Source organism: Notechis scutatus, chromosome 4, assembly GCF_049901735.1.
Source record: "Notechis scutatus isolate UNSWTSFEM ecotype Mainland chromosome 4, rNotScu1.2, whole genome shotgun sequence".
NCBI classification, from domain to species: Eukaryota; Metazoa; Chordata; class Lepidosauria; order Squamata; family Elapidae; genus Notechis; species Notechis scutatus.
The window spans coordinates 7,594,674-7,649,267 of record NC_142012.1 but is presented as its reverse complement, the minus strand read 5'-3'; the positions used below and the strand labels follow the sequence as shown (position 1 = coordinate 7,649,267).

The 54,594-nt window shown below is 55.6% G+C and overlaps 5 protein-coding genes across 8 annotated transcripts; 2 read left to right on the top strand and 3 right to left on the bottom strand.

Moving 5' to 3' along the window:
* The first annotated feature begins 82 nt into the window (after positions 1-82).
* Positions 83-3,524, top strand: MOGS (mannosyl-oligosaccharide glucosidase). Its single transcript, XM_026676502.2, has 4 exons — positions 83-494; positions 631-851; positions 1,369-1,559; positions 1,639-3,524. Exons 1-4 carry the CDS (start codon positions 461-463, stop codon positions 3,353-3,355), a joined length of 2,163 nt encoding a protein of 720 aa, XP_026532287.2. The 5' UTR covers positions 83-460; the 3' UTR covers positions 3,356-3,524.
* A 2,852-nt stretch (positions 3,525-6,376) lies between these two features.
* Positions 6,377-7,972, bottom strand: WBP1 (WW domain binding protein 1). The gene is given in 5 exon segments (XM_026676504.2): positions 6,377-6,732; positions 6,734-7,218; positions 7,317-7,478; positions 7,570-7,672; positions 7,741-7,972. Coding segments are annotated over 5 exon segments (1,053 nt in total). The 5' UTR covers positions 7,942-7,972; the 3' UTR covers positions 6,377-6,630.
* A 1,343-nt stretch (positions 7,973-9,315) lies between these two features.
* INO80B (INO80 complex subunit B) lies at positions 9,316-12,622 on the bottom strand. Its single transcript, XM_026676505.2, has 5 exons — positions 12,270-12,622; positions 12,007-12,193; positions 11,752-11,870; positions 10,765-10,940; positions 9,316-10,237 (listed from the first exon to the last, which is right to left on the bottom strand). The coding sequence occupies exons 1-5, from the start codon at positions 12,328-12,330 to the stop codon at positions 9,773-9,775; spliced, it is 1,008 nt and encodes a 335-aa protein (XP_026532290.1). The 5' UTR covers positions 12,331-12,622; the 3' UTR covers positions 9,316-9,772.
* A 10,695-nt stretch (positions 12,623-23,317) lies between these two features.
* Positions 23,318-44,976, top strand: RTKN (rhotekin). 4 transcript variants are annotated; one of them, XM_087965706.1, is made up of 13 exons: positions 23,377-23,647; positions 31,646-31,943; positions 34,127-34,326; positions 35,028-35,089; positions 37,094-37,147; positions 40,348-40,465; positions 40,799-41,020; positions 41,106-41,200; positions 41,359-41,465; positions 41,668-41,793; positions 42,181-42,346; positions 43,360-43,464; positions 44,140-44,976. In XM_087965706.1, exons 2-13 carry the CDS (start codon positions 31,872-31,874, stop codon positions 44,526-44,528), a joined length of 1,716 nt encoding a protein of 571 aa, XP_087821832.1. In that variant the 5' UTR covers positions 23,377-23,647; positions 31,646-31,871; the 3' UTR covers positions 44,529-44,976. The 4 variants fall into 4 exon arrangements, with proteins under 4 accessions (XP_087821834.1, XP_087821832.1, XP_087821831.1 ...); XM_087965705.1 differs by lacking the exon at positions 23,377-23,647 and adding an exon at positions 31,140-31,284; XM_087965708.1 differs by lacking the exon at positions 31,646-31,943 and having other exon boundaries at positions 23,318-23,647.
* A 418-nt stretch (positions 44,977-45,394) lies between these two features.
* LOC113417891 (drebrin-like protein) lies at positions 45,395-54,110 on the bottom strand. The gene is made up of 13 exons (XM_026676507.2): positions 53,782-54,110; positions 51,834-51,886; positions 51,487-51,599; positions 50,479-50,553; positions 49,762-49,914; positions 49,274-49,351; positions 49,032-49,183; positions 47,764-47,818; positions 47,458-47,520; positions 47,049-47,148; positions 46,209-46,730; positions 45,692-45,777; positions 45,395-45,427 (listed from the first exon to the last, which is right to left on the bottom strand). The coding sequence occupies exons 1-13, from the start codon at positions 53,871-53,873 to the stop codon at positions 45,395-45,397; spliced, it is 1,575 nt and encodes a 524-aa protein (XP_026532292.2). The 5' UTR covers positions 53,874-54,110.
* Positions 54,111-54,594: the final 484 nt, after the last annotated feature.

Genomic DNA, 54,594 nt, shown 5'->3' with positions numbered 1-54,594 from the left:
CTCCACCCCTTTCCCTGCGGGGGCGGGACCACGCCCCGAGCGGCAGGTACTCGCCTTCCCAGAGCGCCCCGGGGCGCTGAAGGCGGCGCGGGGCCTGCCGGGAAAGGCTCCCGGGACACGTTGGTGGCCGGTCGCCTGGCCGGGGAGCACGAGGACGGATGGCGCGCGAGCGGCGGCGGCGGCCGGGCCCGGAGGGCGGGCGGGCGCAGGAGAGGGTCCCGCGCGGGGCCGGGGGCAGCGGGAGCGGACGGGGGCGGGCGCGGGGCCGGCGCTGCTGGCGCTGCCGGCGGTGGTGCTGCTGCTGTTGACTCTTGGCTGGGGCTTTTACGCCCGGTGGGGGCCCGCCGCGCGCCTCGTGGCCCCGCACGCCGCGCCCCGCGCCCTCCCTCCGGGCAGCACCGGCCCCGACGCCGCGCCCGACCGCTTCTGGGGCTCCTACCGGCCCCAGGTCTACTTCGGCATGAAGACGCGCAGCCCGCGCTCGCCGGTGGTCGGTAAGGGAGCGTCGCCCGCCCGGGGCTGTGGCGGGGTGGCGTGGGGGGAGGGGGATGCTGGGGAGAGGCCTCCGAGCGGCTGCCCGCCCCGCTTGCTGCTGCCGGGCGTCAGTTGTGTGGGTCCTTCCCGCAACAGGGTTGATGTGGCTGCATCAGCTGGAGGGGGACGTGCGGCTGCGGCACACCTGCGAGCAGAGCGACGGCCTCCCTCGCTACGGCTGGCTGCTTCACGACGGCGCCCATTTCGGGGTGCAGGAGATCCAAGACCTGGGCTTCAGCCTGCAGACGGAGATGGTCAAGCGTCCCGGCGGGGAGCATGGCGGAGACTGGAGCTGGAGGGTGACGGTTCGCCCAGAAGTGAGTGGGGGAGAAAGAGGGGCCCGCTTTCCTTAGTGCAGGGGTCCCCAGACATGGCCGCTTTAAGACAAAGCGAAGCACTTTAAGCAAAGCTGGCTGGAGAATTCTGGGAGTTGAAGTCCACGCGTCTTAACGTGGCCAAGTTTGGACATCCCTGCCTTAGTGAAACTTGTTCCTTGTGATGGTGCATCTGTTCCACTCCCTTACTGGTGGGACAAGGTTGCGTGGCCTTCGGGCTGCTTGACTGAGCAACGTGGCTGCCCTGCCAGGTCAAGTTTGGAAGTTCAGCTTGCAGCCTCTGGGGACTGGAAAGGGTTTTGTGTGACCTCCGATTCCCCCCCAATTATGGCAAGTTTTGTCCTCGTTGTGACAAAAGAAGCAAATAAAGGCTGTTTACTCTTTCTCTCCCTCCCTCTCTCCGTCCCTCCCTCTGCGGTTGAGTTACAACCACAGCTGTAGGGAAGCAAGACGTTAACGGGTGTTGTCTTGTTCCCTTGTGTCATCTTTGCGCATTTAGAGGACGCAGCCCAAGCCCCCCTTCGTTTCTCTCTTTTTCTACGTGGCCACCGATGGGCAAGGAACGCTGCAGCCTGTGATAGAGGAAAAGAGCCGGCTGGCGTTGCTAAGAGGATGGACGGAAGAACTGGGGAACTTCACTGTGACCTTCCAGCCGCCCACCACGGAGGCCGGCACCCCGCTTTATGCCAGGTACGGAACATTGCCACTCAGGAAGCGAGGGGGCAGAGTCTGGCACACAGGTTTCCCACACCCTTCTCTCTCCCGCTAGGTACAATCACCTGCAGGCGAGGGCGGAAGGGCTGCATCACCTGACTGACGTGGTGAAATCGAGCCTGAGCCCGCGGTTTTCCTACGCTCCCCCTGGGCTCCCCAAGCGCCACTACTTTGGCCTGGACGTCTACCACGGCCGAGCGGGGGACAGAGAGTTACGCAGCCAGCTCCTAGTCCACCAGGTGACGGTGGCTGTGCCCTGCCGTGTGGAAGTGGCTTTTGAGTCAGGCAGTGTGCCTGACCGCCCAGACCGGCTCCTGGCAGACACGCTGACGCGAGAGCTGGACAAACACGCGGCTGCCTTCAAGCGGCGCTTTGAGGAGACCTTCGGCCTCTCCCGCAAGGGCTTCTCTGGCCAGGAGCAGCACTTCGCCCGGGCTCTTCTCAGCAACATGCTGGGTGGGATGGGCTACTTCTATGGACGCTCGCTGGTGCAGTCCCCGCACACGGAGGCCCCCCAGCTGTACCCCGCGGGTGCTCTCTTCACAGCCGTGCCCTCCCGCTCCTTCTTTCCCCGGGGCTTCCTGTGGGATGAAGGCTTCCACCAGCTCCTCCTGGCCCGCTGGGACCCGGCCCTGAGCCAGGAGGTGATGGCTCACTGGTTCGACCTCATGAACGTCGAGGGATGGATTCCGCGGGAGCAGATCCTGGGGGACGAAGCCCTGGCAAAGGTGCCCCCGGAGTTTGTGGTGCAGCACAGCCAGGCGGGCAACCCACCCACTTTCTTCTTAGTGCTGCAGCAGCTGCTGGGGCAAGGGGCAGTGGGGCAGGATTACCTCCGCCGCATTTATGCTCGCCTGCAAAGCTGGTATGGCTGGTACAATCGCACGCAGGCGGGAGCCTTGCCCTACACCTTCCGATGGCGTGGCCGGGACCAGGACACTCAGCTTTTCCTGAATCCTAAAACCTTGACCTCTGGCCTGGACGACTATCCCAGGGCCTCCCACCCCTCGGAGGAGGAGCGCCACCTGGATTTGCGCTGTTGGATGGCCGTCGCCTCTGCCGTGATGGCTGAGGTGGCCACACGAGTGGGAGAACCAGGGAGCGACTACGCGCACATGGCCAAGAGGCTGGCGGACAGCGAACTGCTGGAGCGGCACCACTGGTCGGAGGCAATGGGTGCTTTTGCCGACTACGGCAACCACACCCAGGCTGTGGCCCTGGAGCGCGAGCACCTTCGGCCCGCTCCTGGCCAGCCCCCGCCCATTCCAAGGCTGGTACGGGTGGTCCGCAAGTTGCCGCGGTTGCAGTTTGTGGGAGGGGCCCTCGGCTACGTGAGCCTCTTCCCGCTGCTGCTGCAGCTCCTGCCCCCCGATTCCCGGCAGCTGGGCAGCCTCCTGGCGGACATGAAGAACGAGCAGAAGCTGTGGACGCCCTTTGGCTTGCGTTCCCTGTCGCGCAGCAGCCCCTTCTACCTCAAGCGCAACACGGAGCACGACCCCCCTTACTGGAGGGGGGCCATCTGGATCAACATGAACTACCTCGCCGTGCGGGCGTTGCATCACTACAGCCGAGTGGAGGGGCCCTACCGGGAGGAGGTAGCCAGGCTGTACCACGAGCTGCGCGCCAACGTGGTAGGCAACGTTCTCCGACAGTACCTGCACTCTGGCTACGTTTGGGAGCAGTATAACGACAGCACGGGCCGAGGGCAAGGGTGCTACCCCTTCACGGGCTGGTCAGCTCTGGTGGTGCTCATGATGGCTGAAGAATACTGATTGGCCCGCTGATGCTCCCGTCTCCCTGGGAGGCTCAGCTGCAGGATCCTGACAAAGGGACGCAGGCGTTGACCTTTTCCCCCTGCCCTGCTTCACACTCGACTCGGGGAGGTGGGCAGTGCCTGAATGTAAGAAATTTTCTACTGAAATAAAGCCGAGGAGCTTAAAATCTTTTGGAAACCTGGGCAGCAAAGGCATCCCTAGTTTTGGGACGGCTGGACAGGAGGGGGGGGAGGGCCCTTTAGAAATGGGGGGGGGGGGTGTTTTACCGCCCCCACCAAAGGAGATAAAAACCCCTTCAGTGTAAAAGCCGCTCTTCCATAGAATCTCTCAAGCGCATAAAGCACAACTCACCGATTGTGGCACAGTCTAGCTGGCACTTTGAGAGGAGGGGAAAGGCAAGACTTGGGAGAAGCCCCATCCTGGGAGAAGGGAAGGTTTAAACCGATGACCATGTCAAAGATGCTTAAACTGGGCCAAGGGCCAGGGTGTGCTGACTGACGCATTTAACCCAGCTCAGGCCGGTGGCCTGCTTCCCCCGCCAGGTGAAAGGAACAGTCTCCATGGCCAGTTTAGAGCAGCTTCACTTGATGGGTGAACCTGGCAGGAAGATCTGCACAGCGGCTGGATGTTACATTGGTTTAGTGGTTCCCAAAGTGAGTGGTACCACCCCCAGGGGGCGGTGGGATGCCTTAGGGGGGGAGCTAAGAGGTAAGGGGGGCGTTCGAGGCGTTGCCCCTGCAGGTTCACCCATTGACTATAGCACCACTCGAGCCAGCACCTCCAATGCAGAAGCGGTGGCACATTACGTGCTGCAGCGGCCGCATTCAACACGCTGCCCCACTGCCACCCCTTAGCATCCCCAAGGGGGCTGGCAGAGGGGCACTAAGAGGCGGCAGGGGGGCATTTGAGGTTCACCCATTGAGATGCTGGCTCTGGAGTTGATGTTTCCGGATGTGCCTGCGGGGCCGGGGCCTCGAACGCAGCGGCGGTGGCACGCCTTTGCTCTACTTTTCCAAGGCTGCACCGCTGCCTACCCTGGGCTTCCTCAACCCTGCCCTGTACTGGCTCCAGGAAGCAGGGAACAGCACCACCCTCTATGACGTGAGGGCCCTGGGCGGGGGGCACTTGAGAGGCTGATCCCTAGCAGGAGGGGCAGCCTGTGAACTTGCTGTCAGGCACGGCAACTACAAAGAGGGGAGAGCTTGGTTGATCGGGATCCTGGATATTGGGCATGTGGTCAAAGCCTTCTTACCTATCTACCTACCTATCCATCCATACATAGATATTGGTAGGTAGATATATTGGTAAGTAGGCAGGTAGGAAGATAGATGGATTGATGTATATTACCTACCTACCAATATATCCATCTATCCAAAAGGTCGGTCGGTCTGTCTGTCTTCCTGCCTACCTACCTACCAATATATCTACCTACCTATCTGTCTCTATCTATCCATCCATGTTCAAGGCACCAGCTCCACAGGCACATCAGGAAAGTACAGCAAAGCCAGTCTGGGAGGGAGAGAGAGAGACCTGATGCATCAGATTGAAATGTGGCCTAGCTTAGACTGAGGCCCTTTTACACATTGAAACATCTTTGCCAGCACACTGAAACATCTTTGGCTTCTATTAAAGGTTTTGTGGACAAAACACGGTCAAGACTATCAGGAAGCTCTCACATTTTGTTGAGGCTTTAAGCAGGATCCATTGGACCAGACCTCCATCCTAAAAAATTACTTTTTCCCAATGAATTATAGTGCCAATTCTGAAGAAGGCAAAACCAAAATATACTGGTAAATTACAAGGAGAACACACACACTCCCTCCTAACCCTACTGGGGCAGGTGACTGGACTAGAATAGATATCTTTCTCCTCCCTCCCTCCTTCTTTATTTCTTTCTCTTTCTGTCCCTTCCATCTCCCCCTCTTTCTTTGTTCCTTTTTCTTTCCTTTTTCTTTTTTTCCTTCTCTTTCTCCCTCTCTTTTTCTCTCTCTCTCTTTCCCTCTCTCAGGCTCACCCCATTGACTTGGTGCACTGCTCTGCTCGGACTTGCTTGGGCAGGTCGATCCAGTGCAGCGGGCTCAATGGGGTGGACCTGCGGGGCTGGCACCTAGAACATGGCAGTGCCGGCATGTTTGAAAAGTAGAGCAAAGCCAGAGGTCTGTAATTTTTGCTGCAAAGAATCACAAAAGCTGGGCTGTGCACAAGAAGGGACACACGTCAATGCAATTCAGCAACATAAAATAAATACAAATGAATCAATAAGAATCAGCAAAGCATCTCTGATTCGATTTTATTCGCTACTAGAATCTAATCAGAGATGTTTTGCCGATTCTAGTCCAATGACCTGCTCCAGCAGGGTTGGAAGGGAGTGTGTGTGTGTGTGTGTGTGCACGCGCGTTTGTCAAAACTCCCAAAACAGGTCAAGTAGCTCTGGGAAGGCCAGTCGTAAATTAGAACACTTGCCAAACAACCGGCCATTAAGTGAGGACCACTTGTATTTGGTTTCCCAGTCACCTGGTCACACCCACCAAACCACACCTATTTGGTCATGTGACCAAGCTACACCCAGCCAGTCATGTGATCACCAAGCCACACCCTCAAATTAGGCCATACCCACAGAAATTTGAATCCCACCCCTGGGTGGGGGGCAGAGAGGATGAGTGTGTAGCACCACGGGGGGGGGGGGTGGATTGAAAAAGTTTGGGAACTACTGCATTGGTTCCCTCCCCCCACCGCACAATGGAAAGGGCCTCCAAGAGTCAGGATTTTCCTTGTCTTGTTTAATAAGAAGCACACAGTGCGACCAGGCTCCTGTAGGACACTGGCCAACAGGAAGGCCAGCTCCCCGCTCCCAGGGCAGAATCGGTGTTGGCCACAGCCATCTCTCCATGCAACCAGCAAACCCCAATGCGACCTGGAAATGGGGAGGGGCTTCACCTACTACGCCATGCCTTACATCAAAGCTGGAGCACAGCAGGAACCACACACACACACACACACACACACACACACACACACAGAGCTATCACTATAGTTAAGATCCAGCACGTAGCTCCCCTCTCTGCCAGCAAGGGCTCTGGGTTCCTGTCCCCAGAAAGCTCCCAAGGCAGCACTAAGGGGGGAGCGGAAATGGCAGAGCGGGAGAGGATGAAGCAGGTGTCCGTCTGTCCATCTGGGCAGGGAAGTGAGGATAAGGCGCAACTCTCCACAGTGAACCAAAGGCAGCTCAGTCTTCCAGGTGGCTGGGGCAGCCGAGCACAAGAGGCCCCGGTTCAGACAGGCAACGTTGGTGAGGAGGCCAGTTCCTCGGTGGCCCCTTCAGAGGGCTCCCCCTGCTGCCTGCAGGCCGCCCCTTTGCCAAGCAAACGGGTCCCCCTCCTCCTCACTCGCAGCTTCTTCCTCATCCTGGCCTCGGCCCACCTCGATCCCGGAGTCCCCCGTCAGGCGCCGGTGCCGCGCGTTTTCTTCCCGGGCATAGGGCTCCTCCTCCTCCGAGAGGCGCTGGAAGTCGCTTTCGAAGAGCTCCACGTCGTGGGAGGAGAAGAGGGCGCTCTTGGAGGAGGCGGCCGGGAGCTCCCAGCTATCCCCCGCGGGGCCTCCTCCACCACCACCACCACCCTCGGCCTCCGCTTCGCTGGGGCTGCTGGACTCGGTGGCCGACAGGGAGGTGCTGCCAGGGGAGGTCAGGCAGCTGGACTCGCAGGAGCAGCTGGTGCAGTTCTCCGAGCTGCCGCTCAGCGTGAAGGTGCTGGAGCCCCCGAGGAGGGCGGCGGTGGCAGAGGCGCTGTAGGGGGGCGGTGGGGTGGCGGGGCGCTGGGCCACCTCCTCGTAGGCCGGCAGCTTGAAGGAAGCCAGCATCCCTGCAAGGAAGGAAAGGCGCGGAGCTCAGGGCCGGGCCTGGGGTGGGCTGGGAGTGTCGCTCGGCCCACCCCTCCTGGGCTCGGAGGCCGCCACTCACGGAGCTCCCCCGCGGAGGGCGGGTAGTTGCAGGCACCGTGGTAGGCAATGAGGTTGATCTCGCGCTGCCGCTGCTGCTGCTGCAGGCGCAACTTGGCGCGGCGGTGCCGGTAGGCGCAGCAACAGCTGAACAGGATCAGGACCGTCCAGAGCAGCCAGAACCCTGCGGGGGGAGGGGGAGAGACGGGCGGTGAGACGGGAGCAGAGAGGAGGCCGCCGCCCCGCCCCGCCCCGCCCCGCCCCGTCCCGCTTACACCAGAGCTCGTAGTAGTAGATGCAGCAGCCGGTCTCGCCGCAGCAGTGGCCCGTCTCGCACACGTACGGCTGGCTCTTCACGCCGGGACAGAGCTCGCGGGCCTGCCGGGACACAGCAGCATCGTCAGCCCGCCCCGCCTCCCCGCTCTCCCGCCGCCGCTGCGCCTCACCTGACGCTCGCGGCCCAGCAGCGCCGCCGCGCCCCACCCGGACTGCGCCTGCCTGCCCGACGGAGGCGGCCGCGGCGCTTCCATGGCGGCCCTACGGCAGGCCCGGGCACCGCCTCGCCTCCATCCCGCCCCGCCGCCTCCTCCTCCCCGCTCCCCTCGCCCCCAGGTGGCCGCCGCCAATGCTGCCGCCGCCGCCGCCATAGCTCCCGGCGCGGCTCCCGCCCTCCGCCGCCGCCACCAATGGGCTTCTCCCGCGGGGCTGGTCCCCAATCAGCTGCGCAGCGACCTGGCCCGGCAGCCAATCAGGCGCCGTCTTCGACCCTAACAACAGCAGACAAAGCGGAGGGCCCGCCCCGCGGACTGCTGATTCCCCCCAGCACCACTCAACCGTCTCCGCGAATTGGGCTGGGCCAGGAAGATTGACCCTCGCGACCTCTTGTGGACCAATAGGAAGGGACGAATTAAAAAAAAAAAAGAGGAAGACGCAGGCAGCCCGGTAATGGGAGGGAGAAAGCAAGACTTCCGTCTAGCACCACTTCCGGCCCTCTGGCTGGGGCCTCTTGTCAGCCTTGGTGGGCGAACAGTCCCAGCAAGCAAGTTCTCCCTCAAGCAGCGCGGGGCATTATGGGGATCGGCAGTGCCTTAAACCAGGGGCCTCCAACCTCGGCAACTTCCCAGCAAAGCTGGCTGAGGAACTCTGGGAGTTGAAGTCCACAAGTCTTAAAAAGTTGCCAAAGTTGGAGAATCCTGCCTTAAATTGCTCTTGGAAACCAAGGGGCAGCGGACCAACAGTGTGGCAAGGTGGGCTCCTGTTCCTGCAGTCGAGGTTCCCAGAGAAGGAGAAGGTGATCAAGAGCAAGTGAGGCCACCACCACTCCAGGTGCCTTGGACGTCCGTCTCTTGTTCCAGGAATGGCCACAATCCACACCCAAGGAAGCTGGGACGAAGCCCTTCTGACCAGAGCACCTAATTATGCCAGCAGCACCAGCCATAAGGGTACCACATTGGGGGGGACATAAACCTATTGAGACAAAGTTGTGCTGTTGCAGATGTTGTAAACCTTACACGGTTTCAGCCTGAACCCCCAAACACACACAGCTGCCCTTTGGTCAGAATGCATAAACAGTTGTCATTGGACTTCAGGTGACCCACTTCTCAATCCCATGGATTGCTTCATTGTCCCCAGTTCTGGGCAACAGTTCAAGGTGGGGATTAAGACATGGGGCACCCCGAGCTCAACCTTTCCTTCCCCATAAGCACTCTTTGGCATCTTCACGGGCAACCCAGAACACCACGTTAACAGCACCCAGAGGGCTGAGAGTCCTTGTTCAAAGCCCCTCACAAGACAGAAACCAGTACGTGGGTGCACAGATCCTGGCCAGTCGCAGGGATCCTAGGCTAAGGGGCTGGGCAGTACCAAAGGAAAGCAGATGGCCCTGCAGCTACGGCCATCGGTAGCTTCTCTGAAATCACTTGCCAAAATCTCCTCTGAATCTTCCCAGTTTCTCCTTGGAGAGCTCCCTGTCAGTAGGAAAAACTGAGGAAGGAACCAGGAGGCCATCTGGGCTTCTCAAGTTAGTTTCAGGGTATCTTTAATGTCGACAATAAATCAATTTTCCTGCTACCAGCCACTTTTCTCTGCATCCTGTACAAATGAAAAAGAGTACTACTGCCTCCATCCGTCTTGAGAAGCAGCAGCCCCCAGAAAGGCAAGAAACAATGCCAGTCACCGCTGCCACCATCTCCCGAGTCCACACACACGCACACACACACAATATGGTCCTGCTCTCTCCTCCCCATGCAGGGGGAACTTTCCATTTTCCACACAGTCACTGCGGCAAGAGATGTCCAAGGGGCTCGCACTGTACACAGCCAGAGATGTGCTTCTTGCTGAACCAGCCGCTGCTGCTGAACAGATACCAAGGCTGTTTGGACACCCACCTCAGACACCTGGGAACAGGGCTGGGACGCCTCTTCCAGACCACAGAGGCCTTCAGGGTGACCGCTGGGCACCGACTATCCACCAGCGTGACTATGCCGGCACCTCCTGAAGCAGCAGGTTCTTTTTGTAACAATCCAGGCTACAAAGGGGGGTCCCAGTGCGGGAACAGGAGTACCGCTTGAGGTTGGGGCAGCCAATGACCCCACATGGCATGGTGGGCGGCACTACCCTCGGGAGGGAGGGCAACACAGGCAGGGAAGTCCCGGGCGGGAAGGAGATGGTGACCCCAGAGGCAGCACTGCGGTAGCTCACTGTGGGGACTGCCGTGCTTTTGGCCTTGCGCTCGCGCAGCGTCTTCACTTTGGCCTTGCTGGTCTTGGTGAGGCGCTCGATGGTTTGATTCTTGTTCTCCTCGGCCTTTTTGGCAGCCTGGAGCCGCCGCTTACGAGCCCGTTCTTCTCGCTTCACCAGCATCTCCTCTGTCAGCTCCTTGGCCTTGTATCCCATGGGCAGCTCCAGCAAGGGCTGACTCTGCTGTTTGTGCAAGAGGGCTTTCTGCGGACAGGAAGAGGAGAAGGGACGGCTGACAACACCCATCTAGATGCAGAGGCAAGGGGAAAGCCTCAGTGCCTTGTGGCACCACCAGCAGCCAGGAGGCACCAGAGAAATTATGCCATCCCGACAAAGGGCCTCCCCAAAATCATCTTGAGACAGTAGAGGTCCTCCTTGGCTACTCACCCTACATCCTCCTCTCTGGTCCCAACCCAGATTGGATGCCCTCTCTGCTCAACTAGCAACTAGGATCGTGGGGCTGAGGACGGGGTGTTATAGATCAAATGTGGACAGGAAGGTTCTAAAGTTTAGAAGGAAGGAGGCTGACTTCCCACCTGGCTTGGCTGAAGAAAAACCACCTGCCTGGCTGCTAGGAGGCAGAGGGGGACATGCAGCAGAGTAAAGTAGCTGGGGACCCCTAAGATCCTCTTTCCTTCCCCCACCTGAGTTCACTGATGCTACCCTGGATAAAGGGTCACTTCGTTGCCAGTGGTCTACAAGAAATCCCTGCATTAGGCCTAGTTCCCCACCTGCCGGGCAGTGAGCAGGGACTCGTCCACCTCTTTTTTCAATTCCCCATTGTCATCCAGCTCCCCCCGCTCCAGGGCATCCAGCCACCGCTGCTCCTCTTCTTCCTCACGTGCTGGGAAGCCCATTTCTGGATCAAGTTCTGGCAACGGGGACGGCTCCAGGTTGCTGTCTTCATCTGCGGAGAGAAGAGGATTCGCCTTGAGTCTGGCCAGGGAAGTGGAACATCTCCTTTGCTGATGCTAATTCGTATGTTGGCATCCAATTCAGAATTTGCAGGATGACTGCCAAAGAACAAGGAGATGCCAGCAAAACCTTTGAGAAAGTTTATTAAGAAAATAACAGCATCAGTGATTCATCGTCAATCAGCTGCAATGAGCAATAACAACCTCTGGAATTCTACTCTAAAAGGGGCTGTTTTCATTGGGCAAATTGTATAGCCCTTCAATCTCTCTCCCCCCTTTCAACCCTCAAAGTTGATTGGTTTTAGGTGTTAGCAAACAATGGCCACATCCTAGCACAAGGATCTTCAAACTTGACAGCTTTAAGACTTTGTGGATTTCAACTCCCAGAATTCCTGAGCTAACATGACTAGAGGGGGAATTCTGGGAGTTGAAGTCCACAAGTCTTAAAGCTGTCAAGTTTGAAGACCCCTGTTCTAGCAGGTCTTGGGCACCTGCTAGGATAAGAGAGGGAAATAATTGTGTGACTGGGGTTAGACCTGGAAGCTTCTCTGGCGCCTCTCCAGAGCCCTAAAAACAGACTTTTTAACACCGAAGGGACCATCGGCCCACCCAAAGGGAGGTTCTTAAATACTGCTTACTGCTCAGGCCTGTGAGAGCCAGGCAGGGAAGGCTGAGAAAAGGACAGGGCCCAGCAGCTCACTGAGCAGGGAGCCCCAAAACTGGGTGGCTGGAGGGAAAGAAGGGAGCTGCTGCTTGTGCTCCTTTCCCACCCAAAGGAGAATTTTCAGAGCCGGTGCCGCTCACCCAGCCATGCCCGGTACTGCTCGATGGGCACGCCTTCCATGGGCTCCTCGTCGTCGTTTTCCCCCATCAGTGGGGAGGGGGACCGGGGCCTCTCGGGGATCACGCTGAAGGTTGGGACGCTGCAGGAAGAAGAGCAGGTGAGGCTTCAACCCGGCCCCGCGGGGTCCCTCCCTCCCTCAGTCCCCCGGCCACCGACCGGGACGTGGCGGCCGTCTCCAGCCGGGCACAAGGGGAGCCCAGCGCCCGCCTGCCTACCTCTTGGTGCCCAGGATCTGGCCGCCCAGCTTGATCTTGAGCTTCAGCTGCGGCTTGGGCAGGGCGGCCGCCTGGTCCAGGCCGGGCTCCTCCCGGTGGTGCCGCTTCTTGTGCTTCTTCTTGTGCTTCTTGTGCTTCTTCTTGTGGGCGCCGTGCCCGCCGGGATCTGCCGCCGCCTCCGCCTCGCCTGCCAAGAACGAGCCGCTCAGGTCCCCGCCAGGCAGCGCCGCCCCCGACCGACCGCCCCGCCGGGTCCCGCTTACCCCGCCGGCCGCCCTCCATCCCGCTGCCCGGGACTTCCGCGCGACGCCACGCCTTGCTCATCCTCGACCGCCGGCGGGAATGCCGCCGTTCTCCTTCCCGCCGGAAGCGGCCGGCCGGAAGGAACCGGAGCCGGAAGTTCCCCGGCAGACGGCCCCGCCCACCAGGACGGAAGGCAAAGGAGAGGCACGGCGCAGGCGCTTCAGTGGCCCTCGGCTGCGGATGGCGAGTGGTTGGGGCGGGCGGGTTCGCTTCAGCCCGTGAAGACGCTGGGCCAGCGGCTTCTGATGGGCAGCTCCCTCAGCTTCGCAGCTCCGGCCACTTCAAGTTGGGTTGGCCTTCAACTCCCAGAATCCCCAGCGAGCCTCGGGAGTCGAAGCCTGGAATCGCCGGAAAACGCCGATCGAGACGGCGGCCGGTGAGGGACCTAAGCGAGCAACCGCGCAGCGTCCGTGGCTTCTGCACGGGGCGGAGGGGGGAGTGTGAATCTTTCCCGTCCTCTGTCTAGCAGGACAGCGGGGCTCCCGGGGGTGGGGGGCAGGAAATCGGCCCCCAAAAACAGCTGCCAGCTCCTCGTCCCCACTAGGCGCTGCTCCGAGGGCCGCGCCTTGGTCCTCCGGCTGTCGAGCCTCTCGGCGCCCGTTCCCCCAATTAGGCCTGCATAGAGTAGGAGTCTCCAACCTTGGCAACGTTAAGACTGGTGGACCTCAACTCCCAGAATTCTCCAGCCAGCTGGCTGGAGAATTCTGGGAGTTGAAGTCCATCAGTCTTAACGTTGCCAAGGTTGGAGACCTCTGGTGTAAACAACTCAGCTCTAAGGACTTGATGCTCTGGAGGGCCCCTTATCTACTTGACCAGCTTCTTCTGTCAAATGAGACTCGTTCCTTTTGAACATCCCTTTCGGGAGGTGCAAAAGGTCCATAGCCCCTTCGGTCCATTTCCAATGCAAGAGGAGCACAATATACATTGCACTCAGGAAATATTCACTTCCCGCTTCTGTCAATCTCAGTTACGCTGAAGCCTGATTCTACAGTCGTCGAAATTCAGTTTTTCCCCCTTGTTGATCTACACTCGGTACCCCATAATGACAAAGTGAAAACAGAATTTTTGAAATGTCTGTAAAGTTTATTAAAAAGAAGAAGAAATAAAAAACCCACCTGAAATATCACATTGGCATAAGTATTCGGACCCTTCACTCAGTTACTTTAGTTACTTTAGTTTACTTTATTGGCATTGCACCTCGTACAATGAAATTAAATACCATCTTCAGTGTACATGATGACTATGAAAATACACAAACACACATCCTTCACATTCTATACATTGAATTGAAAATCCCTGATATTGCATTAATATTGCACTATACAGTAGAATTCAAGAGAGCTACTGCCCTGGGATAGAAGCTGTTTTTCAGCCTATTTGCCTTTTTTTTTTTTATTCTGTACCGTCTGCCAGATGGTAATAGTTCAAAAAAGGGTGTCCAGGATGAGATGGATCTTTGAGGATGTTTTGAACTTTCTTAAGGCAGCGGGAGCGATAAAGCTCTTCCAAAGAGGAGAGAGAGCAACCCATGATCCTCTGGGAATTGTAGTCCACAAGTCTTAAAAGTTGCCAAGGTTAGAGACCCCTGATCTGGAGCTCTTCCTATCTGCCCCTGTGCAATTGGCAAACCATCCACAGGTGCAGTAAGTTAAGATACTCTCTATGGTGCAGTGGTAGAAGGTCACCAGCAGTTTTTCATTCAGTTGTTGTTTCCCTAGAAGTCTCAGGTCGTATAATCTCTGCTGGACTTGGCAGAAATTACAGCCTTGAATCTTTTGGGGTTGGATGCGACAAGCTTTGCACCCCTGGATTGGGGGATTTTCTTCCCTTCTTCCTTGCAAATCCTCTCAGTCAGATTGGATGGTGACTCTTGGTGGACAGCCATTTTCAGGTCCCTCCAGAGATGTCCGGTAGGGTTCAAGTCGGGGGTGGGCTCTGGCTGGGCCACTCCAGGACATTGACAGTTGTCCCTAAGCCACTCCTGGGCTGTCTTGGCTGTGTGCTTACGATCGTTGTCATATTCAGAAGTGACCCTTTGGCCCACTCTGAGATCCTCAGCTCTGGGGGACAGGTTTTCATTGAGGCCATGCCTGTAGTTTGCTCCATTCAGCTTTCCCTCAACCCTGACCAGTCTCCCAGCCCCTGCAGCTGAAAAACACCCCCACAGTGTGATGCTGCCAACACCACACTTCACTGTTAGGATGACATTGGCAGGTGACGAGCAGCGCCTGGTTTCCTCAAGACATTGTTTAGAATTGAGGCCAAGCAGTTCAATCTTGGTTTCATCATCTTCGTAGTCTTGAGTCCTTCAAGTGCTTTTTCTGCAAACTTCAAGTGGCTTTTCATATATTTTGCACCGAGGAGAGGCTTCCCTCTAGCCGCTCTGCCACAAAGCCCAGATCGGTGGAGGGCTGCAGTGATGGTTGTCCTTCTGGAACTCTGTCCCATCTCCACACAGAATCTCTGGACCTCAGTCAGAGTGACCATCGGATTCTTGGTCACTTCTCTTACTAAGGCCCTTCTCCCCTGATTGCTCAGTTTGACTGGGCGACCAGTTCTTGGTTGTGCCAAACTTTCGTCTATTTAAGAATTACGGAGGCCACTGTGCTCTTAGGAACCCTCAACGCAGCAGAAATTTTATGGCAGCCTTCCCCAAATCTGTGCTTTGCAATAATCCTGTCTCTGAGCCCTGCAGGCAGTTCCTCCAGCCCAATTTCTTTATGAACCCTGGTGTCTCTGCCTGAGCTTACCGAGAGGGCACCTGATGTGGCACTGCCTGGATGCAGGCCTGCCCAAGGGGAGGCCAGTGCTTAGGTGAGAATCCCATCATGTTTTGCTAGAGTGCAATTTTCTGCCATGAGACGTGGTCCTGCTGGCATTGATAGGCAGGCAGGGAGAACGTGCCCTTTGGAACACTAGGGTAGAGCAGAAGTCAGCACAAGGTGGGCTACCCTCCCCCCCTTCCTCCCAAATGCTCTTAGGAATGGGATCTGATTGCTCAAGAGATATTCGGAAATGGAGACTGAAATGGGCAGAGAGGAAGGTCAGAGCTGACTTGGCAAGTAAGCCGGCTTGCTAGTTAGGACTTACCCAGCAGCAGCCGGATGTCTCAGGCTGGGCTTCCCAAAGTATCCCAGTGGTGTTGCTCTTGCTTATTCGGATATTCTCTTATTGGCGATCCTGGAGGTGGATATAAGAAAATTCCCCATCAGGAATGACTGCCCACTGGTGGACACAGCTGTGGAAATTCTTGCCCGTGAAATTTTGTACTGTGGTGTCAACACACAGCTCTGTGATGTGCAAAATTCCAGATGCTCTAGATGGCATTTGTTCTGAGCAACGCGTCCGAGACTGTAATTAAGCACACACTTAGTTAAAACAACTCATTTTATTTCAACGCTGGGAATTATGTTCATTCCCAGCCTGTAATGAGCCCCAAACAGTCCCTCGAAATAAGCACCCACCTTTCTCTCCTTTAATTGCTGCCAACAACTTCAGTGCCAAATGAACTTTTAAAAAAACAACCAAAGTACAAAGTCCACACAGAGCTTCAAGGATTGATCAGAGCAAACGACTTTGCTTCCTGCAAAGGTTTCTTCACCTTTGCCTGTCCTTTATATCTTATGGGAGGGGCAATCAGCTCCAAGCCTTATTCCTGAGTCGCCCCTTTTGTCTTAGCTGCTCTTGCCTTCTAGCAGCTCTGTGCACATGTGCACTGGGAACAGGCTCCCCTTGTTCCTCAGCCTCGCTGCTGCCAGACTCCGGAGGCTCTGGAGGTAGCACCCAACTCCCAGATGGTCCTGGCCCCATCTCTGCATCGGACACAGGACCCTCGTCCGAGTCCTCTCCAGACTCCCAGACTGGTCCCCGTTCTTCCCCACTGTCCGATTCTGCTGCCGTCTGCACAGGCTGCCGGTGAACCACAACAGCATCCGTCTAAAATATTTTCTTGAAAATAAGGATTCAAAAATCACCTGGCAAATAGAAAGCATACTTACGGCATGTTGAATACAGAGGACCAAGATAGCAAGATTTTAGGATTTTAAGAAGGTGTTTATCAACAATGTAATAATATGCAATAAATATATTGAAAAGGTATAGATCTTCTCAATTAACAGGTCTTAATTGTGAAGTATTCCAGGACTTCACATTTTAAAAATCTAGTAGAATATTAAAACACTGATACATTAAAATAGTATTTAAGGACCTACACATTTCAGTAAATCAAGCATTTTATAGATCCAGCATCTTATCATTCAATCGTTTTTTGATTCTTAACAGGTTTTGGCTATTTTTCTACTTCGAGTTGTCTTGTTTTATCATCTTACAGAAACTCTTTTTGTGTTTTGATGTAGATATGTTTTATTCATCACTGTTTGCTATAAGGTTGTCCGCTCATTCGTTCCCATAGTAGTAGGGTTGGAGTAGACAGATTCCGGCACTACGTGGCAAGCAGCTACACCTGCCTTTTCCTTGGGCACTGTCAAGGTAGGCATGCACAAAGGGAAACCAGGAGCATTTCTTGCTTACCTAGTTAGAAAAGAATTCTAGATTGTAGAAGATTAGTCTGAACAGACGTGGAAACATGGAAAAGAGACGCACGATCTGTTTTTACAATCTGTTTTTACTTCGGTGTTCACTTGCAACACGCCCCGATGCAAAAGAGGCAGCCCCAGAGTCATTTCCCTGCCAAGTGAAAATGCATGTTAAAACAAGCAGAATTCCAACTTCCTGAAGTCTGGGCTTTGTGCTCCGAGGTGCCCTCCCTGTTCCCCAGCTGGTGAAGCCCCCAGCTGGATTGTCTGAGGCCCGGCACCCTAGAATACAAAGCAGGCGTGTTATGAACCACACAATGGATCAAGGCAGTGCAGAAGGGCATAGGCAGCTGGAGAGGGGAGGGGGCATGAAAGGGCCTGGGTGAGGGTGCTTGGCCAAGAGGGGTCCGAGCCGGGACAGCTGCCCTCGTGGACAGTCCCAGGAATCGGTGACCAGGTTTAAGAGGAGCCAGTTCCTTCTGCTGCTGAGAAAGGCCCGGTGTTTGGCCTCTGTGCAGGGCACCTTTCTCTTTGTGAGAGGAAGGCCACTGGGTAACCATTCTGCCCTTTTTAATCTGAGCCACAAAGGTGGTCTCTGCCCCTCCCCAACCAGACAGCCCTCTTGTGAGGATGAAGAAGTACAGGCCTGCTTCAGTTCCAGAGCCTCTAACCTTGGCAACTTTAAGACTTGTGGACTTCAATTCCCAGAGTTCCTCAGTCGGCTTTGCTTCTATTGCATTGCATTCTATTCTATTCTACATTCCAATATTTATTCTATTCTATTCTGTTCTATTCTATTCCATTCCATTCCATTCCTCTTCCTCATTCTATTCTATTCTATTCTATTCTATTCTATTCTATTCTATTCTACATTCCAATATTTATTCTATTCTATTCCATTCCATTCCATTCCATTCCTCTTCCTTCTATTCTATTCTATTCTATTCTATTCTATTCTATATTTCTTATTCTATTCTATACTATTCTCCTTTTTATCTTCTCCATTCTATTCTATCCTTTTTCTCTTCTCTATTCTACGCTATTCTACCCATCCTATGCTATGCTATGCTATGCTATCCCTATCCTTTTTATCTTATCCTTCTATTCTATTCTATTCTATTCTATTCTTTTTTTTTTTAAACAAGTTTTATTGATTTTTTGAAGACAAACAAAACATAGGACATAAAAGTACAAAACCTCCTTTCTAAAAATTACTTATAAGTTTTAAGTTTTAACAAGGCAAATAAAACATTATTTTTTAAGGCATAGTTCCACATTATCACATTTCCATTTAAGCACATATATATCTTTTCCAAATTTCTCATTGTTTCTCCCTTCACTTTTATTCAATTATATTTCTTTCTATCAAGGTTTTATTAATTCTCAATCAAACATAAACACACAGAATACAAAACATAAAACAAGACATAAAAAGATAAAACCTCCTTAATTATCATTTATACATGTCTTTTCCAAATTTCTCTCCCTTTAGTTTTATTCCTCCAAGGTTTTATTAATTCACAATCAAACATAACTAACCAAAACACAAAACATAAAACATGAAATTTCTTTTGAAAAGTGGCTTAGCCCCGGGTTACATCTTTTTTTACAGACCTAAATCAAATTCATGCTCACCTTATATACCATTCATATCTTATTAATCATTCTATATTTTCTATATAATTTCTCCCTTCTTTTCACTCTCTTTAATTATATTTTGTTTATTTCATCTTATTTCAAAATCATTATACTTGTATCTTTTCTCCGTTCTTTTCCAATCATCTATTTATCTCTTCTCTTTAGCAAAGAATTTCCCCTGTAATCACTTTAAGAAAATGAAATAATAAATTTATAATAACATTAAGACAATAACAAATTAAACTATAACTAAGCATTAATCATTTTACACATTCTCTTTAATATTTTATTATATTTTATTAAATATTGAGATCTATCATTATTAAACATTTTATTCTATTCTATTCTATTCTATTCTACATTCCAATATTTATTCTATTCTATTCTATTCTATTCCATTCCATTCCTCTTCCTCATTCTATTCTATTCTATTCTATTCTATTCTATTCTATTCTATTCTATTCTATTCTATTCTATTCTGTTCTGTTCTGTTCTATTCTATTCTATAGACCAAAGGATTCTTCTTTCTTTCATCAGTTAATTCATGCTGTTTACTGATGACCCATCCAATCTTCTATAGTCAGTCATCATGGGATCAGCCAGAGATACTGGCCTCCATGCCCAGAGTGGCCCTGAGCCATGGAGGCTCTCCCATTATCTTCTGTAGGGAGTCAGAAAAGATGCAGGCCAGGTGATTTGTCTTAGCTGCAGCTGGGACACGCACATCGCACATACTTTCCTGCTACAGGAGAGACAATGTCCCTCCTTGGGTCTTGAACCAGCATGGCACAAGCCTGTTTTGTCCCAAGAACGCTGACCTGTCTGAGGCAAGCTAAATCCTATAGAGCAGAGGTCTCCAACCTTGGTAACTTTAAGACTTGTGGACTTCAACTCCCAGAATTCCTCAGCCAGCTATGCTGGCTGAGGAATTCTGGGAGTTGAAGTCCACAAGCTACGCCGGGAGTTGAAGTCAAGCTATGCTGGGAGTTAAAGTCCACAAGCTATGCTGGCTGAGGAATTCTGGGAGTTGAAGTCCACAAATCTCAAAGTTGCCAAGGTTGGGGACCCCTGCTCCAGAGGGCAGGGGCTGAAAACCCACCTGGAGTTTCAGGAGCTTGTAATAGGCACCCTCACACAGCGGCCATCCCGACACAAAGCCTCATTGCTCAAGAGGAGCAAGATTGTCAGCCGACTGCTCTCTTTGGCCTGGCAAAATGTGTCCCTTCTGCTGCTGCTGGTGTGTGTGTGTGTGTGTGTGTGTGTGGTGTGCCTGCCTCAGGAATATCCTGAGAAACAAGGATCCTGCTTGAGGCTGACCCTTGCCTGAGTGGATCAGAGCCCCAGAGGATTCCATTTGAAGCATCAGATTGGGCGCAGGAGGAGCACCGAAGCTCCCCTGGAGACCTCAGCCCTGGCCAATCCTGGCTCCGTTTTCTCCACCGGGGAGAGATCCCCACCCCCACATACCCTAGTCAGGCTGCAGCAGTGGGCAAGTTCTCCCCCACCCCCCCAAAGACTGGGAGGAAACCACCCAGAAAGCAGCACCCTTTTTTCCTCATTGCTCCCCTCTGGTGTGAGGCAGACAAGATCAAGTTGTGGCAGGCCTGTCCTTCACCCGCCCCCAGCCCTGGGCCCAGATGTTTCCCAACTGGAACAACTTTCCCAACTCGGCAAAGTCCGAGGGGGAAGGTGCAGCCACGTTCCCTATACCTCCCTGAGCGGTGTGGGCGAGCCCAGGTCTTCCCTCCCAGGTGCTTCCTTTCCTTGCCTGACACCCAGGAAAGTCTGGCAGGGTTTGGGGCGGGGGGAGGTTCCCCCTTTGAAGGACTTGCCCAGCAGGATTAAACCCATTTCTGGGTCTGGGGCAATACATTAAACCAGAGGTCTCCAAACTTGGCAAGTTTAAGACTTATGGACTTCGACGCTAGAAAATACTGGACTAAAATCCACGTGTGGTTGGAAAAAATGACAAAAAAAAAAACATATAGATTTGAAACCAGAGATATTTTTACTGGGAATTTTACCTGATACATATAGCAAAGATTTGAAATACTTGATTGTAAGTGTATTAACAGCGGCTAGGATTGTATTTGCTAAAAACTGGAAAAATGAGAAGATACCATTGCAGGAGGAAATCATTAAGAAAATATTGGAATGTGCTGAAATGAGTAGATTGACATTTGAAATTAGAGAACAAGAGGATAAACAATTTCATAAAATTTGGGACCTTTTCTATCAATGGTTAGATAATAAAATACAGTAATGAAATATGTAGATTTTTAGAAAATAATAAATACATAAAGATGTACTTCTTTTTTATTATATCTACAAAATGCTTTTAGGATAGATTTGGGAGGATAATATGAATTGTTATAAAATAAACTAAGTAAACTATGGTTGTCTCGTAAAATATGAATGAATAAAACTATAGTCAAATGATTGATTAATAATGATACTAGGGTATTCAATTTTTGATTGATGATATGAGCTATTATTATGCAATGTGACTGTGACTGAAGACTACGAAATGGAGGCACAAAATAATTCGTAAACCAACCAGCACACTGCTTGTATACTTATGGAAGAAAGTTTGATGTTTTTATGTTTTGTTTGTTTATGTTTGTTTTTAAAAACCAATAAAGTTTCCCCCCCCCCTCCAAAAGAAAGACTTATGGACTTCAGCTCCCAGAATTCCTGAGCTAACATGACTGGCTGAGGAATTCTGGGAATTAAAGTCCACAAATCTTCAAGTTGCCAAGTTTGGGGTCCATTACGGCCAGATGGGAGCTCTGGCCGCTCTCTGACGCTCTCCACACCAGGTGGGTAGCAGCAGGTTGGGCAGCCTGTCACCAGGTGAACAAGGGGCAGAGGGGCTGATCCAGGACTCCACTGCAGCCTTGCTGGATCCCTTCCATTTCTGCTTTCCTTTTTTCCCCTCTACTTTTGCTTCTCGTTTTCCCTTCAGGCCGGAGAGCAACTTTGGTGGCCTAGAGGTGGACCTCTCACTTCACAATCAGGAGGCTGTGAGTTTGATCCTAGGTAGAGGCTAATATTTGGAATAGACTCTCCTGCTCAAGAAGGGGGTTGGACTAGACCAGGGGGTCTCCAACCTTGGCAACTTTAAGACTTGTGGACTGCAACTCCCAGAATTCCTCAGCCAGCAAAGCTGGCTGAGGAATTCTGGGAGTTGCAGTCCACAAGTCTTAAAGTTGCCAAGGTTGGAGACCCCTGGACTAGACGATCTCCGTCATTTCCAACTCTGTTATCCTATGATCCTAAGACAACCAGCAGGGCCTTTCTCAAGCCGCTCCTCTTGGTGTCCAGAGGCCAAAGGGGTCAACGTGTCCAGGTTTGGGCATGAAAGCTTCAGGATAAAGAGCATCCCAACAGCTGGACTGGGTGTTGGGGGTAAAAGAGGCTGCAATCCTGACCCTGCCTTGATTTCCAGGTTTCTGTTCTGACCGAGGCTTCCGAAGACCGTAATTAAGCACATGCTTAGTTAAAACAACTCTTGTTTTATTTCAGCGCTGGGAATTATGTGCATTCCCAGCCTGTAATGAGTCCCAAACAGTCCCTCAAGATAAGCACCCACCTTTCTCTCCTTTGAATTGCTGCCAACAACTTAAGTGCCAAATGAACTTTAAAAAAACCAACCGAAGTACAAAGTCCACACAGAGCTTCAAGGATTAATCGGAACAGAACAAACTATTTTACTTCCTGCAAAGGTTTCGTCATTGAGGCCTGACTTTTATCCCTTATGGGAGGGGCAATCACCTCCCAGCCTTACTCCCGAGTTGCCCCTTTTGTTTCAGTTGCTGTCTCCTTCTAGCAGCTCTGCGCACACGCGCACTGGGAACAGGCTCCCCTTGTTCCTCTGCCTCGCTGCTGCCAGACTCCGGAGGCTCCAGAGTCAGCACCCCACTCCCAGATGGTCCTGGCCCCATCCCTGCATCGGATGCAGGACCCTCTTACGAGTCCTCTCCAGGCTCCCTGACTGGTCCCCTTTCTTCCTCACTGTCTTGATTCCGCTGCCATCTGCACAGGCTGCTGGCGAACCACAACAGTTTCCACATCACGGACAGGGACGGCTCATCCCACGAACGGGCCCTATCCTGAAAAGTTTTTAAGAGTCACAGTTGCAACTCTTAAGCCACCGTTGCTAGGAACTCGGGGCATTTGTAAGAACCCCGATCCTTTGTTGCATATGAATTCCGTTGCAGCCAAATTGGCAGTTTAAAAACAAAAACAAAACTGGAATTCAGAAATAAGGCAGGATCCACAGCCTGCCATCTGGTGCCCTTGTCTTTGCGTGGGGGTGATGGCTCAACTGCTTGGGGCAGCCAGCCAGCCCACCACTCCTCCCTCCCTCCCTCAAGGCCAAAGAAGCCAGCTGCATCTCCTTGCCCCAGGCTGGCCTTGCAGGGAAGGTCAAAAAGGGGGGCGGGGAGCAGGCCAGCCTCCGCCTGGCACTTATCAACTGTCCGCGGGGTTATTTGGAGTCTTCCAGCAGGGCCTCCACCGCGTTTTAGCCGCCCCCACCCTCCTCGCCAGCTGCAAGTGGTTTCCACAGCTTGCTGTGGGCAGGCGGCCCGATCCTTCTCTTGCAGGCACCGGGCGTGAGTCTTGCCCGACCCCCCTTTCCGAGGACCTCGTGCGCCCGATAGGCTTAAGCTGTTTGTGTGGCCAGTGCTCGCGCCAAGCGGGGAATCAGAATTTACAAGTCGTGCGAATTCAGCCACAAAGGTCCGAGGAGGCAGCGGCTGAACCCTCCGCAGGCGGCCCCGCGCCAGGACCTGCGCGGAGGGAGGGAGGGAGGGAGGCGCGGCCGGAGGGGCCGCTCAGCTGCTGCGGGCCGAGCTCGCGGGGGCGGGGGCGGCGCCGTCTGGTGGGGCGCGGCGGGCAGGAGCCGCGACCCCGCCCAACCGGGCGCAACCGAGGACTGTCCGGGAAGGCGGGCGAGGAGCCGCCGCCCCAGAAGCCAAGGTCTTGCGCCGGCTAACGGAGGCCGAGCGAGACCGCTCCGGTCGGCGCCAGGAGCGCCCCGCGGCCGGACCATGTTCCAGCGGCACCAGCGCAGCAGGGTGACGGTGGCGCGCGGCTCCGCGCTGGAGATGGAGATCCGGCGGGGCCGCTTCCGCCTCAGCCTCCTGGACGAGCCCGAGCAGGTAAGGCAGCGGCGGAAGGGAAGAATCTGGCCGGGAAGCGCTTGAAGCCGCCGCGCGGGGAAAGCACGGAGCTGCTTTGGCCGAGGCGGCTGCGCTAGGGTCGCCGAGGAGCCGGCAGAGGCCGCCCGGCCGGGCCCACCTGTTGGGCTCCAGGAGGCGGGCAGGTGTCCCGAGGAAGGGGAGGGTCCGGGAGGCAGAGGGGGGCTCGCTCGCTTCCCCGTCTAGGGACCCTTGGGAGCTGCTCCCCCTCCCCTTCTGAAAAGGGGACCCCGCGCCGCACCCCAAACTCGCCGCCGCGCCTGGTTAAAACAGCGACTTCGGCTGAGCGCCGCCCAGACTTCGCGTGTCAGAGTGGGGGAGGTCTCTGGGTGGTATCCAAGGCTCCTTACAGCCCCGGCCTCCCAGGCGGCTCCAGTCCTGGGGCCGGGAACTTTTGCGGGCGGAGGGGAACTTGGTGCGTGCATCCGTGGGCAGATGCAACGGCTCTCAGCTTCCCACCTAGACTGGTGGCGGTGGTGGTGAGGTTATCTGGAAGGAAGGTGACCGCCAGGTCTTGTGTGGTGACCCCCCCCCCAATCTGGAAAGGTGTCCAGAGCCCTGACCCAGCCTCGCTCTGCTCCAAGGTGAGCAGGGCCACTGGGGCTCTTGGTAGCCAGAGGGGGCTGCAAAAGGAATTGCTGCTTTTCCGGTTCTGGGATGGGGCAGGAAGAATGTGGCTCTTGCCCAGGTGACTGCAGAAGTTCCCAGGCCTTTGAGGGGGGGGGGGGCACTGACCAGCAATGTGGGATATTGTGAGGTGGCTTTGTGATCCCGCTGGCCCGGTGTGGCCCTCTTGGTTTTCTTTCCGCTGCTTTTTCTCCCTTGGTCAGCAGGAGGCTGCGGGGGACAGTTCCCCAGACATGAAGGGCCAAAGAAGCAGATTCATTGTGGTAAAAACCCTTGAAGCCGTTTTTATTTTATTTATTTATTTTTTATTTATTTATTTGATTTGCCAATTGTTTACAAGATAATAAGTATAAGTGTATACATAGTTGTGAATACATGAAATGGGTACATATAAGAAAAATAAAAGAAGAATAAGAGAAACAATAGGACAGGGACGGTAGGCACGTTGGTGCGCTTTATGCACGCCCCTACAGACCTCTTAGGAAAGGGGTGAGGTCAATAGTAGACAGTCTAAGGTTAAAGTTTTTGGGGTTTGGGGAAGAAACTACAGAGTCGGGTAGAGTATTCCAGACATTGACCACTCTATTGCTGAAGTCGTATTTCCTGCAATCAAGTTTGGTGCGGTTTACTTTGAGTTTGTATCTATTGTGTGCTCTTGTGTTGTTATGGTTGAAGCTGAAGTATTCATTGACAGGTAGGACATTGCAATGTATGATTTTATATACCATGCTTAAATCAGACCGAAGACGGCGTAATTCAAGGTTTTCTAGTTCTAGAATTTCAAGTCTGGTGGCATAAGGTATTCTACAACGAGTAGAGGAGTGGAGAACTCTTCTTGTGAAATATTTCTGGACTTTCTCAATTGTGCTGATATCAGATAATGTAATGTGGGTTCCAGACTGATGAACTGTATTCGAGTATTGGTCTAGCAAATGTTTTGTATGCTCTGGTTAGTAGTGTGATATTACCAGAGAAAAAGCTACGTAGGATTAGGTTAACAACTCTTAATGCCTTTTTGGCTATGTAGTTGCAGTGGGCTCTAGCACTTAGATCATTAGAGGTGAGTATTCCAAGGTCCTTTACAGAGCTTGGGTCATCAACAAGATCTTGACTATTCAGCTTGTATTTTATTTTCTGATTTTTTTTGCCAATATGTAAGACAGAGCATTTATTTGTTGAGATTTGAAGTTGCCATTTGTTTGACCACTCTGATACATAGTCAAGATCTTTTGTAGGGTAGCAGTATTGTCTGTGGTATTGAACAGCTTTACATCATCAGCGAAGAGAACGCAATTGCTCTTAATATGATCACAGAGGTCATTTATTTTTGAAAGAATTCTAGCGAGGGAGGGAGGCGTATTAAATGTGAGCTTTATTTGTAGTTGTGTCCAAATTTCTCTGGTACTTCTTTTTCTCACCTGCTGTCTTCAAAGGCTAAAGCGGTTCCCTCTGCTGGACACATCTAATCCAGTAGTAGCAGGTTGTTCACCTCTGACTGTAGGAAAACATGTATATAAGCTTCCCTGATCAAGATTCTGGTCTTCTTATATATATATGTATATGTATGTTTTTATTATGGTTTTCAAAAATACAAATCACTCTCATATTCGTAACAATGTTTTGGCATGACAAATAACATATATCCTTAAATACATATATACATATATTAATCATCTATTAAGGTCTCTTGCTTGGTTTACCATAATCCTTCATCCTTGTCTTTAAATCTGTTGTTTAACCACTCATGCCATTTGTCCCACATTACATAATAATCTGTTTTCCATTCCCAATGTGAGCTTATCCATTTCAGCGCCTTCTAGAACTTTCTGTATGACTAAATCTTCTGAGGGGATATTAGCTCCTTTCCATAATTGTGAAAAGGCTATTCTGTCTAATCTATCACAAGATTCTGGTCTTCTACAGAGTTAGCACGTTTTTTTAAAAAAATTGAATAACAAGCCAAACATCTGTTTCATATGCCTGAATGATGGTTTCCTCAAAACTAGGGTCAGGTGACGGGACTTTCAGTGCCCAAGACTCCACGGTCTGTTTTGCAGGATTAATGTAACCCAGGGAGAGAGACAAAATCCTTCCCCCAAAATGTCTGGGAAGCGGGAGATTAGCGGAGGGCTTGCTGTGGGCTCCCAAAACGTTTAGCCAAGGTTTCACTGCTGCCTCAGGTTCCCGGCCACACAGATGGAGAAGGACATGCTGTTGTCCGGCATGAGGCCACAGTGCAGCTCTTGGCCTCCTCGTTTGTCCCATTGGGTTTGTTGTCCTTGGGCAAAATGTCACCACGGAGGCAGCCTTGGAGGGTTGGCAGGCCTAGCCTTCTCCTGCGGTTCCTATGAAGCCCCGATAAAATGGAGCAGCATCTGAATGTTGTAGGAACCAATGAGTCCTACTCCCTGCGCCCCAGGGTTGGTCAGTCAGGTATCTTTGTAGATTAACAGCCAAGGAAGCCAGCAAGCCCATTTGGGACCAGTTGGGATGATGCAAGCAGCATATCTTGGCTTGCAAGGTAGTCTCTTAAACTAGGGTCCCCAAACTTGGCAACTTTTAAGACTTGTGGACTCCCAGAATAGCTGGCTGAGGAATTTTGGGAGTTGAAGTCCACAAGTCTTAAAGTTGCCAAGGTTGGAGACCTGTGAACTAGAGGATTTAGCTTGCCTCAGGCATGTCAGCGTTCTTGGGATAAAACTTGCTTGTGCCCTGCTGGTTCAAGACCAGAGGAGGGACATTATCCCTCCTGTAGCAGGAAAGTATGTGCGATGTGCGGGTCCCAGCTGCAGCTAAGACAAATCACCTGGCCTGCATATTTTCTGACTCCCTACAGAAGATAATGGGAGAGCCTCCATGGCTCAGGGCCACTCTGGGCATGGAGGCCAGTATCTCTGGCTGATCCCATGATGATTGACTATAGAAGATTGGATGGGTCATCAGTAAACAGCATGAATTAACTGATGAAAGAAAGAAGAATCCTTTGGTCTGTAGAACGAATAGAAAGAGTGGAGTGGAGTGGAGAGGAACAGAACAGAACAGAATAGAAAATATGGAATGAAATGGAATAGAATATGGAATGGAATGGAATGGAATGGAATGGAATGGAATGGAATAGAATAGAATAGAGTAGAGTAGAATAGAATAGAATAGAGTAGAATAGAATATATGAATGGAATGGAATGGAATGGAATAGAATAGAATAAATATTGGAAGGAATAGAATGGAATGGAATGGACACAGACTAGACTTTGACTGGACTAGACTCGACTGTACATAGAATAGGAAAGAATAGAATAGAATCAGAATCATCAGAATAGAACACTATATGAATGAAATGGTAGAATATGGAATGGAATGGATACTAGGAAATAGTGAATAGAATAGAATTCTTTATTGGCCAAGTGAGATTGGACGCACAAGGAATTTGTCTTGGTGCATAATGAAGAGGAGCAGCATGATAGATGGGGGGGAGGGGCGGCAGTGGGAGGGGGCTGATCCAGGTGAGGAATTGAAGGGAAGGTCTAAAAAATATGAATGAATAAAATCGTTGTCACATAGGAATATGCACATTGGTGATACTTGCGTTTTAGGAAACAGCTGGAAGGAGTTGGGGAGAAATTGCATGAAAAGAAAAATACTTTGTGGAAAGTGACCTAAGTGGATGGATAGGAAGGAAGAAGAGCTAGCGGGCCCTGAGAGATCAGGATGATTGAAAAGAAGGGGGTTTCTGTTTAGAAAATTCTCTGTTTAAGCAAAACTCTGTTTGTATGTACATATGGTGAAGGGCTCAATAGAAATTTTAAAAAATAACTATTCGATTCATTTAGGCTGAAAATCTCTCTGCAAACTGAAAAAAATGGAAATTGGATGTGGAAACGTACATACACACACACACACACACACACACCCCAGACAGTAAATTATGTCGCAGAACAAAACGGGGAGAGGGGTGCAGATTTGTGCTGCTAGGAAGTGTGGAAAGAAAGCTTGGTGGGACAAAGTGAAAAAGGCTAAGAAAAAATTCACCAAAGAACATGGATTTCTGCCCAGAGGAGAATCTCAGCAGGCTCTGGAAGAAGCGGAGGCTGGCCCTATGGCCGTAGATCTCTCCAGTTAAGTGCTCTGCCTCTTCCCTTGTGGACTGCAAATAGAAGGCAAAGAGAAGAAAGAACTGTGGGGTGGAGGAAAAGAAATGGGCCCCTTTTTTGTGCTCTGGATCTGGAGCCCCCAGAGGATCTCAGCTGGGAAAAGCCACGAGGGGGCAAAAGCAGAGGTGGCCTTCAGCAGGTTCTGACCGGTTCTGGAGAACCGCTAGTGGAAATGTTGACTAGTTTGGAATACCACCTCTGACTGGCCCCACCAACCCCATCTCTTCTCTGCCTCCCATTGAGTCCCAGCTGGTCGGCTGGGTCTTCTTTAGTTGCCCTGCACAGGAGAACAGAGCTGGAAAGCAGGTTATTGGAGTGGGGAGGAGAGATTTTGCAGTAATCTCCCTGGAGTAGGGAGGGAATGGGGATTTTGCAGGATTCTTCCTCTGCCACGCCTTCCAAGCCAAGCCAAGCCATGCCCACCAAGCCAAGCCACGCCCACCAAGCCAAGCCACGCCCACCAAGCCACACCCACAGAACCGGTAGTAAAATATTTGAATCCCACCACTGGGCAAAAGTGCTCAGATCTGAGCCACCTCTCAACTCGGAGAAAGGCGCTGTGGGGGACCAGAAGCTGTGAGAAACCCTGATTCCAGGCTGTGTCGCTTTAGGAAAGAAACTTGAGGATAAAACCATGCAAGACCTGCGTCCCCATTGCACAGTTCCCTCCATCTGCATTGGGGGAGGGCGGAGTGAGGATGCTCTGTGAAGCCGGATTCATAGTCACAGAACTGCCCCCAAAGGTGCTTTCTCAAGAGGCAGCTTGGGTTTTGGTTTTTTTTCTTGGAAGATGTCTCACTTCTCGTCCCAGAAGCTTCTTCAGCTCTGAAGAAGAAGAGGAGGAGAAGGAGAAGGAGAGCGGAAGAAGCTTCTGGGATGAGAAGTGCAAAATATCAGCCAAGAAAAAAAAAAGAAAAGAAAATCCAGCTGCCTCGAAAAAGCACCTCTGGGACAACCATGGCCTGGATGGCTGAGAAGCTCCATGCAGGGGCCTTCAAACTTGACAGCTTTAAGACTGGTGGATCTTCCCACTCCCAGAATTCCTCCTCCAGTCATGTTAGCTCAGGAATTCTGGGAGTGGAAGTCCACAAGTCTTAAACTTCTGGCCAAGTTTGAGGACCCTTGTGATAGATTATGGATGGATGGGGAGACAATAAACAGACAGACAGACAGACAGACAGACAGATAGATGATAAAATTCAGAGGTCTTCAAACTTGACAGCTTTAAGACTGGTTGATTAAACTCCCAGAATTCCTCCTCCAGTCATGTTAGCTCAGGAATTCTGGGAGTTGAAGTCCACAAGTCTTAAACTTGCCAAAAAGTTTGCCCACCCCTGTGATAGATTATGGATGGATGGATGGATGGGGAGACAATAAACAGACAGACAGACAGACAGACAGATGATAGAATTCAGAGGTCTTCAAACTTGACAGCTTTAAGACTGGTTGACTTAAACTCCCAGAATTCTTCCTCCAGTCATGTTAGCTCAGGAATTCTGGGAGTGGAAGTCCACAAGTCTTAAACTTGCCAAGTTTGAACAGCCTTGCTCTTTAGAGGTAACCATTCACCCCGGCTGAGAAAAAAATGCAAGCAGTGCAGCCCAAAGGAAATGGGGGGGGGGACACACCTTCAGACCCCTGTGTAAAGGGATCAAACCTTGGGGACCCTTTAGAGCAGGGGTCCCCAAATTTGGCCACTTTTAAGACTTGTGGACTTGAACTCCCAGAATTTTCCAGCCGACGAAGCTGAATGAAGAATTCTGGGAGTTGAAGTCCAGCAGTCTTAAAAGTGGCCAAGTTTGCAGATCTCTGCTTTAGAGGTTGCGGGAGGGGGAGTGATCAAGGCCAATTCAGTGACCCACCTTTATCTCCCCTTCTTCAAAGAGTGGGTGGGGCTGGGCCAGAACGCCCCCTTCAAGGCAATTGCAGCAGGCAAAGGGAAGCAGATCACTAACCTCTCAGGAAAGCCCAGCCGTGTGTGTGTGTGTGTGTGTGTGTGTGTGTGTGTGTGTGTGTGTGTGTGTGTCACTGGCTGCCCATTAACTCAGATCCTATTAAAGGAGGTTAAATTAACTGAAGACTGGTCTCCAAGCAGATCCCCTTGGGAGGCTCAGGGGTACCTCCAGCTGCGGAATCCATGGCCAGGTCTCTCCTGCCTCCCCCCACCTCATCCTCTCAGCCTTACGGGAAGGGAAAGTCCTTCTCGGGGTATTCTCAGCCAGAGGGAAACCCCACCACCCCCACCCCACTCCCCCTGCCCAGGGCACATTTTCCCACACTGCCTCACAGAGGGATGGCATCTCAGGAAGAGCCACCCGAAGAGGCGGTTGGTGCCAAAGGAGAAGGCACAGGAGCCCCCTGGCATCTCTCGGTGTGTGTGTGTGTGTGTGTGTTGAGCTCATCTTCTCCTCTTGGCCCTTCAGGGGACGTTGGCTGCCCTCTGGTGGCCGAGGGCTGGCACAGCCTTGGGGGCTTCTGGCTGGGGCTTGGACCTCAGGGAACAGAGAAGTTTCTGGACTGGTGCCTGGCTGGGGTTGGTGGTCTCCTCCCCGGCCCAAGAGTGCTGGGGACAAGGAGCCACCCACCCGCCTGCCTGCTTCCTTCCATCGTAGGCAGGGAGGGAGGTGTCTGAAGGAGAGGCGAGGCTGTTGGAGCAGCCAGCTTGGAGGGGCGGCCCTTGTAAGATGAGCTGGAACAGGAAGGCTGGCGGGGGTGGCGGGGGGGAGTGGAAGCCAGGCAGATTTCCTGTGCATGGAGCGCCTACGACCCAGGAGGGAAGGGCAGGGGGACATGGGCAAGGCAGCCACCCTCACGTAGGAGGTAAGGGGCTGGGGGAGCCCAGCGGGGCAGAGCCGCCACCGCTCCACTCTCGGGAGGAAAGTCCCTGGGCCAGTCAGCAGGGGGCAGCAGCATCCGCCTGCCCAGGGCACCCCAAAGCCCCTCCGTCCAAACTGGCCCTTCCGGGAAGCCATGCCTAAACAGTGGGGCCCCGGCTAACAGAGGGGGGGTGGCACTGCAGAGCCTGGAGGCTGAGGGGGAGGGCCGTGTCCTGCCTGGCAGCTGGGTGCAGCCTCTGGGCCCCCCCAGCCCTGCCCTTTCAGTCACAGTGGCCGCTTGTTCTCCGGGTGGGCGGTGGAGCTGCTGGGCTGGCACGAAAGAAAGGCCCCTATTCTTTTCACAGCTGGCCCAGGAGAGCGGCATCTGCTGACAGAGGGGCCGGAGGAGTGAGCCTGCTGCCCTCACACACACACACCCCACACCCCACACCCTGCCTCAAAAGCAGCCCGAGAGCCTGCTGGCGTCGAGCTCCATGGGAAGCCCAGTTTGGGGGTCTTTGCTCTGAAGCCACACCACCAGGGGGACCTCGGGAGGGGGGGGCTGCCCGCCCACGCAGGGGGCCTGGGGCAATGCAGGACAAGCTGCACATCCTGGAGGATCTGAACATGCTCTACATCCGGCAGATCGCCCTCAGCCTGGAGGTACCCCGCGGCTGGACGTTGCTGCTTTTCAAAGGGCGGGGTGGAGGGGGGACATTTGTGGGTGGGGGTCAGCGTGTGGGTGGGGGTGTTTCGATGTATAGGGTTGCCCATTTAGGTGGGGGAGGGCTGTGTCTTGGCCCAGGAGGGCCAGAGAGAAGCCCTCCCACAGATGTTGCTAAGGAGGGGCTGCAAACTGAGCAGCCGCCTGGGTCGAACAGGGCTGTTCAGGTGTGTCGCTGCAGTTTGGGTGGCAACCGTGTGCCTACCTTCCAGGATATACTTTCGACTCCCCTGGGTCTTAGTGGGGTTCCCATGCAAGAGTAGTAGCGCTGCTCTCAGCCCGCAGCACCTGGTGACGACCCCTGACGGGGACCCGTTTCCTTCGTCCATCCGGCTGGTCCGTGCACACTTCTTGAGAGGCAGAGAGACGCGGCAGGGGGGCTCCCTGGGCTGGGCTCCTGCCAGGCACTTTTTGCCCGTGGCTTCCTCGGTGACGTTGCTGCATCTTTGTGAGCTCCACCTGTTGGGTCTCCTCCTGCTCCTGTTAGCCTGAGCAGTCGGTGGGCATGCAGGGCTTGGCAGGCGCTGCCCAATTCCCCTTTGCCCTGGGTCCTTCGGGAGCCCGGAGTCCTGGAACTCAGCGTGTTCCTGCTTGGCTGCCCAACAGAGGGTTGTGGCAGGATTGGCAGGAGGTGCCATCTCTCGCAATTGCCCACCAGGATCTTGGAATGGGGGAAACGGGAAACACCTTGCCTGCTTGGGACCTTAAGCCTTCCACACCCCTTTGCTGTCTCTTTGTGAGAAGAGGCCAAGGGCCCTGGCAGGAGGGGGGGCATTTGTCTGGGGGCAAATAAAGGCTGATGACGCTGGAGAGAAATAAGAGTGGCCCCTTGGGAGGGGGAGGAGGGTGCCCTGCCTGGGCTGCTCCCCCTCCAAGAGGGGCCCAGCGGATTCCTGGGAGTAGACTCTTCTCCTGCGTTGGCACTGAATAGCCGCGGGGACCCCTCCCCGTTTGCCTTCTCAGCCTCACGCGCAGGGGCCTCAATCCCTCAGCGGATCGGGCCCTCTCTGTGTCCATCAGCCGCCGCCCACCCACCCACACCCGCGTGGGGGTCCCCGTCTCTGCTCCGGAGGGAAGGCAGCCCTGGCCCCGCGGCAAGGGCAAAAGGGCGCTGGGCTTTTGGGCCGGGGTCCCTCCGCAGTTGTCTCCACCTCGCGAGGCATTCCGGCCCCCTCAGATCCCAGCCGGCCTATTTTTAGGCAGCGGTGATGTCACAGCCGCCCCCACCGCCCTTCCCTCCCGCTTAGACCCTGCCCAGGCGACCCCTCCCTCCGGCGCAGCTGCGGCCAGCTGGAGAACCGCCCTGCAGCGGAGCGAACGGAGCGGAGGCGGCCCCGGGCTATGAGCCGGCGGCATGGAGGACGGGAAGCCGGCCAGGGTGAGCGGGGAGCTGCGGGGAAGAGAAGGCGGAGGCTGCGGGAACAGCCAGCTCTGGGTTGGGGGCGGCAGGGCGCATTCCGAGGGGGGGGGGTCTCGACCTCCCTAGGTCCCAGTTAAGGCACTGATGGGTGGATTGAGGGGGTCATAATCCGTCCTGCTCTCCTCCCCCGCCCGGGTTGGCCTCTGGGCCAAGGGGGCATCCCGAAAAGAGCTGCCCCCCCTTCTCCCTCCCACCCCCCACCCGCAGCATTCCAGGCCCAGAGGGTGGTGAGCTGCTCTGGGTTGCAGCTGCTGCAAAACCCCCCCAGACGGCTGGGAATGAGACTGCAAAGGGGGGTGTTGGTCTGAGGGCCTTCTTGCCCAGCTGACAGATGGGGGGGGAGGATTTTCACTGCCTTTTCATGAGTGGGAGGAAAAGGAGAGGGGGGCAACGGGGGGACGGTGCCCTCCAGATGTGTGGCTGCTCTTATGGCACTGGCACCCCCAGGCTCTCCTCTTCCCTGAAACGCCTCTGCAAGCGGATAAGGGAGGAGGTGCTGTGGGGGGGCCACTTCTTCTCTCCCCACCGGCCCCAAAGCCATCGGGGGGGGGCACCATGCCAGCTCACTGGTCTCCTCTCCCCCATACGCCGCCTCCAGAGCTGTTTAGTCAGGTTCCGTTTCCCCCTCCCCACTTGCTACCGCCAAAATTTTGCACCCGCACCCTTCAACTGCATCCCCTGCCTCCTCCTCCCCCATTGCAGGGCACAGACCTCCAGAAGAAAATTGACCATGAGATCCGCATGCGGGAGGGGGCCTGCAAGCTGTTGGCGGCCTGTACTCAGCGGCCGCAGGCGCTGGAGGTGACGAAGAGCCTGCTGGTCTGCAACAACCGAATCCTGGCCTATATGGCGGAGCTGCAGCGCATGAAGGAGGCGCAGGTGATGCAGCACATGGCTCGGCGGTGAGTTGGCCTCTGGGAGCTGGAGGTGGGTGGGGGGGAGGCACCGGCTGGAAGTCTTGCTGGGTTGGTGTGCAGGCAGACGCATGCAGAGGGCCACACGGAAGCAGAGATTCAGGCATCCTGGAGCGCACATGCACCCCCCCCTTTTGCTGGTTTCTGTTGCCATGGAAACCTGCTCAGGCCCACCTCATGTCGGCCACTTTCCTGGCCCTTTCCTTTCCCTCCCTGCCTCCTCCTGCGCTCACCTTCTTTCCGCGGGGATTGGGAGCCAGTCAAGGATCTTTGGGGCTCTGCCTCATTCTGGGGAATGTGGGGAGGGGGCGAGGAAAGCCTCTCTTCCTGGCAGCTTCAGGGTTTTTGACCTCCCTTCCGCCAGGCTGGGCAGGCAGCAGAGCAATACACACACACCCCTGCCTTGCTCTGAGTCTCCCTCCCTCCTTAGGTTTAATCCAGGTGAAAACTCCTTAAAGACTCCCCTTGTTCATATTAATCCCCACTGATATTAGTGTTTTTTGAACACCTGTTTCACTCAGTTCATGCTTGATTTTCTCAGCTGCCACAAGAAATACAGTACTGCCTTTCTGGTGACAGTCAGAGTCATAAATTCTGTGCTTTGTACCGGGAGCGTTTTAATAATTGGAATTGTCGTTTTAATAATCCTTGGTTTCACTCTCTCCTCTACCTCCTGCCCCCAAATTTAGTCCTTCTGAGGCTGGATCCACGGACAGTCGCTTACCATGTCGGGGCCGAATCTGTGTCTCGGGTAAGGAGGGGGCTGGTCCTCGGGGGTAAAGCCTGGTCAGGCTTTGCTCCCCTCACACGTCTCAGTGGAGCCAGAAAAGAAATGGGAGGGAGGGTCTTATATCCATTGCCTTTTCAACGGGATGTTGTATTTTGCAGCATTCTCAGACCTTCCCGGCCTCAGGTAGCATTTTAGTTAAAGAGAATTAGAACAACCCCACTTTTTTTTAAAATTCACATTTTATGGTTGGAAAGGACAGTAGTCGAATGATTCAGTCCGAATGGTAGTATTTTTTTTTTAAATTTAAAATAAAGTTTATTTAAGTTTCATATATTTCAAACATGGTAGTATTTCTGTTGTTAGCATTCGTCTCTGCCTATCAGGAAACTTTTGCTAGGAATAATGGAAGAATCGCACTATAAGGAAGAAGGAGCTCTGCTACTTTGGCCCACAAGGCCAGCTATGCCAACCTTCATTCAACCTGACGTGGGCTAAAGAAACAGAGCCTTATAAGGAAGCTGGGAAAAGCTTCACCCACTGACCCACCCACCCACCACAGTTCCTGGCTGCCCTCCTCTTCTCCTGCAGGCCATTCAGGCACCCTATGAAACCAGCATGGCTCCCCTGGAGTTTTTGTAACTTTCTCTTCTGGGCAAGGGATGGCACTGGAGTTTTGTCCAGCAGAGATGCTGGTTTTTGCCCAGTTAATCCTGTCCTTCCATTCTGGCTCCAATCTTGCCCAGCCAGGCTCAGCTTCCAGGCCCTTAGACCAGAGGTCTCCAACCTTGGCAACTTTAAGATTTGTGGACTTCACCTCCCAGAATTCCCAAAGCTGGCTGAGGAATTCTGGGAATTGAATAGAATAGAATTCTTTATTGGCCAAGTGTGGTTGGACACACAAGGAATTTGTCTTGATGCAAATGCTCTCAGTGCACATAAAAGAAAAGAGACATTCATCAAGAGTGAATAATCATAAGGTGCAACACTTAATGATAGTCATAGGGTATATAGTAAATAGAATATAGTCATAGGGTACAAATAAGCAATCAAATCATACTAGGAAACAATATAAATCATAAGGATACAAGCGATAAAAGTTACAGTCATACAGTCACAAGTGGGAGGGGATGGGTGATAAGGAGTGATGAGAAGATTAATAGTAATAGTAGTGCAGACTTTGTAAATAGTTGGACAGTGTTGAAGGAATGATTTGTTTAGCAGAGTGATGGCGTTTGGAAATATAAATTGTAAAGATGCAACACGATTATAGTCATAAGTGGGAGGATGGGTAAAAAGGATGGGAAGATTAATAGTAATAGTAGTGCAGACTTTGTAAATAGTTGGGCAGTGTTGAGGGAATTATTTGTTTAGCAGAGTGATGGTGTTTGAGAAAAAACTGTTCTTGTGTCTAGTTGTTCTGGCGTGCAGTGCTCTATAGCGTTGTTTTGAGGGAAGGAGTTGAAACAGTTTATGTCCGGGATGTGAGGGGTCTGTAAATATTTTCACAGCCCTCTTTTTGACTCATGCACTAGACAGGGCCTCAATGGAAGGCAGGTTGGTAGCAATTGTATCCCGGCGCTTAAAGTTGCCAAGGTTGGAGACCCCTGCCTTAGACCTTTGGGACCAGGGTAGGGGGGGGGGGGCAGAAGAAGCTTCCCCAAGCACAGCTTGTGCACAGCCAGGATTGGCGTGGGGCAGCCACCCCGCATGCCCTGTTGAAGAGGTCCCCGACCTGTAGCAGGCAGCCCTGGAGCCCAGCCTCTGCTCAGGAGGGGGATCCGCTTCCCAACTTGCTCCCAAGGAAATTCAGAAAGGAGCCTCTCCCACAAATTGGGCAGGCAGAGAGAAGCCGAGTGGGGCCAGTCACTGCCTAACTGACCACCGCACTCCATTCAGTTCCATTTATCTTTGTCTAAAGGACAGGGGACTAAGGTTTGTGACTGTAAACAAGCTGTGCATCGATGTCCTTAATGCCTTGTGTGGCCATACAGATCATCATCCATAATTCTCTTTCCTTCCCCCCAGATCTACGGATCCCCCTGATGTGGAAGGACACTGAATATTTCAAGAACAAGGGGGGTAGGTTCCCACATGGTCTTTCTGTCTCCTCCTCCTTTCCGTTCGTTCCTCACGTTCACTCAGCGGCTACGTAACAGACTTCAACCAGGGCATGAGGGATCTGCCAACTTGGAACAAGCTGGTGTACTGGAGACAAATTCCTTGTGTGTCTAATCGCACTTGGCCAATTGAAGCATTTAATTCAAAGCTGCCACAAGGCTGAGGAAGGGTGGCCGTATTTGACCAATGTCTGTGATGCCGCAGACACACACTTGACCTAGTCCCAGGGGTGGGATTCAAATTTTTTAACAACCGGTTCTGTGGGCGTGGCTTAGTTGATGGGCATGGATTGGTGGTCATGTTATTGGCTGGGCGTGGCCAACTCAATATCACTCACATCGAGGCACGCACCTCCTCGCCTGGCCTTTCGTGACTGTGGGGATGCTGCAACAGTCGTAAGTGTGAAAAATGGTCATAAATCACCTTTTTCAGTGCCATTGTAACTTTGAATGGTCACACAAGCAAAGTACCAGCAAAGGAGGGGAGAAAAACTCCAGAGAGGTTCCTGAGACAGGAAGTCCAGTCCTGCCAAGAATGTAATAAGGGTTAACGGAGAGGCAGTTTCTGTAAGCAACACCAGAATGTTTCCTTCCTGCCTTCCTTACAGGATTAGGCCAGTAATTTCTTCTAACAACCGGTTCTCCGAACTGCTTAAAATGTTAATAACCGGTTCTAGCAAATAGGTGCAAACTGGTAGAATCCCACCCCTGCCTAATCCAGTGATGGCTAACGTTTTCCTCGTTGCATGACGAAAGTGCATGTGTGAATGCACACACACGCCTTCACCAAATAATACAATGCGTGCACAATTCCCTGCCCCCTGCGCATGCACACTTCCCCCTGCATACACTGCGCACCTCTGCACATGCGTGCACAACTCCCCACGTGTCCTGCCCCCCTGTGCATGCGCACGTTTCCTGCGCGTGCATCTCTCCCTGTGCATGTATGACAGATACCCGACAATCAGCTGGCTGGCAGGGGGGCGCACGTGCATGTACAGTGGATCTGCTCCGGGCGACCTCTTGCGTGCCAGCAGAAATGGCTTTGCATGCCACTTCTGGCACATGTGCCATAGGTTTGCCATCACGGACCTAGTCTGTCCTCTGTCTGGCTTTAGGCTTTCTGTGCATTTTAAATAAAAGACGGTGTGTAGAAAGGAGGCGAAGGGTCCCTTCAGATGTTCTCCTTCCAGGGGTCCAAGAAGGATTCACCGAGATCTAAGCTTCCGTTGCCTCCAGCTTCATCGGCCATCGTTCAAATCATCCCGTCATCTTGAAACTGACAGGATGTTTTGAACGATGGCCGATGAAGCTGGAGACAAGGGAAGCTTAGATCTCGGTGAATCCTTCTTGGACCCCTGGAAGGAAGAAGTCCGCTTTCCCATGGGGTTCTCCTTCGGAAGAGCTCAATGCCACCGTGGGCCCCGTGGCTGAGGGAGATTTACCTGCAGGGGCCCCAGGAATGGGGCTTTTCCCCAATGGACCCCCCACCCGCCACCCCTGCTTCTTCCTGGCTGGAGTTTTGCAGGGCCCAGGAAAACTCTTTGATCCTCTTGGGCACCCTTAGTCTGTTCCTTTTGGCCCCCTGGTGGATGGAACTGTCAATGCAGCTTTTGCTTCTCATGCAGTTTTTTTTTTCTTGTATGCCAGTCAGGGTTGCCATCTGGCCGTTTTTCCCAGCCAAATTCGAGAAATCTGGCCGCATTTCTATCTGCTTGGCCGTGAAAAAAATGATGTCTCCAGCCAAATTTATTTGGCCGAAAATTTGGCCGTACGAAAGTTGCTTGGCCGTGAAATCGGCCAGATCTCTCCTTCCCTCGCGCATGCGCGTCACCATGAGCAAAAGGAGGACAAGCGCGTCCTCTGGCGCTCTCCTTCCCTCGCGCATGCGCGTCACCATGAGCAAAGGAGGACAAGCGCATGATGCGCGTCACCATGAGCAAAAGGAGGACAAGTGCGTCCTCTCAGTTCTCCGACACGCCCGCTTCCTCTCAACTCCCGTCACACACCCCTTCGGGACTTTGGTGCCCGGCCACGCCCCCTTCCCGCCTGTGACCCGAGCAGGGGCGGCTCCTCCTCCATCAACACTACACCCATTCCTATTACGGCTCGTTCCAACGCCCACGCCCCTCGGCTTCCCCACCCATCCCGAGCTCTCCTTCCCTCGCGCATGCGCGTCACCATGAGCAAAAGGAGGACAAGCGCGTCCTCTGGTGCTCTCCTTCCCTTGCGCATGCGCAAAAAATAATTTGGCCGAATTTGGCCGTATTTTGACTTGAGTTTGGCCGCAGAGCCAAGCTGCGATCTGGCAACCCTGATGCCAGTTTGGAAGGGAGCTGAACAGGAGCAGGATGGGGTGGGTGTGTGTGGGGGCAGCATGGGAAAAAGAAGTGACACCTGCCAACGAAGAGAGACCAGCCTGAGGGCCATGAGCGATTCCAAGCTCTGTCCCAGGACTCGGGCAGGGGCGGGCTTCAAAAATTTTAGCAAAGGGTTCTCTTATCTAGTTGCTGGGTAGGCGTGGCCATGGTGGGTGTGGCCTAGTCAGCCTCCTGCACCGGGGTGTGTGTGTTGTTTTTGCCCTTCCCGGACTCTGGAGGCTTTTCACGAGACTCCGGAAGGGCAAAAACGGCCTCCTGGGCTCTGGAGGCTCTCTGGAAGCTGGAAACGGGCCCATTTCTGGCCTTCCCAAACTTCCGGGAGGCCTTTTTTTTTTTTTTTGCCCTCCTCGAGCCTCCATGCACACGCTGCACTTACCTGCGTCCAAAATGGGCCATGTGGGGACTCCGGGAGGGGAGGGGCAGGTGGGGCCTGCCAGGAGTGGGATTTGGGGGGGTTCTCCGAACTGCACAGAATCTTAGCTAAGGGGGTCTCCCCCCAGCAGCCCAGCCCTGGGGTTAAAAGAGCCTCTGCTCCTTTGGCAGCCGGATGGTTGATTCCGGGGATCGGCAGCTCCTGGCCAGCCCCTCTCCCCACGCCCTGTATTTTGGAAGAGGCTTCTCTGCAACTGCCAGCGCCTGTGGAGCCACCATGAAAGAAGCCGATCGTGTGTGTGTGTGTGTATGCACCACCACCCCGCCCACCACAGTGGCCTCAGGACTGTGAGGAATTGCAGCTGGGGGGCACTAAATGCCCCATTTCTCCCCCCCTCCCCTTTTCCAGACTTGCATCGCTGTGCGGTGTTCTGCCTGCTGCAGATTGGCACGGAAATCTACGACACGGAGATGGTGCTAGTGGACCGGACGCTGGCCGACATCTGCTTTGAGACCTCCGTGCTGTTGTGAGCGTCGCCTCCCTCTCTTCTGGCCGCTCGGCAATCCCGCCTCAGCCCAGGCAGGGAGGGGAGGGGGAGGAGGGGGCCCCACCTGACTCCAGAACTGGTGGCGGGGGGCGGCATTTCACCGTGGAACTGGGCATTTCGGGGCCGGGTGGGAATGGCGAATTTGGTGCCCCAGGGAAGGTCCGGAGGAAACCTTGAGGCCTGCAATAGGCCGGGCCTGAGCCCAGAGGCTGCCCCTGGGATCCAGCCTCGGTGCTTCTGGCCGGCTGGCTGGCCGGGATCCTGTCCGTGCTGAGAGCCTGCGTGGGGCGCCTCCTCCTTCTCTGTCCCCAGCACCGAGGCCGGTCCAGGCTTTGAGCTGAAAATCGAGCTGTACAGCGCTGCCCTAGAGGAGGACTCGGCCCTGAGCGCCACCCCCAAGAAGCTGGCCAGCCGCCTGAGCAGCTCCCTGGGCCGCTCTTCGGGGAAGCAGGTGCGGGCAGCCCTGGATGGGAGCAGCTCAGGTGGCAACGGAGGGTGCAGTCCGCTGCTGCTTCCCCTAGCCCCCACCACGGCGTGAGTACCCACCCCACCTCCCTGGGGGACCCTGCAAGGCACACGCCCAGCTGCCTCACCAGCGGGCTGCCCCTTCTTTTTCCAGGGGGCCCAAATACCAGCTGCTGGCCTGTGCCCACCTTGGCCTGGCACACGTCCAGGACGCCTTTCGCACCCATGACCTCGTCGTCACTGGCAACGGTAGGCAGGGATGGCTATGGGCATCCCTCACACCTTGGGGGTCAGAGCGGCAAGGGGTCTTGGGACAAACTCCTCGCGGGCTTGAGCCAGCGGCTGGAGACCTTTTACTGGACCCCCAATTTTGCCCCCCTCCCTTCTTCTCCCCTCCCCCCCACCAGAGGAGAGCTCCTTCTGGCTGCCCCTGTATGGCAGCCTCTGCTGCCGCCTGGTGGCCCAGCCCAGCTGCATGGTGGAACAGGTGATGGCTGGCTTTCTGAAAGTGCAGGTAAGGGCTTCACCTGTAAGAGGAGGGAGGCAGCCCTCCCCCCACACACACACACTCCCGGGGGCCAGGGACATGCAATACCCCCACCCTACACCTGAGCTGACTGGGGTGCTGAGACGGGCCCCCTTCTGCAGCTGGGTGGGGGTCTTCCACCCCGGGAAGGAGAAAAGATGCCAAGGCCCTTGCCCCCCCATCTGTGCAGCAGGGGGAGCAGCTGGACTGGCCGAGGCTCTTCTGCGTCCTGCGTGGCACCAACCTTCTCTGCTACCGGCACCCCCAGGATGTGGAGGGCCCGGAAGAGGCTGCCTTCACCATTGCCATCAACAAGGTACGGCTGGGCGCGGGGAGGCCGTGGCTCGCGGGCACACACGCCAATAAGCACCCAGGCCAGGGGCGCCTCTAGCTCTTTGCTGCCCACTGTCCATGGGGCTCAGCTGAGCAAACCTTCCCAGACTGCCCCTCCTCCCATGATACTCCTTTTTGGGGGGCGGGCTATGCCCCTCCCTTGTCTGGTTTCAGATCACGGAAAATATCCTGGTTCTTAAAAACTCGCCCGTTCAGAAATCCCTCCCATTTCTGGCCTTACCTTCTTTACTAAACTAACGCCCTGGGAGAAGGGAGGGCTCCGTTTCCCTTCCCTTGGGGACGGTTCCAACCCAGACCGAGGCACCCATGGCATCTGGCCCCACAAGCCAAGCCTCTTTCCTCTGGGCAGGAGACGCGCATCCGGGCCAGCGAGAAGAGCCCCAGGGGGCCCGTCCGCTGCATGTCAGTGACCAACCACTACGGAGATGAGGAAGTCACCCACACGCTGCAGGCCGAGTCTCCCGCCGAGGCCCAGCGCTGGATGGAGGTCTTCTGGCAGCACTTCTACGACATGAGTGAGTGGAGGAGAGGCAATGATGGGGGGGGCTTGGGGGCCCGGAGGGGGGGGAGAAATAAGGAGAACAAGCTTCCCTGGACACAACCCTGATTCGTATGTTGGGGGCAGCCGCCTGAAAAAGACACAAGGAGGCCAGATGTCTGGGGAGCACTGAGGCACAAATTTCACCTCCAAGCTGAATCTGAGGCACTCCCCACTGCAGCCAAGAACATTGGGGGGGGGCCCTCCAAGGCCAGCCTTCCTTCGATGCCACGGGACACACACCCCCACCCCCAAGCAGCAACTGGGAGAGGGATCTCAGAGTCTTAGTGGACAACCAGCTAACCATGAGCCAGCCGTGTGCAGGAGCAGCCCAAAAAGCTAATGCAATCCTAAATTGCATTAACACAGGGATACAATCATGATAAAGGGAAGTACTAATACCACTCTATGAAGCCTTAGTAAGACCACACCTAGAGTACTGCATCCAGTTTTGTTCACCACACTATAAAATAGATGTTGAGACTCTAGGAAAAGTTCAGAGAAGAGCAACCAGGATGATGAGGGGACTGGAGGCTAAAACATACAATGAACAGTTGCAGGAACTGGGCCAGGCTAGTCTAGGGAAGAGAAGGACCAGGGGAGACAGGATAGCAGTCTTCCAGTATTTGAGGGGCTGCCCCAGAGAGGAGGAAGGGGTCAAGCTATTTTCTAAAGCGCCTGTAGGTCAGACAAGGAATAATGGATGGAAATTGAACAAGGAGAGACTCAACCTGGAAATAAGGAGAAACTTTCTGACAGGGAGAACCATCAATCCATGGAACAGAAGTTGCCTTCGGAAGTTGTGAGAGCATCATCACTTGAGACTTTCAAGAAGAGATTGAACTGCCATTTGTCAGAAATGGTGTAGGGTCTCCCGCTTGGGCGGGGGTGGTGGACTAGATGACCTCCAAGGTCCCTTCCAACTCTGATGATCTGTTATATCTGTTCAGCCTCTTTAACGCCTCTGTGGTTCCCCCCCTCCCCCCCCAGGCCAGTGGAAGCACTGCTGCGATGAAGTGATGACAGTGGAGGTGCCATCTCCGCGCCGCCCTCCGATGCTGCTGCCCAAGCAGGGATCCCTGTACCACGAGATGGGTGAGGCTGACAGGGGCCGGCATCCCCGGGGGCAGAAGTGCAGGCTCGTGAGGGTCTCCCGAATCTGGAGGGGAGGGTCTCTTGTCCTCTCTGCCTCCCCCCCCTTTTCCAGCTCCACGTCTCCGGGGTCTCTCTTGCCCCTGTATCCAGTGTCTGTGTAACTCTCTGCTCTCCTCCTGCTCTCCTCTCTCTCTCTCTCTCTCTCTCTCTCTCTGCATGTCCCTCTTTCGGCCTCCTCCTCCTCCTGTCTGTCTGTCTGTCCTGCCCCAGCTCTCCTGGCGCTGGGGGCCACCCTCCAACTGCGAGGGGCTTCTGTTGCAGGACAACGCTGCCTCTGCAGAGATTCGGGCACTTCTGTCCAACTATTACAGTGACAGGTGAAGTAACTGCACCCGGTGGCTGGGCCCAGCAGCCGCCCGTCACAGGGAGGAGGGGCTGCTATTGCCGTGGAAACCTCGGGAGGGGGGGCAGGGGCGGGAGGCCCAGGCTGAAGGATCGGTTGTAGGGCTGAATGCCTTCCAGACCCCCTCCAGCTGACCAAAACTGGCCGTCTTCCGAGTGTTTTTCCGTTGAACGGCCACTCTCCCTAGGGGAAAGGAGGGGTCCCTGTATGAACCGGAGGGGTCCAGGCCGCCTCTAACGGAGCCCCCCCCCCTCCTCCCCCTTTCCCTGCAGCTATTGAGCCGGCTGATGACATCGAGGCGGTGACCGAGATCCTGGCCCGGCGGGTCTCGGACCTAGGCGAGCCCGTGTGGCTCTCTCTCTTTGAGGGCTCCTCCCCCAACGGCATCGCTCCCAACTGCAACTCGGGCACCGTCCCGTGCCCCCCGCAGCCCCCCTGGGGCCGGCCTCGCACCTTCTCACTGGACGCCAAGCTCAGCAGGCTGAAGGGGCGCGCAGGCCGCCCGCCGCCTTCCCCTCTGCCCAAGGCCCACGGCCTTTCGTGCTCCAGCTCAGGGTCGTCCAGCAGCTGCAGCTCAACTCCAGACTCCTCGGAGCGGACCCTGCAGACCCCCGCCCAGCCCTGGTTCGACCCTCGCTTGTGGCTGCAGTCCCAGGTCTGAAGGCTACCGAGAGCCGAGGGTCTGCCTTCTTCGGGGAGGTGGGGTGGGCTTCACCTTTCAGAGACACACCGGCCGAGGCCACAGTCCCCATCCCTGCCCCCAATGAGGGGCTGACCTGGCTAGCGAAGCAGCTGGCCACGGAATTGGGTGGGGGAGGGCGGCAAGGCCCCTCCGTCTTCAGGAGAAATGCACCTTGCTTCCCCTTGTAAGAAACTGGAATATGCGCCGTTGAACCCGAAGAGAGGCCGAGCTCTTTCCTTGCCGTGGGCCGAGGGTCCCCATTTGCCTTCAGCCCGGCCTCTTCCTGACACCCGCAACCCCTCCTCTCAAGCTGCAGGGATTGGCATGGAGGACGAAGTGGGGTGGGCGGCCCTTCCCTCCAAGCTGCTCCCTGTGGGGCTCAGCGGCCTCCCTTCCTGTGAATGCGCATTAAAGTGTACTGACTTGCCCCCTCTCGAGTGCAGGCTGGGTCTGTGGAGGAGGCTGGAAGAGCCCCTGGGGTGGGAGGAGGGGGGAGGCTTTGGCATGCAGGGCTGGCTCCAGTACCGGTGGGGGTGGAGTGGGGATAATTTCGGGGTCCACCCTCTCCTTGCAGGGCACCTGTGTGTCTGTGACCTGACAGGGCCGCCCAGAAACCTTTGGGTATTCAGTTAAGCCAAAAAGTGGTTTATTTCCTTGTGTTAATGCGACTACAGTGCTGATAGCAGGCAAACCCAAGCCAGTGTGAAGGCACCACAGCGAGCCTGTTCTGGTCTGGCTGCAGGTGAGCAGGCAGGTGCAGGTGGGGGCCTCCCTCGGGCGCGAGGACAGTGCACCTTCTCCAAGCAGGAATCCCTTGCTCTGCTGAGTGGGCAGAAGCCGGACAGTCACGCCGTGCGCCCATCCTGGGGCCAGTTGCCCTGCAGAAAGAGAGAAAGCTGACCAGCGGGGAAGGGAGGAAGGTTTGTTGTGAGAAAGGGACACACACACACACTCCCTCCGCCACCCGTTAGAAAAGAGCCAGAGGCAGCCCTCGGCCCTTGCAGGGCTTCTGGGTCAGCCACTCTCACTCCCGGCCTACCTTGCAGGGGTGGTGTTGGAATCAAGGAAAGGGAAATTCCTGCGCCGATCCGGCGAGTGATTTAAAGCAGGAGATTTAACAACATCTTGCGTGGGCGACTCACCTGCTCGCCCCGGCTTCTCTCTGATCCTCTGTGCCCAGAAGACAGGACGGACCCAGCCTGGCCTGGAGCAGGTCCTGGTGAGGCACCTGGGAAAGGAAAGGTGGGGAAGAAGCCTGGCCTTTGGGGCATCTCCCATACCTGTCCATCTCCCACCCACCACCCACCAATCCTTGAACCAAGCAGGGCTGGTCCCTTAGCCACAGGTAAAGCCAAGCAATTCCTCCAAATGCAAGCAAAACGGAGAACTTTTTAATGGAATCTGGGACTCTCGGCTTGCAAGCCCCCCCCCGACACCCCCTCACTGTTCAGGAGACAGGATCCCAGCAGGTGGGGACCGAGGATCCCAGCTTAAGCAACCCCACTCCCCCAATTCTGGCTGTTTGTACAATCCTGCACTGCCTGAATCTTAGCCAAGAAAACCAAGGAAAACACAACACACACACCCCCATGGCTGCTAGCTGCCTCATTCCTCCCCCCCCCCCAAGGGGCAGCCCTCGAGCAAGACTTGGGGGCTTACCTTTTTCCAGGGCTGTCTCCCCTAGACCAGCCCTCGGGGGAGAGTTCGCTGTGGGGCTGAGCAGCTCCTCCCAGTCCATTGCCCTTCCATTGGTGGGCTGGGCTGGGCCGGGGGACATTGGTCCCTCTGGGGCATGGCCGGGGGCCTGAATTTCCTCCGCAGGGGGGGAGCAGGAGCCCGGAGGAGTCAAAAGGGGGCTCTCCTGTCCCGGAAAGTGTTCCGATTCAGGCGAGGGGGCCAGGTGGGGAGGCTCGGCTGGGGTGCCATTCAAAGCACAGGCGAGGGCTGGAGGGGGCGGGCAGAGGGGGTGCATGGCGGTGGCCCTGACGCTGCTTGGCGGTGAGCAGGCGGGGTGCTGGCGGGGGCGAGGCTGGCTTGGGGGCAGCGCCGGGCTTGGGGCCGACGGGGGAGCCACGGAAGCCTCGAAGCTGCCCGGGAGGTCCGGTTCTGCGGGGCGGCGAAAGATGTAAGCGGATTCCGTGAGGCTGCGTTGGTAGCGGAGGAAAGGGTGCCGAGGCAGTCCTATCCAGGCAGCGGGGAGGGGGAGAGAAGATGCATCAGCAAAGCCAGCCTATACCCTCCCCCACACACACACTATAGACCAAAATGCACCCCCACCCGCCAATCTGTTAGGGTTCAGAGGTCGCCCAGCCTTGAATTACTCAGATGTCCAAAAATGCGGGGAGTGGGGGAGAGAGAGAAAGAGTCCCCCCATTCCCTACTCCAGGAAGTTGCCCCCTCCCTGCTCCCACGGGGCTGGGGTGGCGGGTGGGGCTGAGCGCTGGAGTCAGACCGGTACTCCTGCAGTCCGGCAGGCCAGGGCACAGCCGAGGTGCTCACCTGGGCCTGGGTCCCCCAAGGCGGAGGAGGAGCCCAGCCGTGCTCTCGTCTGGAAGAAGCCCCTCCTGGGTGGCTGCTCCACACCTGGCCCCGCCTCCTCCTGTGCCCAGAACAAAAGCCGTGAGGGGCCTCACCTGCTGCTAAACAGCTCCCCCCAGGCAGTGGCTCTGCTTCCGCCAAGGGAGGGGAGTGGCTTTGGGGGTGGGGTTGTGCTGCAGGGGAGGAGGGTCACTCACAGCAGCCCTCCAGCCAGAAAGCCCCCCACTCTGGCCCACACTGGGGTTCTACTCGGGCCCCCAACATGGAGCCACCAAGCGTGTCCCTGACTGCCCCCCCCAGAACCCCAAGCCAAGGTTTCATTGACAGCACACACACACCCATTCCCCTCCTCTGGCTGCCGTCTTCTCACCGGGGCCGCCTCACTGGCCCAGCTCCGAGGACTCGTCCCAGCCAAGGCCCTTGCTTGCTCCCGCTGCCAAGGGAGAGGAGAGAGAAGGAATGCTCGCTCGGGGGAGGGCCCAGAATGCCCTTGGGGTTGCAGGGCATGCACCAGTTCAACAGGTGCTGGGCTTCAGCCTGCCAACCCTCCTTCAGCCCTGCAGATGAAGCTCCCACAGCCTCCCTTCCCCACCCCAGGATCAACCAAAGGCCCCTGACCCACCCTACTCCCCAGATGTGGAGGGGGGGCCTCATGGGGCTACCACAAAGCACTCACCCGCCGGGCCTCTTCCCACTGGTGCTCTTCTGCCTCCCGCTGGGCCTGCTGCTTCCTGTGGAGGGTGGGGCAGAGCCACTCAGGAGAAGCCCCCACCTCCCACAGGGTGGAGGCGGGGGGTGGGATTCTACCAGTTTGCACTTATTCACTAGAACTGGTTGTTAACATCCTAAGCAGTTGGGAGAACCGGTTGTTAGAAGAAATTACTGGCCTAATCCTGTAAGGAAGGCAGGAAGGAAACATTCTGGTGTTGCTTACAGAAACTGCCTCTCCATAAACCCTTATTACATTCTTGGCAGGACTGGACTTCCTGTCTCAGGAACTTCTCTGGAGTTTTTTTCTCCTCCTTTGCTGGTACTTTGCTTGTGTGGAGTGACCATTCAAAGTTACAATGGCACTGAAAAAAGTGACTTATGACCATTTTTCACACTTACACCTGTTGCAGCATCCCCACAGTCATGAGAGGCCAGGCGAGGAGATGCGTGCTGCGATGTGAGTGATGTTGAGTTGGCCACGCCCAACCAGTCACATGACCACCAAGCCACGCCCACAGAACTGGTTGTTAAACAAATTGAATCCCACCCTGGGTGGGGGCACAGATCTTGCCCTAGTTGCTTCACCCCCTCCCCACCTGGGAATAGCAGGGAATGGCATTCCACCAGCTTCGGGGCACAAGGGGGGGAAGAGGAAGGACCCCCCCTCCTTGGTTGCCACGAGTGGTCTCTTCCAGGCCAAAAAGCAGATGGAGGCAGGAGAACAGCTGTATTTCATTTCATGGGCATCCTTCAAAGGCCAGGTGTGAATGGTTCTTTGCATCTGAGGTGCTTCTGAGCCGACCGAAGCACCCAGGTGTGGGATTCAAATCTTTTTAACAACTGGTTCTGTAGGCGTGGCTAGGTGGGCGTGGCCATGTGACTGGGTGGGCATGGCTTCTTTTTCTTTTTTTTTCAGGGAAGGCACATCATGGCCGCCGGGGGAGTGGGGGAAGCGAGGGGAGGAAGGCAGAAGGATCATCCGCTGGAAGGGGCCTCGGATAGGGAGGCTGGGCTCTTCCCTTCCAGTGCTTCTCAAGCTTGGCGCCTTAAAGCCGCAGGGATTTCAACTCCCAGAATTCCCCCAGGAAGGTCCTTGCGTCCTCAAGTCGCCAAGCTTGAGAAGAAGGGCCGCCGAGGAGACGATTTCTGTCAGGCAAAGAGAAGCCCCTTTTATTCGCCCAACTCAGCCAGGCCGCGAGAGGGAGGGACCTGGCATAAGGCCCGCCTGCCCACCTGTGCTCCTCGATGAGCCTCTCCTTCTCTTGGACCCGGCGCTCCCGCTCTGCTGCTTCCCGGCGCTCGTCCTCCATGCGCAGGCGCTCCCAGTGCCGCCTCTCCTCCTGGGCTCGCCTCTTCTCCTCCTGGCGCCTCTCCTCCTCTTCCCTCTGAAGGGAGGCAGAGAAGGCAGAATGGCACCCACCCACCCACACATGCTGCAGCCCTCGGCCAGCCCAGCAGGCCCTCGTCCCCCTCACCTCCGCCTGCGCCCAGAAGGAGCTCCTCTTGGTGTGCAAGATCTCCAGCACGGCGTTGGTTTTCTGGTAGTTGGTCCCCTGGAGAGGAGCAAGTGGGTCCCTGAAAGCCTCTCTCAATTGGGGAGGGGGGAACCTCTCTCAGGTGCCCCCCCACCCAGGTACAGCTGCTTAAAGGCAAACAGGCAAGGGGCTCTCCAGGCAGGCAGCCGCAAGGGCCACTCCCGTGCCAGAGCAGTGGGGCGCCCAAGCCAGCCTAGTCCCACCTTCACCCGGTTCCTTCTCTGTGCGCTGGGGAGGGAAAGGCGGGGGCTGCCTTTTCCCTGGGAAAGTCCCGAGGGCCCCCAGTCCTCCCTGAGGAAGGGGCCTGGCTACGATTGCCCACTGTCGGAAGCGGAGGGAACACCTGGCCACTGGCCGCTTTGATGAGCTGGGGTGCAAGCTCATGGGGGGAGGGCCTTGCCCACCCCTTCCCTTCCCTTCCTCCTCACCACCAGTTCCTCAGGGTCTCCGCTCAGGTCCTTCTTAGGGAAGGCAGCTTCTTGGGGGGGCTGTTCTGGGGGGGCCACCAGGGACAGCCGGCAGGTAAGCTTTTCCTGGTTCACCTCCTCCACCCGGCTGGCCTTCAGCACCAGGTGGGCTTCCTGCAGAGGGAGAGAGGAGGCAGCAGTGCAGGGATTCCCCCCCCCCAACCCATCCGGGAAGATAAGCTGCCCTCCGTCGGGGGGGGGGGAGCTGGCCCCAGATGGAGCCTCCTCTCCTCCCCTTTTCCCCCCTGCCCTCTCATCCACAAAAGAGCCCTCCCTCTACAGGTGATATTCAGCAGGTTCTGACCGGTTCTGGAGAACCGGTAGCAGAAATTTTGAGTTATTGGGAGAACCGGCAAAAGAACCACCTCTGACTGGCCCCGCCAACCCCATCTCTTCTCTGCCTCCCATTGAGTCCCAGCTGATCGGCTGGGTCTCCTTTGGTTGCCTTGCACAGGAGAACGGAGCTGGGAAGTAGGTTAGTGGGGTGGGAAGTGGGATTTTGCAATCTCCTTCCCCTGTCACACCCACCAAACCACGCCCACCAAGCCAGGCCACGCTCACAGAACCGGTAGTAAAAAAATTAAATCCCACCACTGCCCCCTCTCTTCCCCCACCGTTCAGCTTCCCATTTCTGGCCCAGGGCAAGGAACACGGAGCCACTCTCTGCCTAGAACCCACCTTAAAGAAGGCCCGGATGGCCGGCAGGTGCCCAGCGCAGGCTTCTCGCCGCGAGTCCAGGACTTTCTCGCCGACCTAGTGCCAAAGAGGGAGCCAGGGGCTCGTCTCAAAGACTCCAGCAGGGGCGGCGCCCTTCCAGAAGCCCCCAATTGTTGCCTTCCGTGTCCTTTGGGCTCTCCCAGGACTGCCCTCCCCAAAGGTAGAGCCGCCAATGAATTGGAGATGAGGCACAGCCCTCTCCCCACCCCCCGCTTTCTGGACATATCACAGTTCCTGATTGCCACATTCTGGACAGTCCCAGTTCTTTCCAGGCTGAACTTCTGGTGGGCCGGGGATGGCGTGGAGAGGGGGAAAGAAGCCTTCGCCCAGATCCAGCACTCCTTCCTTCCTTCCTTGGGAGGTCATGAGAAAATGCACTCCGCATACGCTCCGTAGAACTGACTCCTCTGGGGGTTCTCTCGGAGACAGAACCTGCCACTTCTGGGTGGCTGCTGTGGCTTCGTGGCCTTCCGCTCCCACAGAGGCAGTTCATCCATTCTCTCAAAGCAAGGAATCCCCTCCCCGCCCTCCCCCCAAGCGATAGCCTGCCTTTCTCTCCATTCAAGGTGGTGAACAGGGGAGGCGGGGGGGGGAAGTCACGATAAAGGGGGGCCATTGTGAACGAGGGAGACGCTGGGGCTCTTCCTGTCCTGGGAATAGAGCGAGGGTCTTCAAACATGGCAAGTTTAAGACTTGAGGACTTCAACTCCCAGAATTCCTGAGAGCTAACATGCCTTGGAGGAGGAATTCTGGGAGTTGAAGTCCACAAGTCTTAAAGCTGTCAAGTTTGAAGACCCCCTGGAATACGGGGAGGCTGAGTTGCAGGTTCTGAAGCCGGAGCCATCCTGGCTTGCACTGACTGCGAGGCCCAGGTTCACGTCCCTCGAGAGGCATCTGGGCACCATCTCTCTTGCTGGTTCTCCAGCTGCAAGTCCCCACGTGCCGCCTAGCCCCCTCCTCCACTCTCACCCAGTGGATCAGGACGATGCGTGGCACCCCTGCGGTGGGCTCCAAGAGGCGGCACAGTCCATACATGATGCGCCCACTTTGGAAGCGCTTGGCCAGCTCATCGGGGCCGCCTCCTGTTAGGGGGGAGGCTGGGTTAGGCACAGGAGCACCAAGCCCACCTGCTCCTGCCCTGATCCCCCTGCCCAGGGAGATGCCCTCCCTCCAAGGTGGCCAGAATGGAGCTGCCTCACCTGGAGGCTGATCAGACTGAGAAGGTCCTGGCTGTCCCCCACCCCACCTCCATCTCTGGGGCATCCTGTCCCCCCTGGAGGGAAGGAGGGAAGGAAAGGGAAGGGTCCCCGTCTTACCCCCTGAGTCCAGGAGTTTCAATTCGTTGGCCTTTTCGTAGGCAAAGAGGGCCCTGAATGGGAGAAAGAGGGGGAGGGGTTTGGTATTAGGAACCAGACAGTTTTGCGTTTTGGCTTCCTTGTCTCAGGCTGCCTGGCGCGGCTGCTTTCTCCTGCTGGAGTCGGTGTGTTTGTGCCAGTGGCAGAGGCTGCTTGGGCCCAGCTCCACACTCCCAGCCGTTCCCCCTAGCTGCACTCCGGTCTGGGCACCAGATGAGGCAAGGCAGGCATTCCCACGGCCCTCCCCTTTCGTGGCTGGAGGAAGGGGAAGAGACCCTGCCATGAGTCCAGGCCTCAGAGGGTGGCAGACCAGGCTTCCCAACAGGAGATCTCTGCCCCCCACCCGAGGCAGATTCCCCTGCCAGGCACCCCCTGTCCTTCGGGGAGCATTTCTAAGGAGAGAGGAGGCATTGGGGAGCTTCATTTGGGCCCTTGGCAGGTGGCCTTGCTTCCCCTTCCCCGTCTCTCCCTCTGAGCGGGAGGAAGCACATCCGCTTTCAAACAATGGAAGCGGAGGGGGGGCGCCCTGCTGCAGATTGGGGGGGGGGGAGAGAAGTGTTCCACCAGCCCTTCAGGTGACCCCAGCACACCCCTCCTGCTGTGCTTCCGGCAGCCTCGCTAGGGTGGGATGGCTGCTGAGGGTGGGTGGGAGTGGGCTGGCATCTGATGAAAACACAGCTGGCTCCTTCCTTTCCCTCGGAGGAAGCCAAGCCCCCAGTGGCCCCCTCCCATCCCCTCTCAAATATCTTGCAGATCCTCTGACACAGACAGACAGACAGGCAGGCAGACAGACACACACACACTAGCCTCCTCCTGCCTTCCTGAGGTTGGGCTTGGTTACTGAGCAGGAACAACAGGAGGCCCAGGTGGTGCCAAGCACCCTCCAAGGAAAAGGGCCAAATGCTGGGCCAAATGCGGGAGGGCAGCTCCCGACTCTCCTTCTCCCCATCCTCCCTGTTTCTCGCTCTTGAAATGCCCCCCCACACACACAACCTCACACCGCCTGGGCTCCCACCTCCTGAAGCTGGCACCCCGTGGCAAGAGGATGGACTCAGTGCTGAGCTGAGCTTCTCACAGGGAGGATGGTGGCCCAAGGGGCATGGCGGGCACAGCTGTCACCCACCAGTCTGCCCCAGGCACACAGCACTTTGCCATCCCTTCGCCAGAAGCGCCTGGGGCTTCGGTTGGGGGGGGGGGGGGAAGGGAGAGACTGGCCAAGCTGATGGGAGGCGGCGGCGGCGGCAGCAGCCCAGGGTGGCCCCTGAGCCACCCACGCCCAACTGGAGCAGCTTCCTCGGCCGGTCGAGACTGGCGAGGGCCAGGAGCCGAAGGGGCGAGGCAGGGGGTGGGGCAGGCCGGGGCTGCTTAGGGAGGTCCCAGGATTGCGCTTCTCCCGTCGGCGGAGGGCTCGGGATAGCCGAGGCGGGGGCGTCGGGCCTCCCTCCCAGCCCGGCTCCTTCCCTTTTGGACTCTTCGCCCGAGTTTTACCCCTGGATTTCCGAGGGGCGAAGCGGCTCCGGGGCCGAGCTGCCTTCCAGGGGGCAAAGAGCAGAGCCGCTACAGGCAGCCAGGCGAGGCGACTGGCGGAAAGGCCACCCGCTGCCCCCACCCCGGGAGCCCCAGCTGGGCCACTTGGCGCCGCGCAACTTCTCTCGCCCGCGAGACGCGCCACGGGATCCTTCCCGGTCCGGGGGCCAAAGCCAAAGCCGAGAGGGAAAGCCGCGCTCGCCCTGTTCTGTCCGGGCCCCGCCGAGACCCCGGAGCTCCGGCCTGCAGAGACCCCCGCCCAGCAGCCGTGCGCCCACCCCATCCGGGAGCGGCGAAGCCGGAGCCCGGCCGCTGAGGTGGGGGGACTCCGCGCCCCGGAGCCCTGGGCGCTGCCCGGGGGAAGGGCAGCAGCGCCACTCACCAGCTGGCGGCCGCTCGGCCGTTCACCACGTCGCTCTTGGCGGCCAGCAGCGCCAGTCGGTGCTTGTCCAGGTCCAGGGCGCTGCTGCCCATCGCGAGACCCCCGACGGCGACGGGCCGCGGCTCCGAGGTGGCGACAGCGACGGCGGGCCGGGAAGAGGCGCCCCCGCCCTCCCCCCGCCTCCTCCTCCTCCTCCTCCTCCGCCCCAGCCCACCGCGGGAGGGACCGGCGGGACCGCGAAATCGCGGCGGGGCGGGGCAGCACGTCCTGAAAATCCAAGCCCGCGCCGACTTGGGGCAGGGCACCGTCCCCGCGGGGCGCTCACGGGTTTGCCCGGTGGCCTCGCACGCGGGTCTCGAGCGGGATGCCCAGTGGAAGGGGGCACACGCGCGGGAGGAAGGAAGGCCGGACGGGGCTTGTTCTTGAAATTAAATCTCTGCAGTAGTCGTTGCCTCCGGCGTGGGAAAGTTTCCCCGGGCGTGTCGGACGGACCTTTCCTTGCCCAGCCCTGCGGGATCCACGTAGTCTCCTGAGCCGGGGCCAAGCTGAGGTTGGACAGAGACTGGCGCCCCCCCACCCCGCCGCCGAGCCCCTTTCTGGGTGTGGGGGGGTGGGGGTCAGAAGAGCCCTAACCGTTGGAAGGGGCAGAAACGACCTGCTGCAAACTCTGTTCTTGCCCCCCTCCCAGGAGCCGACCCCCTGAAGCATTGGGGGGGGGGTGTCGCTTTGGGAGAGGGGATCCTGGAGTAGGACCTGCCTTTTCTTGGATGTGTCCCCATTGCTCCCTCTTTCCACCCTGGTGGACACACATCC

What these genes read in the sequence shown, in the direction of transcription:
- MOGS (XM_026676502.2), top strand. Translation starts at nt 461, where the DNA reads ATGAAGACGCGCAGCCCGCGCTCGCCGGTGGTCG. An exon ending in CCCGCGCTCGCCGGTGGTCG is followed by an intron (nt 495 to 630) that starts GTAAGGGAGCGT and finishes TTCCCGCAACAG; the next exon opens with GGTTGATGTGGCTGCATCAG. An exon ending in GGCACCCCGCTTTATGCCAG is followed by an intron (nt 1,560 to 1,638) that starts GTACGGAACATT and finishes CTCTCCCGCTAG; the next exon opens with GTACAATCACCTGCAGGCGA.
- INO80B (XM_026676505.2), bottom strand. Translation starts at nt 12,330, where the DNA reads ATGAGCAAGGCGTGGCGTCGCGCGGAAGTCCCGGGCAGCGGGATGGAG. An exon ending in CAGATCCTGGGCACCAAGAG is followed by an intron (nt 11,871 to 12,006) that starts GTAGGCAGGCGG and finishes TTCTTCCTGCAG; the next exon opens with CGTCCCAACCTTCAGCGTGA. An exon ending in GCAGTACCGGGCATGGCTGG is followed by an intron (nt 10,941 to 11,751) that starts GTGAGCGGCACC and finishes TTCTCTCCGCAG; the next exon opens with ATGAAGACAGCAACCTGGAG.
- LOC113417891 (XM_026676507.2), bottom strand. Translation starts at nt 53,873, where the DNA reads ATGGGCAGCAGCGCCCTGGACCTGGACAAGCACCGACTGGCGCTGCTG. An exon ending in CCTTCTGGGCGCAGGCGGAG is followed by an intron (nt 49,184 to 49,273) that starts GTGAGGGGGACG and finishes GCCTCCCTTCAG; the next exon opens with AGGGAAGAGGAGGAGAGGCG. An exon ending in GGAGACAGCCCTGGAAAAAG is followed by an intron (nt 45,778 to 46,208) that starts GTAAGCCCCCAA and finishes TTCCTTTCCCAG; the next exon opens with GTGCCTCACCAGGACCTGCT.
- RTKN (XM_087965708.1), top strand. Translation starts at nt 23,537, where the DNA reads ATGTTCCAGCGGCACCAGCGCAGCAGGGTGACGGTGGCGCGCGGCTCC. An exon ending in GGGCCGAATCTGTGTCTCGG is followed by an intron (nt 35,090 to 37,093) that starts GTAAGGAGGGGG and finishes CCTTCCCCCCAG; the next exon opens with ATCTACGGATCCCCCTGATG. An exon ending in GCAGCACTTCTACGACATGA is followed by an intron (nt 42,347 to 43,359) that starts GTGAGTGGAGGA and finishes CTCCCCCCCCAG; the next exon opens with GCCAGTGGAAGCACTGCTGC.